This window comes from Sipha flava, unplaced genomic scaffold (assembly GCF_003268045.1).
Source record: "Sipha flava isolate LNK unplaced genomic scaffold, YSA_version1 180_pilon_pilon, whole genome shotgun sequence".
NCBI classification, from domain to species: domain Eukaryota; kingdom Metazoa; phylum Arthropoda; class Insecta; order Hemiptera; family Aphididae; genus Sipha; species Sipha flava.
The window spans coordinates 374,111-435,058 of NW_020272187.1; the positions used below are offsets into that span (position 1 = coordinate 374,111).

General features: G+C 33.7%; 4 protein-coding genes across 4 annotated transcripts in view; 2 read left to right on the forward strand and 2 right to left on the reverse strand.

Moving 5' to 3' along the window:
* Positions 1 to 6,529, reverse strand: part of LOC112680791 (protein embryonic gonad-like) — a 15,942-nt gene extending 9,413 nt beyond the window's left edge. The window contains exon 1 of the mRNA XM_025550989.1: positions 5,822 to 6,529. Within this exon, the coding sequence (XP_025406774.1) occupies positions 5,822 to 5,920 (99 nt within the window). The 5' untranslated portion in view covers positions 5,921 to 6,529. The remainder of the gene's footprint in view (positions 1 to 5,821) is intronic.
* Positions 6,530 to 20,473: 13,944 nt separating this feature from the next.
* Positions 20,474 to 36,215, forward strand: LOC112680800 (pickpocket protein 28-like). The gene is made up of 9 exons (XM_025550998.1): positions 20,474 to 20,631; positions 20,787 to 20,987; positions 21,062 to 21,215; positions 21,359 to 21,492; positions 21,726 to 21,825; positions 22,554 to 22,830; positions 23,526 to 23,685; positions 23,795 to 23,898; positions 35,873 to 36,215. The coding sequence occupies exons 1-9, from the start codon at positions 20,474 to 20,476 to the stop codon at positions 35,989 to 35,991; spliced, it is 1,407 nt and encodes a 468-aa protein (XP_025406783.1). The 3' UTR covers positions 35,992 to 36,215.
* A 3,341-nt stretch (positions 36,216 to 39,556) lies between these two features.
* Positions 39,557 to 41,126, forward strand: LOC112680780 (E3 ubiquitin-protein ligase rnf146-like). The gene is made up of 4 exons (XM_025550974.1): positions 39,557 to 39,821; positions 39,901 to 40,026; positions 40,500 to 40,757; positions 40,830 to 41,126. Exons 1-4 carry the CDS (start codon positions 39,749 to 39,751, stop codon positions 41,042 to 41,044), a joined length of 672 nt encoding a protein of 223 aa, XP_025406759.1. The 5' UTR covers positions 39,557 to 39,748; the 3' UTR covers positions 41,045 to 41,126.
* Positions 41,127 to 42,129: 1,003 nt separating this feature from the next.
* On the reverse strand, positions 42,130 to 58,181 carry LOC112680796 (putative inorganic phosphate cotransporter). The gene is made up of 9 exons (XM_025550994.1): positions 57,814 to 58,181; positions 56,155 to 56,363; positions 45,227 to 45,463; positions 43,484 to 43,571; positions 43,171 to 43,391; positions 42,948 to 43,100; positions 42,742 to 42,874; positions 42,417 to 42,655; positions 42,130 to 42,347 (listed from the first exon to the last, which is right to left on the reverse strand). The coding sequence occupies exons 1-9, from the start codon at positions 57,833 to 57,835 to the stop codon at positions 42,162 to 42,164; spliced, it is 1,488 nt and encodes a 495-aa protein (XP_025406779.1). The 5' UTR covers positions 57,836 to 58,181; the 3' UTR covers positions 42,130 to 42,161.
* Positions 58,182 to 60,948: the final 2,767 nt, after the last annotated feature.

Below are 60,948 nucleotides of genomic sequence, written 5' to 3' on the forward strand. Positions count from 1 at the left end.
TTCATTACGTCAGTATCGACATCGCCACATAAAAACATAATTGTTACGAGATGAAGTTTGTTTTGAACGATTCTGAAGTACGCATTGATACATTTCTCTAACGGCGATTCGCTCGCGCGTAGTACGTTTTCGCGAGATAATAACCGGGCGGGAGGGTAAGCATACATGTCACTGGTCATCGAAGTGCTCGAAAATCGCGTTTTCTCCATTTCCCGGTGCCCCTACCACCGTAGCAATCGACCTACAGGAATATCGTGGCCAGCGGTGCGCGGCATTAGATCGTAAGACGCGTCCACACTAGCGTCGCATGTTCGCGTATAGCTAACCAATAAGTTAACTTATACACCTTAAATAACTTTTCTGAATAACTTCATAGTAGTTCAATCTGTCGCACGAGCATAGACGCTTGTCATGTCAAACATTTAAACTATAGTGATTAAATATTCTAAACGTGACAAATTATGACCGTGCCGCAAGAGCTGTAAGCAGTACAGCTAAGCTTAAAAACTGATCATGAATAATAATAGTTTACATTTGTGTGTTGGCAAAAATGTTCGAAGACGTGTCCACACCTGTCGTAACATGTTCGCGTAACATCCTTTGACGTTACGTCAAAACACCGACAACCGACGTTACAAGTTCTCCCATTTGTCGCATACGAATCTTGTTCGCGAACACGTGTTGTTACGCTAGTGCGTACTTGACGCGTGCGCGCACGATCGGTGCGGAGGTCCAGCGAACCGCTGCGGGAAATCGAGTAGATAAACTTACATCGTACAGATAAGCAAATGATACGAATTTTTTTTTTTGATCAAGTAATAACATACAAACCGGCATCTTTGGCCATTAGTTACAGCTACGGTGGCACAGAATTCGATTACAGTAGGTGTACTTCATGATATCGTATTCCGACGGCTAATAACAACGGAAAGGTGTACATGATTTTTAAATCGAGTTATACAATTCGGTCGATCTCATGAAGTCTATCGTCTCGACTTGTTCGCGTCTCGGCTTCTGGTCCTAGCGCGGTGTCGAGTGACGCGTCGATTCCGACCCATTGTCCGTCTTGCACGTGCTCGAGACATTCGGTTAACGCGTGTTTCACGGTCAGCCCTGTGCACCGGCAGACCACGCGTACAGGAGAATCTTCCTCGGTCAACCGAGCCCGTCGCGATCATCCGGGGGACGTCGTGTCACGGAAAAACGATCGCGGGTCGATCACGGCGAAACGTTCCGAACCGCCGGTGGCCGTCCCCGTTTTCGACGGGCCGTCGTTCTCGTTGCGTTCGCTTGTTGTCCGGTGCACCATTATCGTAACGCGGACGGCGACGGTCAGCGGCATTGCGACGGCCGTAACGGCGGCGGTAGGAACGGAACAGCAGCAGCGACGAGAGGCAGGTACTTGTATTATGATAATCAGCTACCCGTCTTTGATACGGTCGGGCCGGCGTCTGCCGCTCGCCTGCACACAATATCGTACGCGCACGTACGTGTAAACACGCGTACACGTGGACCATTTGTAAATCCATTATTGGAGATTATGTAAATGCCCTGTTGTTACGACTCTATTTGTACGATATTCCGACGACCGGCGGATGGGGGGGGAGGGGGGATCGTGTGTTCGTACGTACGTTAGGTTAGCGGCGGTTGTTCCGGTCGGATTTCTTCGGGCACCGACGCACAGGACGCCGCAGCGGTTAAGTTAAGACGTACGCGCCGCGTCCTTATTCATACCGAGTTGAACTTTGACCTCGTTTTCCTCGTACGAAGCTCGTTTTCGTTTTTTTTTTTTTTTTTTTTAATTTATAATTTCTTTATCTTTTCCGTGCGCGCCATCCTGCGCCCACCTGACCCTCGTCGTCTCGTATCCGCACACGCCAATCGCCGTTGTCGTTTTTACATATATTTTTTTTCTTTCCTAATGTAAATGTAGACATTAATATCCTGCTGACGGGTTGATGCGGGAGAAGAAATCTCGCCCGACCAAATACAACGGATGATATTTGAAAATTCCGATTATAATTATTTTTATTATTATTATTAGACGTGGAACCACACGACGTCACCGCGATCGTTCATGAAACAGTTACGGATTTCAAACGAAAACCATAACGATATCGTTTGCATCACGTGTTGTGTGACGACGGACACACTGACGTATTATTCCATCGGCGGCGGTTCCCTTTGTGTCCGCGCGCGCGCGTACGATATTATAATAATTAGTTTCACGGGGGGGGGGGGGGGGGGGGAAAAAAAAGATAAAACGAAATTATAATTTTTTTAAACAAATACGAAAGCGGTCGGTGATTATATTATGCAGGTTAGATTATATATGTACGTAAATGAGCGCGCGTGGTTTTCAAACGTATAACAGTTTTCCGTATAATTCACGTCAGACTTTCACCTAAAGTCGTACACTAATGGATTTCTGACATCGGGTAATTATTTCCACGATTCGTCTTAATAGCGAAGACGGTTTTGCGTCCCGTCAACGTTGACGAGGATGGTGACGTTAAGCGGAGGTGTACCCCTCTTTTGGTACGGAAAACGAAATTGCTCGTTTTGCATAACCCGTCGACGTTTGTGTTACAAAACGTTGACGGCGTTGAAAACTGTTGAGATTATTTTTTTTTATTTGTTTTTTGTTTATACGTGCATCATAATCGTATTAAAACACGCTCCAATGTTATTACCGCTCTGCTGCTTTCGAACGACTTGTTAAGATATATGTTTTCGTATAATAAATAATACCTACGTGTTACATAGATACGTCCAAGAAATAGCAATTACATTTGTTTTCAGTACATCACGGAAATGAATTATTCAAAAAAATATGTTCTCAATCGTAAACCGTAGTCCAGCAATACTTATTTTAATCGATAGCGAAATAATTTATTTACTCTTACGACTATTATATTAAAAAATGCTTTTTTTATTTATTTATTTTTTTTAAGTAACGTACATATGAGATCTCCAATTGTGTTGTATTAAGCGGATGCGGTCGTTTTTCACTTTTATTTAAGATGATCATGAAGTGAATTATCATAGGTTTATTCATTGGTTATCATAATATTAACTCAACGAATTTAAAAGGTAGCTGTTGTTATAGCTTTAAAACCTATAGTTGAACAGATGTCGGATATTAATAAAAAACTAATTTTGAAAAAATACAGCTCCTTAAATGACAATAATATGCATAGTTGGTATAAAATAATTTTTATATTTTTAAATACAGACACAAAAATGATGGTAAATAAATATTGATTATTAACTATGCAATACATATACTATATTTCCACGTGTAAGAAAATACATTCTCATCTTATTCGTATTCTTATTGATCGATAGATTTTCATAGATGCCAATACCATTTTAGTAGAATAATATTGAAATATATATAAATAACGTGACCTATAAGAATAACAAGTATAGCATTAATAAGCTATGTGATCCGAGATAAGGCATTTGAATTTTTTTAAAAACATGATTTTTAGCTTGTAAATAATTTATCCTAAAAGAACCGAAAGACAATGGTAGTTTAATTTAAAGTTGTATTGTTTTTTTGTAAAAAATGCATTTTCGAAGCATTATGTTTAATTAAAAAGTGTTTCATGTTTAATCATTATTAATTACGTTAATTATTAATACTATGCATTATTAAATTATATATGTGTCAATTGATTATAATAATAAGTAGATATGTCAAATGATACTATAAGCTGTAGTATTTGAAAAAAAAACTCAGTTGAAACGACTAGTAAATGTAGTGTTTTAATTTTAAATATGACTAAAGTTTCAAAATAAAAATATTATATTTTGATCATGAAAAAAAAACTCATTTGGTATAATCTGCTAAAAACATTAACAGTTTAACTTGTTGGTGTAATTTTTTAAATAATATAGTACTATTTAATAATAAACCACTCAAATCGTCAAAAAATTTAGTTATTTTAATCTTACGATTGTTAATTTAAATGTGTTTTTACTGAGGCCAATGAATCGATAAATGGCACCCTATGGTATCATAGATGTTCAACTATGGTATCAAAATGTTCAACTTATATATTTTTGTATGTATTTATTTATTTTTTTTTTTTTTAAACATCGATTAATCGAGGACTCTGCGTTGAAAATATATATTATATTATGCGCATTTCTTAAGCAGAAAAATAAGATAACGTAATTCAATACATGATAACGATTAATCTTTGTGGGAGCCTTTCATAAACCATGTGTTATCGATAAAAAATCATTTAAAATTATAATGTATACACCTCGTGAGTGATTTAAATTTGTCACCTAATAGCTTAATTGATCAGATAAGCGAACCTTTGGCAGTGTAAAACATAATAACTCTCGATTCTTAACGCCATTCGGTTCCGGACTCTATGAATAATTTATACTTGTGCGCATGAGTAATTAATTCGCGATAGAGAAAAAAAATGTCATACCTAATAAAAATATTATAAACGAGAAATGTTTATCGGACTACGATCGATTACACATGTTTGCAATGCAAGTGTTTTCGATCTACCGTGTTTCGCTTGTCCAGTTGGCTTTTAAGTATTACATCTTCGCAACATTTTTTTTTCCACTTTTCACTGTTTCTCGGGTTCTTTAAACCCGTAATTTTCTCTTTATATACAGTTGTTATAATATTCAATCTGTCAGTCTCTATTGAATTATATTATAAAAGAAACGTTGTTTGTCGTCCTCCTTCGCGCAAAAACAAGACTCTAGCCTTAAGCCGAAGACGTTTATGTGCCTACCAATTGCCGATATAAATATATATACCTAAGCGTTGTACACATTCACTTTTTCAGCATGTTTTGTTTTTGACTACTTCTATCCCACACGAAATAAATAAATTAACTACATTTATAATACCGTCAATCATTAAAATCGCTAAAAATAATCACGTCATCAACCTTAAGGATCTCGACGATGAAAGTCGTAATTTTTCGGGAAATAATTTCTGTTCTCGAGATTCCACAATCGTGAAGAACGATCCAAAGCGGTATTGTACCACCGACTAACGATGTACAATAAAATAGAGCTGTCTACATTTTTCACGATACTCGTTTGTTCACGGCAAAGAGCGTACGTTTGAGCACCGCTTCCAGCTCAATTGGTAGTGGTAAATAACGATCATTGGTAAACCTATTAGTGCGATATTTATAAAAATAAATTTCGAAAATAATCGCGGACGCAGTAGACGGTCACGTGTGTATCCGATGGGTAAGATCGAATTGAAAAAAAAAATTCCGTTCGAGCGCATTAACTTTTATGCACCCTATACGCATCGTTAGATGTGTTCGGGATCTAAAGACCAAATACGGTTACCGAGTTATAACTCATTAGTCACGAAACGCACTCGTTGGTTTGTTAAGGAACTATGTACAACTGTTGCAACGCACCTATAACGCCACGCATGCCGTCCGTCAGTTTGACGGATGGAAATTATTACTGAAAATCTTAGGCAATCCCGTTCGGACTTTGAAACCAAGACGTACAGTGTTTCCGAAAACGGTAAGTTTCGCCGTTTGGATGTTGCCCACGCGCGTGTAAAGCGGCGCGTATAAACGCACGAGCCGAACCTACCGCGAGCCGTTCTATGATGTACTGGTTTGGCGAGAGGATCGTCGAAAAAACCGAATCCCGACGGATCCGCGCGAACGGTTTGGCGGTAGGTTCGATTCGCACACGTGTGCGCGGCGGCGGATTAAGGGACAGAACGAAACGTAGTCGAAACGTCAAACGGGACCGGACAACGTGCTGGCGACGCACCGACGGTCGTAAAGCAATAATGTGGTGTACTCACGACATCCGATGCGGTCGAAGTGGAGTGACGCGGGTCGACGGGCCACCAGTTCGGCAATGACGATGGCCCATGGGCGCCGTGACCGGATCCGGTGTTCATGTCGGCCGCTCGCCGTCGGTCGTCATCGTTGGACGCGCGACGTACGACTGGACCGCGGTCGGGCCGACGGAGACGCGTTGTGCGCGACCGATTGTCGGCGAATCGCGCGGCCGGAGCATCGCGCCGACGGGGAACCGGTGAGCCGGACGATCCCCGGTCGGAACGCGGGTCTGCGGAAAACGGACGGCTGATCGGAACGGTGATGTGAGAAAAACGATAGTGATAACGACGGACGCGCGACGGTCGATCTTTGATCGATGTCGCGCGGTACCAGAGCGAGGGGAATTCGTGTGTTCGATTCGATCGATATGTTGTCCCACGCGGACGGTGGGGAAGGACGAAACGGACGACAGATAATCGAAATGAACTTGTTCGCGTTACACCTCTCGCGAGAAAACTTTTACGACCGAAACGGTATTGCTGTTGATCGTAATACGCGCGATGCTCGTCGAAGTGGTCGGCGACGACGACGACGACGACGACGACGACGATGGTCCGCGTTGTGTCCGCGACGGGATCGCGGCTAATAATGGGACTGAACGGCGGACACGTGTGATCGCCGAGACGGAACCAGAACCGTACGAGACCGGTTTCGACTCCTACTTTGCCGCGCGTCACCGCCGCCGCCGTCGCTTCTTCCTCGTACCTACCACTTGCCCACCCACCTGCCTGCCCGTGCCACGAGTACGCCCGACCGTAGCGATTTCCTAGCCGCGCGACGTCATCTTCGCCCCGTGGCCGTGTGCGCGCGCGTCGTCCTTCTTCCGATTCCCTCCTTCCGAAGCCCTGCCCCTCGATCCCCGCCACGTCGACGTGTTCCCGTGTCCCGTACGACATCGCGATAACGATATGCGCGCACGGGCACTTCCTTCCCGTCGCTGTACGCACACGTTCCGGCCGTCCCCGCCGCTCTCCTGTTCCGCGCGTCTATCTGCCTCGTGCGGAAGACCGTCACCGAAGCGATCGCGCGGCTACGACTGTGACGATGGCTACTCGGCCCTACACGGTGTTCGGGTTACTCGTACGTCCGACGCATGTGTTCGCTAATGTCAAGAGTGCGTACATTATATAGGTACGTAAATTTATCGGCACATTAGTGACTTAAAGAAAAAATATTACTGAAAAATGTACGTCCGGTACATAAAATGTTTTAAATAAGTTGGTTTTTAAACTTGAAGTAAATACGCAATTTAGGTATCTGTACTACACTTTGTAATGTGCGATGACCGTAAATGGCAAATTCTAATTTTTATATGTCTTATATGCACGTAGACTGATTGGGTGCAAAGAAATTTGATATTTCAATGAAAATTAAATAAATAAATATTTTTTTGACTCGATATAATTGTCCATGCGAATATGCAATTGGTATACAAATAACAGATTATAGACCACGGTTACAGTTTAATATTTGTAATCCAATATTATATTGATGTAAAATAAAAACAATAAATCAGTCTCACGATATCATCGATTGTACAAGTGACAACATATTTGTGATTATCAATTGTCTTTAGCCAATACAGTGCACGTAACGTATAGTGTATTGACGAGTTACGACTGACTACTGAATAGCATTTTTATTTTTGATCAAAATGAAACGAAGTAATTCAAGTGTACTATATTATTTTTTTTTCAAAAATCAAAAAATGAATATTAAAACTTCGTATTTTTCATAATTTGATGTCATTCATAAAATCGTCTTAACGGCTTAACATCGTTAACCGTTCATAGAGAAATCGCAATTGAAACCAAAAAAAAGGTTTTGATATGATGTCTCAAATATCAAGAAAACTACTATCGTTGTATATGCATGTGCGAGTTGCGACGACAAAATTGCACGTGAACTATTATTATACTGTTATATTACTTTACGTTTATATTCACCGGCACACCTACAAATTCTCCTTGGTCATCACCGCGGTAAATGAAATGACAATCGTAAACAATCACCTGTACAGCTGAGTGATGTCCGAATGGATAGACAGCAAATATTATGATATATGTGACGACGACCTGCGCAACACTACAAACGGTAATTAAAAGAACGGCTACGAGTCTGACCATTTTCGTTACGATTGACGACATTAGGTAGGTAAGTCATAAGGGTTTAAGTATTGACATCCATTAATCTGTGAGAGATTTATATTTCGTTTAAAAAAATAATGCACCTCGTGTGCGCTGTAAGACAACAAAAATCCTATGTATTGTCCGTGTTAACAACTTACATAAAACACTCTTACAAGAGGAGGAGACTTGAGAAATATTTGAGTAGGTGAGTCCTCTCCCAATTGCTGTCATTATGCACAAATACCATGGTGACATGTAATTATTTAATTATTGAGTACCCGACATGAGTTAGACGGATGATAATTATCAGTCTTAGAAAAAGTTAAACTACACATTTAAACACCGAATTTTCCGCCTAGTTTATGAATTTTTATTTTTCCAGTCTCCTTCGTCCTATTTATGTAAATTCCAAGCAATCTATTCCAGTCATTTGTAGTTCTCATTATGTAGTACAGTTATACGACTTCTGCAACAAGTATGCAATATTTAACTAAACAATTGTATACGACTTACATAACACATTATTTTTTTCATTTAGGTCGCCTCATGATGATTGCCACAAACTCATGAAATACTATTAATAAATGTGTGTGTGCATGTGTTAGTTATAAACCACGCCGAAAGGTTAAACCTTGAATTGTAATTTTCTGTTATATCACCAGTCTAATATATATTTTCGTCGTAAAAACCAGCCCTATACGTATTATTGCTTCACGTAAAAGTGAATCAAAACATTATTAATAGAATAATGCGTACTAAAATTTTAATAGAAAACCTGAATCCACATATTATTTAAGAAAAAAAAAATTGGAATCGATAATATCTTATTATATATGATGAACTTAATATTATTATTATTGGGACTGTGGGTAGCAAAAATGAATTTTAATACGTCGTATATTACGAGATACTCACAGTATATTATACTTTATACGCGTGACCGAAGGGAATTATTTCACCTTCGAATGGGATAACCGATTAAAAATCGGATTTTATGTTGTTCCTGTGATGTAGTTTTGTGTATATATTATATTGTTCGTTATTATTTTATATAGATTATGTATTTTTATTTTTATTTATTATTATTTTTTTTTTATTCCTTATTCAAAATCGTATAAATAATCCTTAAAACCAATGCGTACCCATAACGGAAACATTGAGTGACTAATATATGTGTACGTTCGTGTATCTCACGACCCGGTGTGTGTGTGTGTGTGTGTGTGTGAGTGTGTGTGTGTGTGTGTGTGGATATCGAACCGAGTACCCACTTACATACGTTCAACAGGAATTCGCACGATTGGCCGGTCGAAGTAAACGATGCGAATGATTTTTCGCGTCTCCCCAAAGAATGTTACGGCTGCAAAAGTCGTGTCGGACGATACTCGTCTCCGCGTTAAAATCACACGCACAGTTTATTGTTCGTTTAAGTCGTACACCCAAGACACAGCGCTGAATTCGAATGGAAAATAATAAATATACTCGTAAAGTATACGCTCGAACGGTTAACTATATTAACAATAGTATATTTGAAACACGGTACGCACGTGGCGTATATTACAATATGGATAATGGTATGCGTTGCGTATACTCATATGTTATGGTATAATTGTGCGCGAGTGCAAACGCAAATTATGATACGTAATACGCGAGCAGTGCACAGTCGAACGGGAATCGGGTTCAGAACAATTTCTCTCGTGCCGACATCGGCCGTTTACAACTGCAGTGCACCGAAGAACACACCGGTAAATTGACACGGACGTTTGGAAATAATTAGTGATTATGGATAAGTGTACGAGATAATATTATATTGTGTGGATTTTTCGCGATAAAATTGTTCGACGTCGTGGACGTGTTTCGGCACCGGCGCGTGGGGGGTTTTGAACTGGGCGAGTCAATTGAACGAGTGGAAAAAAAATAAATGAATACAGGTTCATCTTGAAAGAATTCTTGACCTCTATCTATAAAAATACAGATGTATTTCTTAAAAAATTAACTCTACGCAATCTTCTCGCCGTACATATACGTATACACGGTGTATTATTAAGAAATAAAGCGCGTCGGAAATAAATTCGTGAAATAATTCCGAAAAGCGTAAATGATTAAATGTATTTATTTTTCCACTTGGGCAACACCGGTACGTGCGCGTATCCCTATAATTGACAGTTTTCAAACGTTGCGTATTACATCGATAAATTAACACGGGGTTTAACTTAAAAAATTTAAATACACCGCCAGGCTGCCATTGATATTTTATTACAGTTGAAATATTCATGTATTCATGTTGAGGACGTATGTAATGATATAACAACCGTTTCACAGGAGATTTACCTGTATTGTAAATGTTATGCTCTGTCCGTGGTTACACACCTATATAGTTATCAAATACATTTTACAAGCACTTACACGAAATTATAAATTCCATTAACACAACAAAATTAACCCAACCGAGTACAAATATTTAACAAATTAATTGCAAACAGCCGCAAACTGGTTTTAGAATTATTGTAAACATTTGCAAAGCTGCAAACTAAAAATTGACAGTTATGGAGGATGCAGGATATAAGAACCCATATTTTGCAAGTGAATTAAAATAATGGCAAACCATATTTTAATCAAACAAATTTTAATAACCGCAAATGTATTGCAGATACAGATTTGTATATCACTACAGATGGATAACTACATTTTATTTTGAATCTATATCAACAGTGCTTATTATTTTCAAAGTAGTCGTTGTTTTCCTGACTTTTCGTCTCGTCTTACATTTTCTCACAATGTTTGCAAATATTTGTTAAAGTTTAAAATAAAAAATTATAGTTACAGAAGAAAGTGTAAAAGAAATAGCGCTAAAGCATTTGCGAATACTTTTAAACATGGAAAAAACGCAAATCTGAAATTATTTGAATAGTGATTTATTTGAAACGGTATTATGAGGAAAAATACAAGTTAAAAAAGCGTTGTTAAAGAAAAAACCTGACAAAAAAATACGAGCTTTAGAATTTGAAATTGTTATTTAAACTGCCTACATTATTTTATTATATTTTTATTTTATTAATAACTATTAAATATTCAAATTTTAATTTGATATTATTATGAAATATTTAATTAATACAAACTACGCAATTATTTACTAAAAATTAAAATTTATTGTAAACTATGATATTTTTTAATTTTTTAATTGGACGTGAATTGAAAGTCTATAAAACGAAATTTTCCTTTTCATTCGGTTATATAAAAATCTACCTACAGTAGAAATTTTTATTGGTCACATGCAATTCCGCACAAGATACGTTTTACTGTATTTCATAATACAATCCTACTGGTTTTCCACACAACCCGTCATCTTTGAACATTTTTAAAGGAAGTGACAAATTAAATATAAAATTCGGGTCGAATATAATAATAATAGCGGGAGACGGATAATATTATTAAATACTCGCAACGGCTAATAAAACGAAAAATAAAAATAAATAACGGTTTAAGGCTACGGACGATTGGCGAGGACGTTTGTTTATTTTTTTTTTTTTTTTTTACAGTTTTTCGTTGGATTCGAAATCCGCGAGGCTCGAGGACGATTGGGCTAAGCCAAAATCCAATACCGAACGTGCTTTCGACGTTACGTGCATTTTCCACGGGATCCTTGGTATCGCGGAGTGCTGTAGTCGACGGCGTACGTTCACGCAAATACATCGACCACAATATTATTATTATTATTATTATTATTATAATGGCGTGTTCGTCTCATTAGAACGCGCGCGTCGTCGGGTGGCGGTGATGCGCATCGGGCAGAGAGATTCGGATCTCTTGGGTTTTTATCTGTTTTTTTTTTTTTTTTTCTTTTCAGTCGCTGCTGCCATTTCACCCCCGCGGCGCGAGCCAACACGCAACTCGCACGGTACACGGTGCTAGTATAAATATAAGAAGCTCGCGCAGGTGTGTGAGCATTGGCGTGCGCCGCGTCCTGTGTTTATAAATCGCAATTAACCGCACCCCGTCGGACGCGCTTCGCCTTTGTCGACCGGTCCGGTGAAGTATGGCGGCGGAGGAAATCAATAATTAAACCTCCGGCCGATGAGTCGATTCCACGCGCGTTCGGTACGACACCGTGCACCGCGTGTACATTATCGTACCCGCACGACCGGTAGATAACCATCAGCCATCAGGATAGGATTATTCCGTTCGAGTTCTCTTTTGTTGTTTGCAAAATAATCCGTACGAGCGCGCGAACAGCTGCGGGCTCGGTGACGCGACGACGACGACCGGCGCGCGAGCACCCGAACGGCGAACTCGCGTATAATTAACGACGTTCACACGTTGGTCGGGCCCCGTGCGAGCGCGACGAGAAATCGTGTGTGTGCGCGCGTGTGAATTTTATTTTTCGATGTTTTTTATTTGTTTATTTTTTTTTTTTTTCCTTCTCTTCCCTTCCGTTAACGTACACGGCACCCACACGCGTACCCGTCGTCGCCCATGCGTACCGTTGCTGCGGGGCGCACGCGTACGGATCTCCCGGAATCCGACCACGCGTTTGGGCCTACACTTCTCGGGGGAGGTGTGGGGGGAGGACACTCGAATTCTTTCTTCGGTTCCGACTCAACGTTTGTTCACAAGTTACGTTTTCGGTAGTATTTATGGTTTTCCTTTGATCCAATATGCCGGATCCGCTTGGAACCGACTTCTGTGCAGTTCTTTTTTTCAAACACCTGTCCGTATTCCGAAAGTTACGCTTGCGTTGTATTTGATTTTTTTATACTGAGTGCGTACCCGACAATAATCCCAGTCCGGTGTTCACAGCCACGCGCGTTTTGATTTCGTTGCTAAGCGATCCGCGTTAAAAAAAAAAAAATCGAAATGTATATCTCACGTATTATCAGTTCCTTAAATACGGATTCGTGATGGGGACGATCGCCTCTTCGCCCCCCCCTTCCCCTAAAAAAAAGGACCATGCCGGAATCCTATTGCACTGGGCGCGCGTACTCCAGACGTCGCAAAGAATTCAGCGGTAATGGCCGTCGGACGCTTCGCCATCGGTCATGTCCTCTGAAATAGGCACGGTCCGCATTCACTACCGCTGCAGTATTCGTAGTCTAAGTGTTTGATTTTGTAATCGCGCCGACATTATTCGGGCCCGTTGTCGTATTAGGTTAAAAACTTGGTGCGGGATTCGACCGCGGTCCATTTCGACGTACGTAATTGTTGTAGCGATATCCGTAAACCTGGCGAGCGGCGAACATTTTTAATTTTTTTTCATCCGTCGAACAAATTTGCTCGTCGTCGTCGTCGTCGTCCAACGAATCGTAACGTTTACTGCGCATTGTTTTATTTCAAACGATCCGCCGAGTTCACGGACACGATTCGTTGAAACGGTTGTATTGTGCGGTCGACTTTTCGATTCATATGAAACAATCGGAACCGTTCCGAAGCCCGCCCGAGCAAGCCCCGTCCGTCCCGGCGGGTTACACCCCGCAAGAGATGCTCCAAAACCGTACTCAATAATAAGTCCCTCTCCGGTCGAATAGAGCTTCCCACCCCCCCTCCTCGGTAACGGCACATTTTGTCGACGGTTAGAATATTATTGTTCTGAATACCCGTACAATGTATGCAAATCGACCGTCCGCTCGCGCTCGCCGCAGCAATAATTGTTGAGACCGCTCGAACATGCCGGGTTGTCAATCGGCTACACGGGTTTCCGAACGACAGTCCCGCGCCCACGCGCGCATTGTACGAGCGTGCGACGTGTTATGTTACACGTTGACGGTTTCGACGAGACCGTTCGTCGATCCGTTGCAGCTAATTGGGTTCCGTATGCCGTAATACGAGACCACGCGATGTTTGCCCCGCACAAATCGGTGTTGGATGCTCTAAACGTGATTCCTGCTCCAGGAGCGTATTAAGACTACTTACTTCTGGGGAGGGGGGGGGGGGGGGCTCAAATTTTTTCTTTCATTCAGGCTCGTAATGTACAAGTCACATTTTGTTAGTATTTTGGGTTTTTTTTTTTAATCTAATGTCGGATCCACTTAGAATCGATATTTGTGTAGTTCTTTCTCAACACATGTCTGTGTTTGGAACGTTACGTTTGTGTTTTATTTGATTTTTCACGGGACCCGACAAAAAGCCCAATTCAGTATTCATAGCCACGCGTGATTTGATTTCGTTATAAAATGATCCACATTGAAAAAAATTGTAATGCGTATCTCACATACTCGTATAATCGAATCCTTGAACATGGATTCAGGGGTGGCGATCGCCCCCTTCGCCTCCCCTTAAAATACGCCTCTATCCTGTACGCCCCGATCGCACGCGACACCGCGGTGGGTTTTCATTCCGCTTGTTCAAACGCTTCGATTGTTCGTTGTACGTGCACTGATTACGTATATTATTATAACGTTGGGTGAAGCACAGACAGTACGTCCACAGTGTCCATCGTCTCCAATCGGTATAATTTCAGTGAAAATCGAGTAAAATACATATGATAAAAAGGTTTTATTCCAAAGTCCACGCGCGACTAGTCGACAACGATTTGAAATTCGATTTCGGACAAGTGTTAAAAAGTTAACCACCGAACAATTAATGTTGATTGGATTTGGTAAAACGATATAATACAAATTCTATTTCGTGGTATTTCTTTTACAAAGTAGACTATAAATATTTTCTAGATATTTTCTGAAATACATATTAAAACTTATGCAGTACTAAAAACTTATAATATTCTGATTATGAAACTCAATATTATATTATATATATATATTCCAAGTCAAGTTAGAATCGTCAGAATCAGAGTATAAAATAAGCTTATTCACTTTTTTTTTCGTTAAATTCAAAACATATTAAATTTTGAGTTTTCAGTCATTTATATTTTTAAAAGTAATCGGAAAGTGTTTTTAAAACTCTTCGCGTAAACAGGACTTGAAAGTTATACAAATTATAATTATATTTTATTTTAGACTCATAAATTACGCTTGGAAACCAGAAATTCAGAGCGCTCATAGGGTGTACGTTTCATTATTTTTTTCCTCCTAAACATAAACGTGTTGTAAATGTTAAAACAATTTATAGTCTCCTCACATTTTAAATAAACGTATATTTTCATAATTAAATTATTTTCTGTAAATGATACAAAGATTTATCAGTGTTAAGTAACAAATACATATTTAGTATTCAAAATTGATTGCTTTATAAGTAGATTTTTGCCACATGTTTATGTAAATCTTAATAATCCAAAAGGATTGTATGAATAATTTTATAACTTGACAGGTATTTTAAATAACTTCATAAATCTATTTTTGTTAGTTTTCTAGTAAACGCAAAACATAATCATAAGTACTTTTACACTTTCAAATAATAATTGAATAAAATGAAAAATATATTTAAGAATATAAAATTTTTTGACGTATTTAATAAATATAAAATAGGAATTCGCGAAATAAATTATAATTTAAATTTAGATTTCTTAAGATTTAATTATAGGTAAAAGATTTTAGCAATTCAGAAATGACATCCGATGTTCTAGTAACAAATTATTTAAATAAAATCTCTAAGTTTAGGAAGTTTAAATATCGTGGTCACCGCTGCATATCATACACATTTATATATTATTATTTAAAGGTAAAAACTGAAAACAGTTTGTTGACATTTAAAACATTTTTTTTTTCAAAATAATTATTTAAATATAATTGTTTTTGAATACTTGTTATGAAAATATTATAGACTAAACTTATTATTATTTTTAAATAAATAAACCACAGAACAGAGTGTTTAAATATTTAATCTCCTCGTGCGAAAAGTATGAACAACACATACAATGAACGAATAAGCCAGCAATAATCTAAAAATACCATTTACATATTAAACGACTTAGGAGTTTATGGGATGAATAATATACTCTGTCATAGCGGTACATTAATTTCAAATACAAGTAGATTTTTCATAATAATAGGAGTTACACACATACACAAAATAATACATTATGTATTTGAATGAATTCTTGAGATTTATTGCCATTCGTTTTCGTTACAGAAGTTTAATTATAATTTTTGTGCTTATGGAATTTTAGCATATATGTATATATATATATATATATATATAGCTGGCTCATGTCTAACAATAAATATAAAATAAAACAAAAAATTTACGTACGGAATTACGGAAACAAATTGTATAGTTGAACTTGTACCGAAATTATGATAATAATAATAATAATGAGAAAGGAGAACGGTTGCTCGCACGGTCGCGAGTGTGTAGTTGGACTACGCATTTTGCCGTCACGCGAAGAAGAGTAAAATTCGCAGTCGTTCTGGTTTCATAAAAAGCGGCTATTCATCAGTTCGTGGCACGTAAATTAGCTGCTCTCCCGTGTGCGCAGCATAACACACATGCACACGCGCGCGTATATTACACATATCATACAGTCGGCGGTTCAACAAAGAGATCAAGAGCTCTCGATCCGAGTCCGTCGGTCCCGGCAGCTCGGAAAGACTGCAACGTACGACGACGATAACCATCACCGGCCTTTTTGCCTTATTCTCGCAATTATTATCTCAAGAGCTTTCGCCGACCGACAACGATTGGTCCGTAAGTGAATACGCTTCATTTTGTTTATTTTTATTTTTTCGTTTTAAGAAACGCACGATCGAGTCTTTTAATCGTTGACTTTTGTCCCGAGAATCATCTCTGGGTCGCGAAATTCCCATACCCGTCCGCGTTTGGATGTAAGCGAAGTAATACACGCGTATACGTTATACTGTTCAAATCGTAAAATTCACCTTAACCTTTATTTTACGGCCCGACTTACACGGTTATAACTATATTAACAACAGTACATACTGTCTGCGAAGAAATATATTAATGTATATTACATTTTGCTCGTCGGTATATTTCCGCGCATCCCGTACATGTACTAGTCTCGTACGCGTTTTGCGATCGCTAACAGTCTTCCACGTCGATGTAGGTACGCTCACGAGTTCCAACTTTAGAAGTTATTAATTTATGCCTTCGCACGAAGTCCATGAATATATTACATGTATCGCTTTGGTATGATTTATCGTTTACCCGTTTATCCGCGATAATGTGGTAAGTATCCGACAAAATTCACTCAATATATACGTCTTGCGTTTAGAACCAAGCGTATATCTGCAGTTACAAAGAAAATAAAAAATAATAACGTACCTCGTTCGTATGTGCTCCATTCAGTGGACTGCGGTTAATTCGGAAGAGTGCCATTTTTGTCGAATTTCAAACCTTTCGTTCGACCAAGTCAATACTACAACGGAAGTGTATGATTTCTGGTTTTAAAACACAAATATGCTTGATTTATATTAGACTTTCGTTTAGACCGGTTCGTATACTCACAATTATCGTGTGGTAATATAATTGGATTGTACTTTAGTGTTTTCGAAAAAAAAAATAAACGGATTTACGTTGTAGAAGAATGCGATACAGACGTACTGTGCATGTATATTATTGAACTAAACTGGCCCGAGTACGATAGGATTCGATAAACGAGGGTACAAACACGAATCATTATCAAAAAAAATTGATAATAGATAGCCATAGTGTCTACGAAATGAAGAAGGAAAAATTACTCACCCGAACGATAATGAAATGGCCCGGATACAATACATTACGAACTACCAATGTATTCGTACAACTATAAAATCTTAAAACGTATCCCTTAATGTGCTTTACATCCTAAATGTTCGAATACTGCGTAATTGTTCGTGCGCATAATTTAGCGTGTTTGATTAATGTTATCGATTAATAAGAATGGGCTATCGCTATTCGATTTTGAAAAGTTCCGTCCTACGCACTGATTGATTTTTTACTTGTTTTCCATTGTTTTTTCAACGTTGATTTCCCTGATCCTAGTAAAAAATCTTGTCAACACGGGCAATGTGCGAGCAAATTCTAATATAGTCAAACGAGGCCCGTGCAATAGAAGGGTGAACGAAACACCGTTTCCTATACCACGCGTTCCTAGAGTTGACATGCTGACGTACTTATCAGTTCAGCTTAGTGTTTCGAGTTGCAGTAAAATAATTGTAATGCACACATTGCAATCGGATCGAAACCGGTTCAATCGCATCATCGTTATTCAAAAATTAAAAACCGAATAAGTCCACGTCACGAACGACGAGAGTAATAAAAATTGTTGAAATACTGCGCGTGGTCATCGAAAGCGGCGCACAGTGACACTGATGTGCCGAGTAAATAAAACAAACATTTATTGGCGATTGCACATGATACTCGGTGACCGGTAGCTCATCACAGCAGCTTCCGCAAATCGTTGTTGAAAACGACAGAAACAGAAACAGACGAAACAGAACAATTTCGAATGAAATCAAAGCCTCAACGCTAGGGGGACTCGGTGTACCTCGCGTAATGTACCAATATTTTTCAGTGCACCCGGGACTCGGTCAACCGGCAGCGGCGCACAATGGTCGAATTGCACGCGTGGTAATATTATATTGCGTACGTACGTAGAGCGCGTGTATCACTGGAAGCCAGTGGCGGCGACCGACATTATAATACACAATCCGTGGCGGCGGCGGCAGTCCTTAACGAGCGTCACGTACCATCTGATCCGACTTCTTTCATATGCACCGCCATCGCAATCGGTATTTCGGTGTGCACTTTAAACGAGTCTGATTAAATTACGGGAATCCTCACGACCCGCGCCGACGCCACTGCCGCTGTTTCTTAAGGACAAAACGCAAAAACGACGGATAACGCTTTGCCTGCTCGTTCTCGTATTCGTCGCTACAGCGCATCGTATTAAACCGTAATAATAACAATACGGCGTTTTGTTAACCGGCTGGCGAAAATAAGTTTGCGACGACAAACATGAATATTGGATGGGCTCGTTTTTCTCCGTCTACGTCATTGTTGTTTACATCGTACCCGTTGTTTTTGTTCCCGCACCGATTAAAATCCGAACCGACTCGACTGCGGTTCATTTCACCGGCACCAAACTCGAAATCGTGCATCATAATATGCATACCGTTCCGGGTCTCGGCGTACCATCGGTATCCCACACAGAGTGTCCTAGGCAGGTTTACTGATTTCAAATGGTCTCGTATCGTTGAACCAGTCAATATCTTGTGGGACCTCCTGAATTTTGTATGAAATCACTTAACTTTAGAAACATTACTTGTATACGTAGGCGTCCAGTTTACTTTTATAACAACGTGTTACGTAATTTAATTACAATTTTTACTGCGTAACGAAAATTGAATGGAAATTATTTTACACACGTAATTTCTCTGATAAAATACGCTATAAATAGGTATCTACAATCCAACAAACTTTTCAACAAAAATATATTGTTTCTGTATTATATTAAAAAAAAATAAATAAATGATAAATTTATACATAAAACGTTTTTTTCAATTAAAACTTGAAATCAACGTATGAGTAGTTATTTTTTTTTTTTATTATTTAAAGGCGAACTAATTTCATTGCAATTTTATTTGAGTAACGTAAAATGTAATTTCATTATATTAAAGTAATGATTAACGAGTAAAGTAACTTATTATTTTTTAAAGTAAATAATCCAACAATGATAGCATACATAGTTATGTAGTACAATTACATATCGGATCTTTGAAGCATAATACGTATTTATTTAATCATCAGTTATCGTTCTCAAACCCTGTGTAACAGTCGGTTAAAATGTGAGACTCCAACAGGATGCACTTTAATATAAAAGCATATTTTGATTTATGTGTTTTTCGTGTGTTTATAACGAATTCATAATCATCGTATGATTGACCATAGATGTCCGACAGCTTTGTGCTTTGTTCGTAAACGGTTCATCCTGTACACAGTATTGATAAAAAATACAAATTGTAATAATCTTTTTCAGCGCATAATACACAGTTATATACATTCACACAAATAGCCAAATATTTGTATTAGTTTGTAAAACACAAAAATAACAATAATCATCCCGCACCATATCACCATTAATATTTGTAACATTGTATATTGAAAATTTACAACACTCGAATTAAATATAAACATGTACGATATATTAATGCACGGAAATAAATATAGTATCGGTCCAGCATTATTCGTCAGGCAATTAATATTGTTATTGTTACAGTAGCGAAGGTAATTTATAACTAATATCAGTTATGAGATTTTAAGTATTTGTACCATCACTCAAATATACACTCCATTATTGCCTCTTAAATGATATTTTGTGTATGATGATAAAGTTTATTTTTTTATTTATTTTTTTTTTTGATTCAATTTACTTTCAACATGCGTAAAAAAAAAAAAAGGTAGAAATAATTTTTCCATTAGGATAATAACAGCATAACGTTGCAGTACTTTACGATATCTCTATAGATCTAAAAAAAACTCGGCGTATCATGCATTAGTGGTCGCTTTCGTGACAATGGCGATGTGGGAAAAATGCGAATTTCTACGCCGTCGTCAGTTCGTTGATGTATACCGTCCCGCGATATATAATACAACAATATGCATGCTATACGGAAGAATAACGGAAACAATAAAAAACCAAACTTTTTGTTGAAGTATCTCAAGCCCAGTTTGTTGTATCTGAAGGAATTCTCAGAGACGACTACCTTGCACGGTATACGTCATATTGGTCTGTCCAACAGACATTTGATAGAAGTGTAAGTATAGTTAGCACAACCACACATAATCGGCACAAATTTTATAATAAGTAGTTATTTTGCCGATTATTCAACTAGGGCTATATGTGTTTGCAATTACTCGTATGATTACAAATTCAGTTCACTAAATTTATGCAATACTGTTTTGTACACAGAATCGTATGGGTCCTGTGTGAAGTAATTGCAATTTATGGAGCTTATAATTTAATCCGTAATAGTTGGACACGTTACAATGAAAACCCTACAGTTATAACTGTACAAAAAGATTATCGATATTGGTACCTTCAGTTTCCGAGTGCTACATTCTGTTATGTAGACCCTGTGGACACGAATTTAGCTAAAATCTATATAGAGCGGTGGGTGGAATATTATTGAAAAATAAAATATTTGTTTAAAGAATAAATACGTAAATCTATTTATTTTTACTTAGTAAATGGAGAGTGAGTTCTGGAGAGAAATTTGATTACTACATGGATTTTGTCAAGAAAGTTGCTAATACAACGTATGAAAATTTAGATAGCATGGCGCCTTATGTTAATAACACCGAGCTAAAATATATCGATATTATGGACTTAATCTTAAAGGTATTGATAAAATGAATTGCATCTTTTTAAACGTTTGAAACCAAAATAAGAAATTATTATAACCCCATTAATTGAGAAAATACAAAATCTCTATAATATCGCCTAAAAGTATATTTACAAATATTAATTAACTGGTTTTCCAGGTGCACGCTGACCCCCAATATATAATGACATTGTTCAGTTCAGATTTTAAAAATATAACCTTCTTACCTGTACTTACTGAAATGGGTATCTGTTATACTTTCAATGGAAAAATAACTAATTATTTAACACCCGAGTAAGTAAATATTTGGAGTCGATTGGGTCAAGAATTTACAATTTAGATCTGACCATTGTTCACCTATTTTCATAATATTAATGAATACACTTAAAAATTTAAATATAATTTTATATTAAGACATAAGAATGACTTTACATGTGGTATTCATATTACAATTAATTTTCATAGAACCGTTTTACATAAATAAAAATAACATTTTATTAGCTTTTATTCGTTGAATATGATTTCAGAAGTAAAATACGCGTTGAAAACAATTCTTTAACCCCATCTTGCAATTTTCTCAATGCATTGTGTTATGGAAGAGTAGAAAATCTACCTCGAATTATTAAGGTAATCGTAACATTTTTATATAAAATTGATGAAATTGATGCAGAGAGTACTTGTCGCTATTCTCATGATGTTTGATAATTTATACACTGAGGTAACCGAATAGATGCGGTCGAATAAAAAATATGAGACCCATTAATTATTACAAACCATTTTCATATGAGTATTTGAATACATTTTGTTTAAAATAAAAACCGCTACTATTTATCATATAATTTACAACATACAATTGTTCAACATCATAGGACTAGGCATAATATGCATGTCTTAATAATTGATTAAATACAACATATCAACCGGTAACTACATAAAATCGGTTTCATAATAACAGCAAACTTTGAATTTTTATGAAAACCGTGATATTTACAATCAAATATCCGCGATAAGCTGAATAAAAATTTAAAAAAAAAAATGAACGGCGTTCTGCGTAACGAATATATTTCTAACTCTTTAACCGAATAATGTAAAATATCGATTATTGCATGTAGAGATATAATCAGCGAATATTTAAATTCATTGTTCATTGGGTGTAAAGTGTTCTCACGATATTTACTTCATGCGTACCTATACATGTGTAAATATAAGAATAAATTGAAAACACTTAATACTGTGGAAGTGGTAAATTTGGTAAATTTTTACGATCGAATTCGCGATCAGTACGTGTGCTAATTTAACGAGTAAACTATAAATAGTTTTCACTGTACTCCAGGAATGATTTTTTTCCGATACAGTACTATGTTCATTATCCAAAAGAAGTGCCCGACATACAGGACAAATACTATTCAGTGTTCGAAAACATGGAACGAGACACAACATTCACGTTTTGGGAGATGACATCCGCGTCTGGACTGAGAAGACTGAAACCGTCACAACGCCAATGTCGTTTCATGGACGAACCAATGGACAGTACAATACCTGTTTACAGTTACAATACCTGCCGAATGATATGCAGAAGAAAGCTGGCTTTGGAGAAGTGCGGATGTACTCCTCACTTTTATCCTTACCCAGGTGCACGTTTATGTTAAACGGAAATCACCAGTACGGATGAATTCAATATAATTTAATTTAATTATTTTAAATTATTTATCTGTTAAGAATTTATATCAAATAATATGAATGTTTTAAATGTATACTGTTCAAATCAAATGTATCGTCACCTAAACGGCACAACTGAAGATTTGCAACACAACTAGTAAAATTCTCAATTTTCTCTCCTTTATAATTATTTTAAAAAAGGTCGAGATGAAGATTGCTTTAATTAAATGTTAGGTTTAAAGTAAGTTCTGGTGAAAATAAATGCATACAAAAGAACATGGATTTAGTCCAGTATGAATGGACATTTATTATTAAGTAACATTTAAAATCGATAAATTTAGGATGACGTTTTTCGCAATCAGAAGTATTAAAAATATTTATTCATCCTGAAAAAAATGCAATGCACTACACAACTATGACCCAATAAACGAATTATCAAACGAAAAAAAATCATTTGCGATGCAAGTAAAGATTATTAATAACACAATAAAATATTCGATTTATGAACTGTACTGATGAACCGTACGATGCAAAGAAAAATCGTGTTTTTATTTAAATTTTTCAACTAAAAACAAAAATAATAACAAATCTTTTTTTTTTTTTTTAAATAAACAGCCAAGAAGATATCTTTATGTATAGTATAACAATAACATTGCGTTCTGTTTTAGGTAAAATGAAAGTTTGCGATGTCAAAGGACTGTACTGTTTGTCGTTTCACAAAACGCTGTTGATGAGCTTAGAACACGACGGGACACCGATCAACTGCAACTGCCTAATGCAGTGCGAGGAAGTTAAACTGTTTTTGGACAAGAATTCAGAGAGGACATGGTAATACACACACGTAGACGCGGCGTGGTCAAATGAAAATACAAGACCACATACCTGCTTTCTCACACAGTATTATTAATCCTGCCTCTGTATTGTAAATAAACGATAGGTCGTATCCAGTGCCGTGGGACATCCGTTTCCGTTGGGCCGTTGACAAATATAGTAAAACACGATTGCGCCGCGACGTCATCTACAGCTTCGAAGATTTATTGGGTTAGTGCGTACGTTCATTGTATATTTTCGAAACGATTGAGCTCTATGATTGTCGCCTTGGACATCAGAACGTATCCCATGGTAGTAATATGCATGCCTACGACCGTCCAACGGTAATTCTTATTGTGCGTCTTAGCATCTACGCGAATAATATTATACAAGTACACGCATTATACGTTAGGTACATCGAGCAAATACGTTACATTTTATTGCATACGTCGTTGTATTTTACCCGGATACGGCTTCTCATCATATCGTATTACGCAGCAGAGATTTGAAATACATAAATAAACAAATAGTTTATATATAGAAATAAATGAATAAATAACATCTTAGCCTGGATTATTGTTATATTTGTAAAGTACGACCGGTTTGGAATTAAAAATTCATCGTCTGGTACGTACAAAGTTAATAAAATTACGACTGGATATGAGAAAAAATAAACGAAGGAATACATTGAGAAAAATCAGTCGTTTTCCATAAAGATAATTTATTTTAAAAGGAGAGATTATTCTAAATCAGATCTTACTAGAAATAGATGTGTTAAGAAAAATAAATACTTCGGTTATTATTATTTATTATCTAATATGTATAGATAAAAGATATTTATAAAATCGGTTTGTACATTTAAAATATTATTAAAATTATTTTTATTTATTTCATTGTGTCGTTCTTCTAAAACTGAATTAATATAAATGTTATTTTAGGTATTTATCATTTTTTTCTTACGCTATATTGATATCAAAATAGTTATTTTCTAAAACATGTTTATTTGTCTTGTCTACATAAAATATATTACAGTTACATTTAAGTTTATTTATACCAGAATTTTCAAAAAAAGTGGATTTTTCGTTAAATTTTTAGTTCTACTAATTTTACGTTTGATTAAATTATTAAATATTTTTAAAAGCGATTATTAAATATTTTTAAAAGCGATTTTACATTATTAGTATTATTGTTTAGAATTTTGACAAATTTATTAGACATGTTATTTTGATATTTCATAATACAGTAATAAATAGTATTATTTGGTGAGTTATGTTTTATTTTTTTCTTTAATACGTTTATGAATTTTTTTAATAATATTTAAATTGATAGTTTTCTAATGGGCTATACTTTAGATAATATTGATTTCGTGTTAATAATAAAGTTAATTTAATGGAATACGTTCAAGTCTGTAAAATATTAAATTAAAAAATTATATTTTTTGTGAATATAGATGATTAGAATTATGTGGTATTATAGAATCAATTTGGGTAGATTTCTTGTTACACTAAATTCAAATTTTTTATCTACTATGGATATTGTAAGATCTAAGATATTTATTTATTTCTATACATAAACTATTTGTGTATTTATTTATATATTAATTTACGAATACGAACCATTTATTAATTTTATTTTTTATTATTTTACTATAAATTTTTAATTAATTGCGATAAAATTAGAATTACAAACTCTTTAAAAAACATTATTAAGATAAAAGGTAATATTTTTGAAAAGAAATTAATAATTTATTTTTATTTTAAATAATTCATTTATTATATTGTTCAATTAATACAAACGAATGAAATATGCATTTTCATATTTTTTTATTAAAATTTATTAATTTATAATTACTCAGTCGCGATGAGTACAAACACTTTCAAAGCGCTACAACTCGTTTGCGCACGACGAAATCAGTCGTTTACTTGAAAATAGATAACTCGTTTGCGCACAACGACTCATTCACACACAGACACGTGTATAAATATATCATCAAAGACCAGGGGCGGATACAGAGGCTCTAAAGGGGGGGTCAACTGCCCCCATTGCCCCCCTTGTATCCGCCCTTGTCACAGACTGTAATACAAATTATCAAATATATTATTTTAATATTATCTTATAATCGACAGTATAGTACAGGGATTGTAACCTTTATGTTTTTTTCTGGTTTCGGTTTAAAGCCGGATTCACACTACATCATGACGTGTATTTTATCAGACCGTGTGATTTGAAAATGTGTGATACCAGTATATATCTTATGATGATGCTATCAAATTTTGGTTACATATTTTCACAGTTTTTTTATTAGATATAAAATATTTTCATAAGTTTCAATAAATAATAACTGATAAATATTAAATTATATAGTAGACAGTATGTATTATATTATTATTAGGACTCGGAACTTCATGCACTTAAAAATTACTAAATATGCATGCACTTATGCGTTTAAAAAAGTACAAATATGCTTCAAAAATATACAAAAAAATATATTTTTTTAACGCAAAAATGTTCAAAATAAAGATATTTTATTACGAGTAAATATACTCGTTCGTAACAGTAAAAATGTTGTTAGTATTTTATGCTAAGCTAAACATAATTTCTATGTATAAATATATAAGATAAAATAAAATAAAATAAATAGATTGAAATTTAAATATTTTCTTTGAAAATGTTCCCATTAGGTTTTTCATAGTAACATGAAAATAATTGCAAGGTTACTTAGCAATAACTTGAATAGCCCAATAAAATCATGCAAATGCAACACCTTCCGAGCTCTTTGTTGTTATGAATAATGTTATCATAGATGAAAATCCTGTATCAGAACTTATATTGTTTTCATCGTTATCTGTATCTGAATCAGTATCAAATTGACGGTAGATTTGTTTGGTTTTTTCTATTGTAGATATTTTTAATTTTGGATATACTTTAGAAAAATTTTGAAGTTCTAAACAAAGATGTTCATGATCTACATTTGCTAAATTTGCAAAGTGTTATAAAGTTGTATTTGGCATTTGTTTTATTTGTTTAAAATTTTTAGGGATCAAGTATTGAACATCTGCTATCAATTGATTATTGTCGGTGAAACGTTCATTTAGACTATTAATAATCTGGTCAATTATTGTTTGATATGTTTCAACTCTGAATTTGTCTAATGGTAACTCCGGTGTTTCGTCTTCACATAGCTCATCATACATTCTTTTTTTCCTGATATTCCTAGTAACAGGTAAAGAAGATGATACTAATAAATCTTCAGGAAGATTCATACTATTACGTCGTTCATATTGTTCGAAAAATGTATAGAACTTTCTAAAATACTGTCAAAGTCAATTTGTCCAATTTCTAGTTTTACAGAATCTATCATGCTCCAAGTTGATAATAAATCCATACCTCTTGTCTGAAGATAACGTGACGTTGGTCCAATAATTTTAAAGATTTTCAAAAATATATGAGCTGTGAGAATTATTTTAAAATTACATAAATTATCTAATAAAGAAGATTCTTCTGAATAAACTTTAAGTTCAAAATGTTTGGAAATAGAAATATAATGTAAAGCACTAATAACTCTAGGAAAAAGACAATTATCACCATCAAAAATCCAAAACAGAGCTTTTTTTCGAGACCACCATCGCGTATTGTTTTCTCCTACTTTTTGAAGCTTTTTCAATTTATTTGATCCCAAACTTGAATCAATTTCATGTAACCATACGTGCATACGTTTATAAGATTCACTAAAAAATGTTGATAATCGATTCAAAAATTCAAACAGTTTTTTAGCTTCCATACTTTTACATGTATCACATACACATAAGTTAAGCACATGACTATAGCACCATATATAAATGCTTTTTTGATTTTCTTGACTTTTAATCTTAGATTGTAAACCTGAATACTCTCATGTTTGCTGCACCGTCAAATAATTCACCAATAATACGATCAAACTTAATGGAATGTTCAGAAAAAAGTTTTTTTAACATATCATAATAGCCATTTCCTGATGAATCAACCATTTTTAATAAAGCAAATAGTCTTTCTTTTACTTCACCTTCATAAATGTACCGTATGCACATTGCAGCCTGATCTATAACACCAACATCTTTTGTACTATCAATTTGTAAGTTGAAATTTCGTTCACCCAATTCCAATTTAATTCTATCCCTTATTGACTTCATGATCGATAAAACAATTTTATTCACGGTAGTTTCAAACAGTAAAGTTACCAGTGAACCCATACCACAAGAAGTTAATGATTTTTTTTCCAAGTTTACTTTCCTGCGTTTGCTGTTCTCTATAGCGGAATTCAAATGTTTGTATAACGTAGCATCACGTTTAGCTGTAAACTTCACCAACTCCTAAAAATTTCTTTTGTTCAATTTGTCTTCATTTTCCCATTTATATAAGCTTTCAGAGTTTTTAGAACCTCTGAATGGCAAATTTTGACAACCAAGAAATTTAACTATTTCAAAAACTTCATTTAAAACATGGATATTATCTAGTATTTGATTTTTTTTTATTGCCATTAAATTATTATTGATACCAAATTCAATAGATTTATCATTAGATGATTGAATAAAGGTTTCTACTGAGTGCCTGTGAGTTGATGATTATTCATGTATTTTAACAACTTCATAAATATGTTTGAAATTTTTTCAACCGTTAGAAAATGTAGTAGCAGATGAACTAAAAGCAATGCAAATCGGACAGTATATAGCTTTGAGCTCATTATTAACACATAGCACTGATAACTTACTTTGACTATGACTACTTTCGTGCAATTTTTTTGTCATCTGGTGTCTTTCTAAAATAAAGCTTTTGTAGATGTAGTTGGATATTACTGAAAAATTATGGCTGAATAGGATGTTGTTTAACAAAGTTTATTTTTTTAAGGATATCAGCATTGTTGTCTAGTTTAAATAACTCTTCATTAGATGACAAATGATACTCAAGAGATTCAACTTCCTAAAATATAAGTTTCAATCAATTTAATGATATAGAATATAATATACTAATATCAATAAAAAAATAAAAATTTAATTAAAGATCATTTTAAGTGCATTGTATACTATAATTTTTGAAATTTTCAATACATTATTTAATGTTTTTTAGTGCACTAAATTTATAGCCCTAATTATAACATTAACTATTAACTTTAATTCAATTAACTATTGTTTTATATATAATTATGTTTTTTTTTTTTATAACACAGTTTTGTCATTTTTAAGAGGTGCTTGGATTAGAAATAAGATAGGAGAGAGATGTAAAAATGAAAAAAAAAAATTGAAGGTTTAAATGATTTATTGAATTAGATATAATTAGAAAGAATATTATAGCATATTTTTATAAAAATTTGGGGAGGCCCTGGGCCTCAAGCACTGTTTTTTTAAGTGTATTTTCTAAAGAATAACAAGTATTTAAAACCAATATATTTAATTGTTAATAATATTAAAAACATTACCAATGATTTTTCTGTAGCTGTGTCTGTTTGATTTTTAGTCACAGTAAATGCTAAACTTGAATCAATATCTCTTATTAAATCATGCTCGTTTTGAATTATAGTAGTAAAATTCCTATCACCCTAAAATTTAAAAAAATATAATAATATGCTAAATAGAAAAAAATTATAATAAATAATTAACACATAAATAATAAACACGTTTTCATTCATTTTTTTTTTTTTAAAGTTAAATCATTTCATTAAAAATTGGAAATTGATTGTTATATTAAGAAACTTACCAATAACTTCTCTGCAGCTACATTTATTTGATTACACTAAAACGTAGACAAATATAAATCTAATTATTATGTTAATATTAATATCGTATATTATGTGTGTAATAAATAACTAAATATTTTTACATTAAGTAGGTAAATGTGTAAATTAAAATTATAAAATAAATACTTACTGGATTTTCATTATTCGACTCATTACCACTAGGTTTTGTTTTCTTAAATACATCTAATATGCTTTGACATGATTGGGTTGCAATTTGTAATTTAATTTTTTTTTCGCGTTCTTTGGCAGCTCTACCTTTTGGCTTTTTAGAATTCATTATTTAAAATTTTTACAAACAAAAATAAAAAGCGTAAATATATCCAATATAAGGAATGACGCGCTATTATAATGTCTTAATACAGATTAGTAGACCATACTAGACAAGAATACTATTATAGACAAGACTACAGTTTGTAATGTGTAGCGTTTGTACTCGAGCAGCAGTGTGCACGTCGTCACTTCGTCACTCGTCAGTCAGTAATCGGAAATTTTGTACTCGCGTAAAAATAATTATTAATTGTTATTTTATGTATGGTATATCTATGCTCACCCACACTGATATGATTTTACACATCTACATAAATGTACAATGAACACTAGAACACAAATACACAATACTACAAAAAACCTGTCAGCCACGACCCGGTGACCAAACGATGACCTGCATTTAAATGGAATTATTATCCATATTACATTGTTATTTATTTATTAAAAGTTATAAATAGAAGCTGAATTAAATTTATATTTTCTTTATTTTGTATTAATAAAAACTTGCATTTCTAACCATTTTATTATATAAGATAAACATAATAGAATTATTTTGATATAATTATTATTATTTTATTTTAGTTGAAATATTTAAATTTTAAATTTACATGGTTCGGCCCGGCGGCCTTAGAAAGCCTGCGGCCCAGTATGACTTTTCCTACTGTCCCACCTGACCAGTCCGCCTCTGTAACTTTGCTCCGAGTAGGCAAACTAGCGTTCGCACGAGTTTGTAATTGTACGGTTATAGAATTGCCACTGCAGCCGCCGCCACCGTTCTCGCGTTAGACCTTTTGGCCATCGTCGCGTCACCCTTGCCCGCCGCCGGCGCTCTTATCTTGCTACGGTCGACAGCCGGCGTCCGCTTGGCCTCCACCGGTTTCACGGGGGCGCGTCGCAAAGGCCGTCGCTCCGTACCGCAAGTCGTCGACCCGTCGCCGCGATTCAAACTCGTTTCCCTCGGTCGTTTCTGGACCGCGATCGTCGTCGATCGCTTCTGCGCGACGACCGCTTCGCCGACGACATTCGGTCGTTTACGTCCGTCGTGCGCTCCGACCGCCGGTGACGACTTTTCGCCGCCCGACTTCGGTTTTCCTCCCGGGCCCTCCAGGGCGGACCGCGCAGTCACCGCTGGGATCTTGCCACCGCCGACCTTACCGTCCGATTTCGGTTTTCCACTCATCGCCATCGTATTCCATCGGCTGTTGTTTACCGACCACAGTTTCCCAATGGATTCGTCGCTCGACGCGGCCGTCGCTAGGCGCTGCGGAAGCCTGTCCGAGCCCTTCGCGTACTTGTTACTATCGGTTTCGCGTTCTTCCGTCACCCGTTTACATATGGCCGGTATGTCGACATCGGTTCGCAGATCATCCGCGCTCCAATCGCTGCTAGTGCAATCGGTGGGCTCTTCTAACGCGCTATAATCTGCCGGGATATTTATATCCAAAATTTCGGAATACGATTTTAGCACTGAGTTCATGGTTTAGCTCTACGATTTATGAAATAAAATTTAATTTAAAAAATTCGAGTCGCGGTATAGTCGAACCGTTAACATAAATTTTGCACTCGAAATTACAACAACTAAATAGTATATTGAATATTTACTCGATCAGGTACCCCGACGGTAACAGTCGTTATAGGTTTCAACATCGATTTTAATTTTTAAATTACTGTATTATTTTAAATGGCCAGCATAAATGGCATACTTGAATTTTAAATCGTAAGCCGCGTGTTACACAGTAATTATAATGAACATTTGGATAACGTAAAATATTGAGCTTCTGTTGTCTTGCCCCTACTACATTCTGCATGTGGACCTGATTTGTTTATGCTAAACGCCGCGCAATGGTATCAAATTCAATTCAAATTCATGTTTTACAATTTACCAAACCATTTGGTATTTACCAACTTTAAATATTCACATATAAAAGTCGAAACAGTGCATCGAATACCGATGACTTAAGAGGGCGCAATAGTGAAAAAATATGTAATACACCCATAAAGATAACATTTGTCGACTAAGTGTCGACCGTGGCACTAAACGTTTCAAAAAATGTTTTTAATTTAAAAAAATATCTATTTTGTGATAATTGACCCATGAAAAAGCCAAGGGGGGCAGGTGTCCTTATTTGCCCATCCCTGCGGACGTTCTTGTATGTTTCTAATCTCTCCCTCCACGATAACTTAAACATTGAACCAGCTGTAAATTTAGTTAAAATCCACTATAAAAAATTCCACTTCAAATTATATTATCACCCAAATCCTTTAATCGTAAACCAGCACACTATCTCAATTCCAGACAATCCTCCTCACCGTATTAAAAGACGTTTGTGTCGTGACCTATTAGTTTAAAATCATCGTCTGTTCGCCTGATCGAACGTTTGGATATCTTAGCCTCCCTCGATCAAGCAACCCTACCCTCCCTACACACGAAAATAATTTCGTTTTATTATTTTCATTTTTTTAATGTCCAGTACGTGAGTAAAATCTTAAGATTTCTCTTCGCGATTAACGATAATCGTTTTTATTTTTAACGTCCACCAGTGGTTTTTCAGATTAAAATAATTTCTGGTTTATTTTTAACTAGGGATTTGTGTGGTATGTAAATATTTCGTTTTTTAGTAGAAATTTTAATATGATAACTTTATAAATCTATTAAAAAATAGCGACAAAGGAAAAGCATTCATGCTGCACTAACGGGAAATATTTCTCTATATTTTTCATTTTTTTATTTTTTATGAATTAAGATCCACTAATAAAAAATGTCCTGCGAGTGTTATTGTTAATAAATTAAACAAAATAATAAAAGTAACCAACTCTCATAATCATAAGGGATTATAATAATCAACGATAGTAAGCAAACGAGTTCTGATACTAGGGATTTTCGTCACAAGAAGCAAAAATATATGTGCGCAATCGAGTTGTGCATTTTTGCGCAGAGTAGCCCTTTCAAAGTCGTCTCGAGGTTTATTATAAATATTTACATATTGGTATCAATAGAATGATGTAAAAATATTTCTTATTACATATTCATAGAAAATAATGTTGTTATTAGATTTGTAATTTATAGAACTGAAAATGACACAGTGATTAAATTATAAAATCAATTATCCGTTTTAGTATACTGTACAATTCTTAAATTGTTTTTTCATGTTTAAACGTAAACGTTTTGATAAAAATTACTTTTGCAAACTAATATTTTGTTTTTCCCCGAGTTGACGTCGACTACCAGAGACGCTTATAGTAAATGAAAATTATTAGAAAAAAAAATAATAATAATAAACTCGAATAAAAAGTCTATAAATCGAAAAACAGCCACCCCATGGTTTTATTATATTACAATCGATATATATCGTGGCATGATTTATTCTACATAAAAATAAATTAAATCAAATAAAAATAAAAAACATATTATAAATCATCTAGCTATATATATATATATATATATATAGCTGTATAAGTCAGTATATTTTTATTTAAAAAATTGTGACATAGTTCATGGGTTTGTTTTGACGAGGGAGTTCATCGCGGGACGTGTCTTTTATCGTACATTGATTGTAGGTACTATTTACAATACGCAGTATATTCCGTAACATTATAATATGTGTAAACGTGTGTGCACGATTGTGCCGTATATGGTTTTCTTAATGAGTTATACTCGAAGAACGCGTATACATATGTGCTCGGAGAGACAAATTGTACCGACAGTCGTACACAATCATATTACTGTATCGATTACACGGGTAGTTAACATTTTATAACTGTATTATCGGTACATCCGATTGTAATTCGTTTTTTTTTCCTTACATAAAACAACACGCATATTACATAATATAGGTATATTCATTTCGTGCGTTTGCGTGAACGTGCGCGCGTGTGTGCATCTATTTGTATGCGTATTTGTGTTTCTAGACATACCTATTCCACGACGGGAGCATTAAACCGTAGAAAAACAAAACATTTAAATACAATGCTTACACGTTATATTATACTCGTAATATATATATATATATATACAGTACACGTAGGTACACGCACTTGGCTATAAATTTGCCATTTACATAGAGGGCGATCGATTTATTCCCCGCAGTAGCCACCATGAATTATGATCACTTGAATTTAGAGAATCGTAACTATCGCATGACCCTCGGGTATCACGGCATCTCCGAAGGAATTATTACTCGTTTCTGATACGGTTTTGAAGGCTTTGCTCTTCACAGACTTCGTATTGTTTTTCAGAATTTGCATGTTCGGTACACTATAAACATAGTGTCTGTAGAAAACGTTTCGAAGCTATTTGACTTGCTACGTAATACTTGTATTAGAGCAAATACTATAAGTTATAACAGTGGCGTAATTGGGAAAAAACCTAGGGGGGCAATATAATATATTTATTATTACCAAAACCCTGAAACCCTTCCCCCTCACCAGTTAAAACATATTTTTATTTTATGTATTTTATACACTATATCTAATTGTTTGATTTTACATTAGTCTTTTAACTCATTTTATGGTTTAAATAAACATAAATTGTAGGTAGCATGTACTAGGTACCAATATTGTTAAATAATATCCATAAGAATTCATTAATAAAAGGTGCTATTTGTACAGTTGGATTATTTGGGAGGGGGGGGCAAAATCATACCTTTATCTCTCAAAAAATGGTCAGATGGAGCACTTACCCCACCTTGCCTCCCCATAATTACGCCACTGAGTTATAATACATTACTACTACGTACATGTAACAATTTAAATTTCAATTAAAGACTGAACATATTGACTCTTGTAAATTTTACCGGAAACACTACTCATTTCTTTACTGGGCTTCGTCCGCATAACGACCAGGAGATATTCCATAATTTTCCGTATACTTTAAAAATTTCATATGTAATAACAGTAATTAAAGTACTTCAAAATTATTTACCCATTATCAAAATTCCGAATTGTATCAAAAGCTTTATTGTCAAATATGAAGTTCTGATTCACTTTTATTTTGGCGTGTACATGTATATATTGTAAACGTGGAAAATCATAGCTTAACAAATATTTTACAGTAACTAATGTCTATTTAAAATACTGGTTTTAAATGTCGGTTGATTATTTTATTAATTATATTTATTTGTGTAAATCTGAAAACGATCAATCATTGCGTTCAAAAACGCATTTAAAACAAAAGTCAATTTACACGAATAAATCGTGTAGGTATTAATTCCATTATCTCTAAATAATAAAGTAAAACAAATTATCTCTATATCATTGTAAATTCCCGGTGAATGTTTATTGCATCATCCTTAAACTTTTTAACCATTATAATATCGGGTGATTGTAAATTCCACCGATTTACATGTAGTCGATTTCAGGGATGGATTTATAACATGAAAATTCCATCGATACTTTTTTTTACTTGAAAAAAAAAATGTAAATTCCACCGGTACTAATTTTTGACCTGGAAACACATAACTATTATTTCGAACACGCCGCAAACGGTTTTTAACGAGTACGCTTCGCACTGCGGTGTTTATTAAGCCGTTTGTCAAATTTTATTACGGTTCCGTAAACCATAGTATTTAACTCCTTACATCATGACGTCGTACTCGTACACATACACGCATTACGAGTAACGTCCCGTTTAAGTGCGTTCGGTTATTTTCTCCGATAAAACACGCGACGTCCGCCTATCCGCGTAAACAAGTGCGTACGTCTCGCGGTTTAATATTTATTATGATTGTAATATTTACAAGTCGCGCACATCGCCTACGTCGGCGATCTTCAACCGGGGAGTCGCGACCGCCTTGGGGGTCTCCAACAACTTTTTTAGGGTCACATCATGTAGAAAAAAAATTATTTCAAATCAACAACAGCAAAAGAGTCATTAAATTAACAAAATATTAAAATTTACATAATTTTCATTTTTTTTTTTCCATTAGTTAACGCCAATCGGCTTTTATAATATACTTTTTTTTGTAAAATATATACACAAATAAATACAATAATAACAGTTTGTAAAATTTTTCAATGCTTACAATACAAAAGGATCGTTAGACATATTGGTAACATTATAGGGAGTCGTGAACTCAAAAAGTTTGAGAACCGCTGGTCTACGTTACTACAGGCTTCTATATGCGTCCGGCTAGTACGCTAATCATCGTCTATCTCATTATTGTTTTTCAGTTTCACTTGGCGGCACCGCATCGTTTTTCCTTGGTTGCAGCGTCCTGTCCTTCGTCGAGATAGGATACTACGTCACGTTGAGGCTGTACTGGTTCGTCAACCGGAAGGCCGAGGGTTGACCACCCGTGTTCCCAATGAAAATACGTTTACTTATCCGGCAGCGAACCTGATTTCTATGTTACTCGATTGCATCCATAGGCGCACACTCGAAAAAAAAAGCTTATTCTCTTTCGGCGTTCTATTATACTTCCGGTACTAAAGCGTACGAACGACTGTTTTGTCGGTTTTTGAAAAACAAACCTACACATTTAACCTTACACCAAAATGCTATTAGAAAATACGTTTTTTTTCACCAGATTAAGTAGGTAAATAAATTAAATATCTATAATATAGATATTATATCTATATATTATGTAGATATAAGTTATTTGCTGTTCGTGCACGGTTAGAAACTAGGAACTTTTTGTTTTTTTATTACAGCGTGTAATTGTATAAATTGAGAAGTTTTAAATCACTTGTGTATAATAATTCATGCTTATTTCAGTTTTGTACTAGCCCAAGATAATTAGATATTAGCACAATATAAACAATGTTGTAGATGTATTGTAATAAATTTATATTTATTTCAAAAAATGAATAACAAAAAAAGTTTTTCTTAATAACATGTTTCTTCACAATGAATAACGGGTCATTGTGTGTCGAAAAAAAAAACTTGCGTCACGGAAAACTCGATTAAATCCGATGAGGCTTTACATACCATGGCATATACGTAGACCAAAACGCAATAACAGAATACGGTGTCGAGTCGGCAATCTTCTTCTTCGCTAAAGAAAAGGAAGAATTGCTCGTACTCATCAACCGCCGAAGAATTCTCGTAGTCCCTGCAGTCCTTAATGTCATTATGATCTACGTCTAATTTTAAACATTTGACCGGGTGACATTGGTCGGAACATGACGGCGAACGACTACGCTTGCGTGTCGATCTGACAACAACGTTTGCGGCGGAAGTCGAAATATCACAATATTCCCGATCCTCGTTTTGATATGCGATTATTCTGTACTTCACCGGATGGCACGAGGAGGAACTAGATGACGAACGACTGCGCTTGAGTCTACAAGTCGAATTCTCACCATCGGAGCTCGAAATCCGTGATGCTCGGTCGACCAATCCGTTTATGCGGGACCCATCCACGATGAAATATTTGGTCGGTCTGTGCGAAGAAGATGATCGCGACCGATGACGACTACGTTTCGATGCGCCACCGGTAGGATTTATGAAGCTTCTAAAAACTGATGACCCCGAACGTCTGACCGCCACTGGACTTTCCGTTTTCGAGTACTTGAAAGGCCGGTCTGGAGAACAAGACTGCGATCGACTGCGTTTCTGAGTGGACTTACGCGTCGATCTTGCATCAAAAATGTCCCAGTGTTTCCGATCCTCGTTGCGATACTCGACTATACTATATTTCACCGAACGATACTGGGAGGAACTAGATGGTGAACGCCTACGCTTAAGTGTACAGGTCGAATTCTTACGGTCGGAGTTGTTAATAGACGAAATCCACGATGCTCGGTCGACCAATCCGTTTATGGGGAACTCTTCTACAATGAAATATTTGGCCGATCGGTGCGAAGAAGATGATCGCGAACGACTACGTTTTAACGCGCCGGTAGGGTTTACATGTTTAATACATGTAGAAATCCAAGACCGCCAACGTCCGACCGCCAAACTTTCCGTTCTGGGATATTTGAATGGACGACTCGGAGAACTCGACTGAAATCGACCACGCTTCTGGGGTGATGTACGGGTTAAACTTGCATCACAATAACTCTCGGCAAAAGTCTTCATATTCCGGCGTTCGACTTCCCGGTCCTCGCAGTGATATTCAACTACTTTATATTTGTTCGGTCGACACGGGGAGGAGCAGGACGGCGAAGAACTACGTTTTCCCATCGTTTGTGCTGATATTTACTTGAAAAAAAATATACTTTATACACATATACGTACATTTACCACTCCATTGTTTATGTATGTAGTTATTTATTCATTAACATTGTTAAGGTCTATAGTAGGCAGTATAATAATTAAAATACAATTACATATTATATGCATTAAGAGGTACATACCAATACTGTAAGGTGTTGAATGTCAATCGTACAACGCCGACACCGTCTTGAAACGAAAATGAAATTGAATACAAATGATTACAATAATGAAAGATGTATAATATTTTAATAGGAGCAAGAAAAAACGTTGTTTAAATATGTTTAGATAAACTTCGAATGCCAAAAGTGGAATAACGATAAATTAAATACGGTATTTCGTTGTTAGGGAACTGCATATGCACAACGACGTATATAAAGTTACAAACGTAAATCAATAACAAGAAACAAGTTTTTAAATGTGGCCAACAATCAACAAACGTAAATTATTACAAATTTAAATGATGTAGGTTTCGTTTTCATAGATATTGACTGATATCAAAAAGAATAAGGTTCTTATTCCTTTTTGTGGGGGACGAATCAAAACGTTTCATAGATCGAAACATTATACATTTATGTTGCTTTTATACAGGTTCCTAAATCATGTTTAGTGCTAGAGTAAGAAATAATATTCTTCTGAAAATTTATTTCCCGCTTACTAAAAATTTCAATCAGTGAAATAATCTGAAGTTGACATAGTTATTGAGTAATCTACAATCACAATTATGCAGGTAAGTATGTAATACGTACACAGCGACGAATGTTATATGTATAAATATTTTAATACAACGGTGAGCTACATATAAAAAATAAAAACATTTAACTGTATATACGTATTATGTGAATATTCAGATCGAAACATTAGTTAATTACAGACTCGTTTAAATAATTTCATGTAATTAAATATATTCGTAGTAGTACGACATTTTTACATAAAAAATGGTTTAGCACGTCGCGATATCTTAGGACTCAAGCGCATTGTCGAATATCCGAATAATCACTAAGCCCCCTCAAAAATGTTTGCCAAATTTTTAGAAACATTTTTTTCAAATACATCGTACATTACAAATATTGAGAACATTTTCCTTGTAATATTATATACAACAGCGATTTATACCAAATGTATTCAAATTGCTACAAGTAGCACTCACTTTGCCAGTTAGCTCTGCAATGTGTGAGCGTAATTTTTCAGCTATGCGTAGAATTAAGACATGGGTGAGAACTTCTATGCTCCAAGATCGATTTACTAATCTATCTATTCTTCACATTGAAAAACACCTGACTGAAGATACTTTAAATGAATTCTCAAAATCCTCCAGAATGCCGGTTTTAAAATAAAATATCCATTACTGCTATTACTTAATGTTAATTGTCTTTTATGCATTGTATAATTTTGCAGTATCAATAAAAAAATAGATTTTTTTGGATAAAATAAAATTTTAATGCAATGTTTATAATTGGTAAATAATCGAACTCTAAGGGGGGGGATGCCTCCACTTTTTAGATTTATGTAAATAATTTTTGCCCTCCCCCCCCAACATTTTCAATTTGTCCGCTTATGCTCAAACGTTCTCGTAATTAACACGGTTGTCGTGAGTCATTTCGTAACGATATTGACCGTTGGACGTCGACACATTCCCACGTCCTGGCTGCACTGTGCGCTTCAAGTGGACCCGATCGTCTCGCTAGCGCGTTCCAGTGGCAGACAACAATCGTCTCCTTTATTATCACTGTTTCGCTGTGCGTTTTGCTCCTTTCCGTCACTCTTACGCTACGTGTTGACATTTCTTTATCGATCCGAACGCCACTTGTTCGACGACTCCTCTCCGTTCGTTCCAGTAACGTTTGCCGATCGTTTCTGTTCCCACTCGTAACGTTTTCCTACCCGACACCATGGCAACATGTTTGAAACGGTCAGAGGACAAGATCACAGGAGACGACAAGACGGAGGATGAAGAGGAGATAGGTAAACGTTGTATAATTGCAGTGGTAACGGTAACCATGTCTGGGTAACAGTAATAATTTGTTATCGTTGTGCCGTGTAGATGAATCGTCGGATAGTATGCACGGGCCATCGGTTGAAGCAGTCTCGTTGACCAACAATGACCCCGAGGGGATTACAACGGTCGAAATCAAAAAGAAATCTACAGCAAAAAAGTCCAAGAAAAAGGGTCAGTATCTAATAGAACGATAAGAGTAGTTTGTTCTGTATGTGATATGATATATATTATATAACTGCTTACTATTTTTGTCCATTGTTTGTTTACTTTGTTTCGATACAAAATTACTGTTCAAAGGAGTCAATTACAGTATGTAGAACGTTTACCCATATCAACATAAACTTGGTAAAGTAAAAGGCTATCAGTGTATTTACTATAGATTTATTTATTTTCTTAATATGGACACAATCTTTATTCTAGTGCAAAGACAGCTTTTAATATTACGATTTATGTTTGCTATAGCACGATAATTTCTGATTGTACTATTTGTTAAAATCCTTTATAAAATATATTTTAACTCTTTATTGGTACCTATATGACAGTTTATGTTCTACATTAGAAACAATGCAGTGTATCACATATTTGTCAAATTCAAGTTAACATCGTATATGTATTCCAATTTACTGAATGTTATTTAATTATAGATGTTAAAACAGACGAGCCACAAAATGAAACTTTAGATTGTCCTGTGTGTTTGGGACCTGCAGTGTTCCCAGTACGTATCCCATGTGGTCATATTTTCTGTTTTTTGTGCGTGAAAGGAGCAGCTCGCCAAGCTAACAGATGTCCGATGTGTCGTCAGCATATACCTGTTGACTTTGATAAGAATCCTAATGTACTTGAACGCCAAGAAGTAGAAATATTTGATGATGGTTACCAGTGGTTCTACGAAGGTAAAAATGGTATGTATTTGATTATATCATAATTAATTGCAATTATATTTTGATGTTTATGTTATAACTCAAACATTGTAGGCTGGTGGCAGTACGAAAAAAGTACTTCTGAAGAAATTGAACAAAATTTTAAACTTGAAAATAAAAAATTTGATTTACTTATATGTGGGACTATGTATACAATTGATCTCGATCGCAATGTACAGTACAACAGAGAAAATCCTACCAGAAGGAGGAAAGTCAAACGAGAAAAGGCCAATAACATTGCTGTTAAAGGAGTAGCTGGTGTTCATTAACTAACTGTATATACATATTTTTGAAAATCTTTTTTTTGCTATGAATATCATATCATTTATATTTTCTTTGCATTTGTTGTATATGGCATTTACTTAAAATTTAAATTATAATAATTTTGTCTACATAATTTTTCACAAATAATTTTACTATACACTTTATTCTCATTGTCATTAAAGAACCTAATATCAGCTATCAAAATAACTTTTATTACAAAATAATTCTTGTGGTAGAATTTTGATCTCATGAATTAAAGAAACAAAGATTGAAAATTAAATGTACGCATATTTTGTGTAAACAAACTAATATGTCGACATGCTTTGTAGAAATAAAATTATATATTTTAGTATTATAACTTCACATTTTAATTTTTTTTAGAGATTATAAACATTAAAATAGTTACACATATGTCAGTTATATTATATATTATAACTAATTTTTTAACATCTGATTGTGACATTCTCCTTTGACATGTTACTTTTTTAAACTGATAACAAAAAATTGTTTATTGATTTATAAGGTTATTAAAAACATAAGACTTTTTTATGATATTTGATTAATGAAGAATTTATATTTAAAATAATATTAATTTTATTGTTTATTTAATTGAAAAAATTAAAGAGGACTATTTGTATTTAGTTTATAACTATGTTTATACATACTTTTTTTCAATGAAAATATTTTTTTATAGTGTACAACAGATTTGTATTATTGAATTGAAGCATGTAGATTTTTCTATAGATGTTATTTATTTGAAAATTCTTAAAATATTTTTTTTTTTTAATTAAAAAATTACATTAAATTATACTTATTTCTTTCTACTAAAATTATACTAGTGTTACTATTGTAATTAATTATTATTATGCACTATATATTTTCTTAACTAATAGTTATAAAAAATTTAATATTTTTATGGTATCCAGGGATCGCCCTGGAAGTCCTATTTATTATATACATATATATTATCTTTATCGATTTGTTGTTAATTCCATTACTCTTTTTATGATCTTAATGAATTGTTACAAATATTATATTATACAATGCTGTTATATTTTAATGTACTTAATAAATATAAAAATGTTGAGACTTGAAACTGTACATGATTTTTATAAGATTATTTTACAATGGTTTAAGTATTGATTCCACATTGTTTTCGTTGTTGATTTCAGTGCTTTTGTACTGTATTTTTGCCTTCTCATTCCATGGTTGCACCTTTCCCGAACCATATTTTAAATACACCAAATTAGTCCCTATTAGTATGATAGCTGACAGCCAAAAAACATTTCGCCATTCTTCCATTGTACTCTAAAATTTTATAGAAAAGTTTTTTATTCACAATCTATTTGATTTTGATGGGCCGATAGTCAAACATACATTTGGAGCCATTAATCCGACGACGTACGGAGCGATGACACCAGACACACATCCAATTGAACCGACGATAGCCATCAATGTTCCGGCAAAGTTAGGACTCAAATCTAAGGCGTTGACTTTCAGACTCGGAACAAAAGTACCCATGAGTCCCATACCGGCCGTAAAACTGATAATCGCTAGTTTTCTGTCGCATTCGGAATAAGAAGCTGCAACAATTCCTAACGCTGGTCCTACGCCAGCTAAACACCAAGAGTAAACAGTTTTTTTTTTTTTTTTTTAATTCGTCGAGATAATTTCTTTCTTTTACGGCACGCTGTTTATATACCTATAGTTACAAACGTTTTACGGATACACGTGACTGAAAATATCGTAGATCTTGCCATCGAGTCAACAATGAAACCGGAAATCATCGCTACCAACCACATCACTATGTACGGCAATCCAGACCATATTCCGTTCTGCGAAAAATTGTACAAAAAATATTAACACGTTACGTTTTCCACCACGCGTTGATATCATAATGTTACGTGCCTCGACCACCGAGAATTTCAAAACGGACTTCATGTATTTGGGCAAATCGGTAATGATGGTGAACAAACCCCAGTCGTGCCCGATCTGCACGATGATCAGTCCCCATACCGGTCCCGATGTGAACATTTCCCTCCACGGTATCGACAGTTTGCCCTGGAACGGTGTGAACGGTTACGGACGGCACCCGTTGACTTTCGCCATCGTTATGGTTCGCAATACTTACGGCGTCCGGATCGACCGTTTGTATCACGCGGCTCAGGAACGATTTCTCCTTGCCGCTGATGAACGGATGCCTGCTCGGATGGTTATAGATCAACACGAACCAAAACAAAAGCCAGAATAAACCGAACACGCCGAACGCGTAAAACACGCTCGCCCAACTGCTGGTCCACCGCATGAGAAAACCACCGAACTGCATGGAAACGACGTTGCCCACCTGCGCCCCTGCAAAAGGAACGTTAAACTCTGGATGTGCCCCGGGCGCACAACAGCAACGCCTAGTGACCAAGAGACGTGTAAGGATGTTGCGTACCTACCGGCAAACACGAGCGATCCCAGTCGACCACGTTCCTCCAAAGGTACCCACGAAGCGAGCAGCCGGCTCATCGCAGGGTACAACGGGCCCTTAACGAACACACATATCTTTATTATTATTATTATTATTATTATTATTACTGTTAAACGGTTAACGGTGTTTCTCATCCGTCAACACATCGAAAAGATAAAAATACATTTCTAAAACTGTGCCATAAGATGCATTTCCATCAATGTTACAGTTAACCGTACAAGGTGTACTTTTTTTTCGACGTTTTAGTTTCCGCATAACAAGAATAAACAACGCATTACGTTTAGAACGAGTGGAAAATTTACAGGAAAACACAATCAACAGAAGCTTCAAGGTAAACTATCGAATATATACCACACCTATAACACGTATGTTTAGTTGCCTATCCCAAAGTTTTTGCAGACTTCACCATTCGGTCCTACACTACTGATTTTTTTATTTAATAAGATTAAAGTACGGTCATAAAATATACTTAATAAAAATGATTACGTTTACTTAAAAATTCATATCAATATCAAACTCGTGTTAATCTTCATAACCTTAATAAATTTGGATATTAATTACGATAAATCGAAATATTAAAATATAAATCATTACAAACAATGACCTATTCTTAATTTTCATTGACAATGTACAAAGAGAAAAAATAATAGTAATAAATACCAATCTATTCATTTTTAATTTTTCACTAATTAATGATCTAAAGAACTGATAAATAATTTATACATCAATGAATTAAATGCATACATTTAATGTACTATGTACATATGTAGCATAGCACAACTACCAGTAGTAGTAGTAGTAATTATAAGTTTTTTTTCTTAAACATTAATCATAGGTATGATATAATAATAGGTATGATATAAATAGTTAGCTGATTATTTCGTACAAAGAATGTAAGTTATAATACTTTTGAAAACATATATTTTGAATTTTATAGTAATAATTTTAAATATAATTGTATAATACTTTTAAAAACAATGTCATAATTTTTTTTTTTCTAAACAATTTTTATTCAAAATCGTATGGTTTATTGATTTGTAAAAAAATAATTTTACATATTTCTTGCATATTTATAACATGAAAATGAATATTTCGTAGATTTTTATTGCGTATAAATCCAAGCCTTGGTTATAACTAATATTTATACATTTAATAAGCGGCAGGTAAAATCACTCGAAAATATTATGGTTAAACTAAGAATCAATTATTTAAACCAATGATAATATTGTTTTGTTTATAGTTCGTAATAAATATAATACCTATTAATATATGCATATATGCATAGCACATTTGTTTACAATGAAACGGATTACAGTGTTGCATAAGATTATGTTTTTTTCCCTATCGGTAAACACATTCATCAGTAATAAACGTTTTCCCGTTCCTGTAAAAACGATTACTCAGATAAAACAATGAAAGGCTGAGGAGTTCATCAGCTCAAACACACACCTCACACATATACTTTACGATGCACATTTGCTGTTCTTTTATTAAACTATCTATAGCATACATCTTTATATCATACTCTTACAATTTTAAGTACCTACTTATTTTATTTCGTATAACAAATTAATTAATCGGTCTTGTAATTGAACGAAAAAAAAATATATTCCTGGAATTATTATCAATTTAATAGTTAAAATTATAACTCCTCTTACCAACGAATTTTTTTAAAAACTTCGACTGTTATTGTTAATACACTACGACGTACTTGAGCCAGTCCGATGATCAACCGCAGGACAATCAGCGCCGTTGGTCCGTAATTCCTGGCCACAAATGGCGTTAATATCGTGCCGATGCTACTGCACAGCATTCCCAGGCCCAACGTGGCTTTGCCTCCGTAATTGTCCGCCAACATGCCGCCCGGCAACTGCGTGATCACATATCCCCAAAAGAACGAGCTCAGCACCAATCCCTGGACCTCTTCGTCCCAGTCGAATTCCAATTTCTGCAACGAAACGCGTCCTATTAGTTAACCGTCATCAACACTACAGGTTCACATAATTTTTTGTAATACAATACAATAATACAATACATGTAGTGTACATGTAAATATAATATGTATCTCGATTAAATATCAATCGTCTTTTACTTCTGATAAATTATTTCAAAATATTTGTATAAATGATGCACTTTTACGGTGCATAGATGGTACTTGACGAACGACTCGGCTTATTCTAGTATGCTTAAAGCTCCATACAATTATTATTGTATTTGTCGATGCCATATTCAACTTCCCCACCCCGAAAACCAAGTTCGACGGGGACAAACAGTATTTTTATAGAGCATTATGAAAGTAAATCAAATGATTCCATCCCTAAAATATTTGGTCATATTTTAAATCGAGCTGTATTTTTATTTTACTTTTTCTTCATTAACACTTTTCGGGTGCTTAAAATTATATAAATTATATAAAATTATATCTTCTTATGTACATATGAAATATATTACACACTGTATGATATTTTATAACTTGAAAATGTAATACAAATGATACTTTGAGTAAAAAACTATAGTTATTACTTTTTATTAAGTCGGCAACCATATAGTGATGAGTACCAGGCACGTACACAAGGGGGGGTTTTGGAATTTAACCCCCCCCCCCCCATAAAAAACTATAAAATATGTTTATATATAGTAAAAGTGGTATATAAATTATATAATTATGAAAATGTACAACATAAAACCTCTCCTAAAATATTTTTTTGTGTACGCGCCTGATGAGTACCATATGGCTATGATATAAACATATAGACTAAAAATATAAATAAAAACAAATAAATGCTTAGCTTGGACTATGATTATATTTTTATTGTATGACTAGTTACGAATTAAATATTCATCATCAGATATATACAATGTCAATAAAATCTCAAATCTTAACTGTATCGTGATAAGTATCTTAGAAAATCAATTTAGAGATTATAAAAATATTGTATGTTATAATAAACGGTCAAACTGAGGTTAAACTCATTAAAATATAGGTTTAAACACACAAAAAAAAAATAACGCGATAAACCTATAATACGAAATTCAATAATATTTTTACTATCGTTTGATATCTGACAAGTTTATTACATATCAAAAGTCTATGAATAATAGATCTTACACGAACTCACCATAAGACAGTATAACAGTATGCAATATTTTTTTGTTATATATGTAGTACGTTCGATTAATATGACTAAAATAATTAATTCTTTATTATAATTAGGAACATCAGAATATAAATAAAACAGCAATCTCAGATTTGTATACGTTATATATAAAACAATCAAACATTGTAGCAAATCAATTAAACTTTTTGGGTAATATACATTAGGTATCTATAAAATAATAGTTGTCAAAAAATTGTTTAAAATATGTATTATTATACCTAACAGTATATTCTAAATACTAGTTTTCTAATACTAGTATCATAAAAACCAAATTTATATATTTATATATTATATGAATTTAGTAAGACTAAAAATATTTAAATGAATATTCGTACATTAAATAAATAAAAATAAAAATGAATTATTACTTGTATTACAATAACGTTAGGCTATTAGAAAGTTTTAATAAAATTATTCAATGTTTTCTTCGAGGAGATTTGCAAAATGATTGTACAAGATTTCATGATTTACAGAAAAAAAAAATGCGACACAAGTAATATTAAACCATAATTTTATAATAGGTAGCGATAAAACATTTATAAAATAAAACCGGATAAGTACAACAGGTTTTAACGATTCGTAGTCGGGAATAAATATTTTAATTTTAAAATAACTGAGAATATTAATAAACTGGAAAATATATTCTTTACGGCGAATACGATTTTCAAATTAGTAGACGCAAAACTAGTTTAAAATATATATATAGTATTATTTGAGAACAATCAATTTAATAGCAGGATAGTGAATTGAAAATAAAAATTCTACAGATTGGTAAAAATTAATCTGGACAATTTATATAATATAGTAATTTTACACCGAGTGATATATTGCGGAATTTCATGTCTTGTCAATGATCATTTTTCGCTTCACAATATCAATTCACTTTAGAGTTCTTGTGAAAATTGATGAAACGCTGCAATATTAAGTTTCAACGGCATCCGCTATAAATATAATTCCGCATGTTTTTCAGTTTTTTTTTTTATTTCTATTGTTTTTAATTAATTATATTGTTGTACTATAAATTATATATATTAGGGTATTACTACTCAATGTATTGTGTAGTTATTATTTTTATAAGGTGAAATAACGATCCATGATGAACCAAACATTTTTTAGTATGGCATATTTTTCTATTTTACATAATTTATGTAAAAATATATTTTCCTATGAATATTATAAATATTTTATCATCAACAACATATTATTGTTTATTAATTCATTATTACAATACTATTTGTACCACAACATAGGTACCAGGTACCTACTTTTTTTTCTCGTGTCAGGCACACCATTTTTTAGATTCTGAACGGAGTGATGGAAACTATTGGTTTTACAATGATGTATGTTTTACAAAAATGTCATCACGTTTTGGGGCAGTAAAAATGCTTCGATTATCTTAAACAGCACTTTTCTGAAAAGAAAGTTAATGTAGATGGTACTTTGGCAAGTCAAAAATCAAACTTTTTCAATACTTTTTTAAAGCATCGAAAAAACCATAAAAAAATGACGAAAAAACAGAAATTTTTACGCAAAACCACGTTTTGGCAAACTACATTTTTTTTTTTAAAATGCTCTAGCTCAAAAACTAAAAACAGCATACACTTGAAATTTTCACTAAATATTTAAATTATTGTCTTCTATATATGGTAACGTTTTCGAAGTATTTTAAAATTGTTTGACTTATTTATAGACGATTTAAATTTTAAATTTTTCTAAGTTTTTTTTTTTTGAAATATCTATAAAAAAAATTCGACTTTCCAAAAACTCTTGAAAATTTAATATAAGGTTCATTATAAGTTATACTAACTGTAACTAAAAAAAATTGGAAATCGTTTCTCATAACTTTTTTTTATAAGCCCATAAAGTTCAAATTTTTATAAAATGTGTCAAAATCACGATAATTTGCAAGTTATTTTGTAGATAAAAATTCATAAAATTTAATTTGTTTATACTCAAGGTTCAAAATTATAACACTAGGTTATCCATAAGTTATTCTTCAAAAAACTATAAAAAAAATTTTATCGGACTTAAGAAAAAAATGTTATGACCGTTTGAAATTTAAATTTTTACAAAATTACATAAAATAACGATTTATCCTCAAACGATTTTAAATATTTGTTATAATTCAAAAAGTGTGTCGCAAAAACTCGAAACTTTTACTAGTTATTAAGTTTGGCATTTTCTTCAATCGTATTTTCTTCAAAATATTATACTGATTTTTAAGCAACTTATAGGCATTTGAAATATTCGATTTTTCTTAATAAAATAATAAGAGCCGTTTTGACTCATTTTTTGTTAATTAAATATAATTATATAGGATATTTATATAGAAATTATTACAGAACTTCGGTAAGACGGAAATCTCGGTACAACGGAACATTTTTTTGGTCATGTTTGAAATTACATACAATTAACTAACCCCGTCGAGACGGAAACCCCGTTAACACGGAAAAATATCATGGTCCCAAGCGATTTCGTCTTATCGAGGTTTTTCTGTATCAGATTATTATAATATAATAATAATAATAATAATAGTCATTATATATATAAATGTAATAATATTTTTTCTATATATATCTATATTTCTATACAAATCATCTTCGTTCAGAATCGTTATTCGTATACAATGATACCTATCATTGCATTCAAATTTAACAAATCCATTGTAATGACCTATCCTATAAACGAGGTTCACTCCACCCCCAACTGTACAGCAGAGCGAGTCCCATCCGGTTCTTTTTTATTTTTTTTTTTTTATAACTAACAAAGTATATAAATCAAAACTGCAAATATAAATATAAAAAGACAAACAAATAGATAAGTAAAATAAATAAACAGATTATAATAATTTAAAGTCACATAAATGGTAACTAACTGTCGTTTTCTGGTTCATATGGTTTCAACCCAAAAACTAGCTACGTCTTTGGTATTGTCTCTACTAAAATTTATATTGGTAAGACATTATGCATCATTTAAATTAATACTAAGTGATTGTAACTTCGACATGAGAGGAAAATAAAATTTAAGCCAAACCAATTTTGCTCCCATCGCGTTATTGCGATAGACATAACTTAAATGGACGTGGAGGAATATTTGTCCGTTAAAAAATTTGACAAGATCAATATCCAAGTAAGGATCATTACTCCGTAGACTCTTATAGATTTTACTTTCATAATTCTATTAAAAATAAAAAATAAATGATCATCATTTATTTGATGTTATATATTTGTAATAAAAGGTAAGTACGTGCTAGTTAAACGTTTTAAATTATCCATTTTGATAGATTAGTATTAGTAGTAGAGCTATTGAACAATTATAATAGCTACAGCTATTTCTACAATACTTTAAAACTCAATCGTATTTAAGGTTTTAATCTTCCTCGACGTGATATTCGATTAAGAAATTGCGATACCTATGGTATCAATGTATCGTCGATGCTCAATAAAGCAATTAAATAAATCAATTCTAAAAGCCATTCCAAACCATGTAGAAATCAATCAATTTCAATTATTTTGGAAAATATGAAGCCATCAACTAAAAAAAAAAAAAAAAAAAAAAATCAATTTGATTCGAGTATACTATTGGTTCATGTATGTTACAATAAATTCAAAAACGTGATTATCTGAACAACATAATATCGATATAATGCATGTAATTATTCTGATGGTCTTCGATTATCTTACTGAAACATCAACCATTCGCGTCAATCAGGATGACTAACTGGTAAATTGTTGTGTACGTCTAGATGAGATATTGAGTTATATTGTTTCCTATATGGAATAGAGTTACCTCAGAAATATACAAAATTACAACGTTATGTCCAGTGGACCTATATGAATCACGGTTTCACGCAGGGATCCATCTGAACCGCCAAACACGTACGGGTTGTTTCTATGTTCATGTACGGCAGACAGTGAGTTAACCGATTTCCTAAGCCCCTTGTCATGCGCACGCTGACCTACAATCTAAAACGATTTTATTACAGAAACCACATCAATCCTCTTTGTACAGCAGATGTTCCCATGGCAAACTCCATATTATTCAATAGCAGCAATTTCCTCGGCATTTGCATGCGTGCAAAATTCTTCCCGGACCGTTATACCAGAACAAGACGACTTGGACGACACAATATTGCGAAATAACTGCTTTGGAATTTGAGAGATACGTAACAGTGTGTATGATGAGTAATAAGTTATTATTTTAATTTTTTTGAAAAATTTATTCAAAAATTATACGAAAACAATGCGTACACTATAATGTGTACAAAATTATACGTATATATATATATATATAATCATACGCGTGCGCAGGAATTACTGGCCTAACCTGACCTAACCTAATCCACCCTGATCAGCCCTTGAACACGCTTATGTGTATAATACCGTACACATCGTAATCGATTCGGTAAACCGGACGACGTAATGCGATTGATACGCGTTCACGGACGAACCGATAAATGAACACAATCACTCTGTATTATCGGCACGACCCGTGCGAGTGTCAGACTAAATAAACCGTGTCGACCGTGTTTTCCAATACGGTAATACAATCGCCGCCGTACACGTACGGACCCGTTTTATAATTGTTGCGCGTTTCCCTTGTACCGATTTCCCGTGTAACGCCGGCGACCGGTGTTGTCGTCCTGCGACCGGACAACGAGCAGGACAACTTACGTGTGTCCTATCCGTTACCATTTTCGTAGACGGTCGCTAATTGTTGTAACACCGCTCGGACGACGTTCTCGTTACCACACGCCGACCGCAAGCGCAATCGCCGACCACGCTCTCGGCTGTGGTACAGCTTGCCGGAGGTGTACGCAGGAATTTTTTATGGGGGGGGAGGGGTCCAATTTTTTATTTTATCTGTTCTCTGATTATAATTATAGTTCGATTCAATACCAGCGAATTACTGTTAATAACTTTAGTATGGTTTATACGTTTTAGGTGTATTATATAATAACGAGCAATTAAAATACACTATATACCAGGGGTGGGCACCTGGCGGCCCGCAAGCCTTTTTTATCTGGCCCGAGCTGTATTTTCAGATTATATCCTACAATCTTAAAGTTTATCATCTATACTTTATACCTTATCTTCGATATAATAATTGTAATCTGGTGTTAAACATGGTTAAATGTCTAAATATCATATTTATGTACACGCATAGCTTTCAACCATAGCTGTTAGTTTGTACCGTAATATTTAACTATATTAGTTTCTTCGTATCATTCGTGTCGTGCTGTCATGTGTGTTAAATTTATTATTTTTTGTATATAAATGCTAATTAAAATTCATATTTTAAATGACCTTTTTTTTTTTGTGTTTTCCACGCTTTGGCCTGCACTCGATTTTAATTTTCTAAAAATTGACCCCTCTAGCACCTTTGAGTTGCCCATCCTTGCTATATACTATTATTACACTATTTACTATCAAACCATTGGGTATGTAGAAATTTCAATGGGGGGGGGGGTCTGGAATTGAATCCCTCAACTTTTGAGTAGGCCCCTGCCGCGTGCACTACTATGGTCTTCACGACGGCGATTGCGTTGAATGCGATTGCGTCGATTTGTACTGCGCACATGTGCGAACCGAACGAGCGAACACGTATTCGCGAAATACGCGGAATGCGCTCGTAAACAAATTTCAACATTCTCGTGTTATAAACCGTATCGTGTGCGACGGTAAACGCTTCGGAGGAGGAAAAAATAAAAAAAACACTATTTTTCAAACGGGATCTGTTCGACAGTGCTGTTTGTTCGAGCAAACGGGTTTGTAAAAAAAACGTTGCCGAGTTAATCGCAGAATCGATCGAAAATGTTCGATGCCGATATTACCAGTTGAGAACGAACTCTATAAATGATAGGATAATGCGCGTTTATACACCGCGAAATGTTGACCCATTACCGAGTAAAATTGGTCGACCAAAAAGAAGTAAACTATCTAAACCGGGTTTAAAAAAATAATCTTATTCAAAAGTTATTTATTTACCGCCGTGCAGGAAAAAAGAGGTTTACAATTTTATATTTTTAATCGTTTTCAATTTGGATCGTTCAGTTTTTATAACAAAATCGTCATTATAAATAAATATTTGCATCAACGTATAAATCTTTTTTGGATGGAAGAACCCGAAAAATAAACTTAAAAACTCCCGTTCATATCGTTTCGTTTTTCTCATCAACGTTTACCGCTATGTTGTACGTGAATCTTTAAACGTATTTACAAACATTTCGATTGATCTCCGAGGGGCCACAATGTTGTCAGATATCATCATCATCGTTTTCCTGGTTTTAAGTATGTTAAAGAATTCACCGGTATTCTTCGGTGCATACCCGTACATCATTGTTTATCACGTTTGACGATGCTTTCTCAATTCTTTTTCAAGTACTTATTCATTAATAGAGCTCGTTATTATTTTTCTCTTATGCAACCCGCACCTCTAACTCAACTCGTTTCTAGGAGGTAAGACAAATCTTACATGCTAAATACAAAAAACTATCCGGACAATTATTTATTTTCATGTCAAGATTTTGATTCGTATTGATATACACGTTTGTAAAGATTGACTTAAAAATCCGTCAAAAACATTTTTTATAAATCGTGATGGTTATTCAATTTTAAAACGGAAGAAAAAAAACATTACAATTTTTATTAAAACTCATATTATTAGTTTCAGACAATGATAACTGTGTTCTATTGTTTAACGTAAACCTGACGTGCTCTATGACTTACATTACATTAATTACAATTTAAACGTTAACATTTAATCAATAACTCAAATATTTCGACCAGTGGCCGATGACAAGCGTCTAATAAAAAGTTGATTGACAAATTGAAAAAATATCTTTTTCGTACAAGGGAAAAATAATTTTACAAAAGTGTTCTAACCAGAGAATATTAAATACCTACAAAAACAAATATTATTTTTGTTATAATGCTAAAAATTCGATTTATAATACAAGAAAACACATATGACGTTACGCAACATTGGTACCTATGGATCTAATAGAATATCGATTGGGCCGGACGAATTATTGTTCCTATATTTTTGAATATCTCGGCAAAATCGACGAAATTATGTACCCGGCTAACTTAATCGCTTGAACTCGGACGGCAAACGTATTTTGTTTTATCAAATTATCTCGAAACTCTTTAAAATAGTGAGGCATTCATTTCGGTTCAATTATGTACAAGCATTATAATAAATTTAATTCTATGCCATCACTATAAGTACAGTTATATTTATACATTAATTATTATTACTGTAATTAAATTTAAAATGTAATCATTATATATATATTGAACAAATTATTGAATAACTACCATTAAACGTCAATAAACTCTTATAAACAGTATTGACCAAGTGGGTTCATTTTGTAAAATGTATTCAATCATTGTTCTACACAATCAATAAATTTACATAGTCTATATTTTAGAATACCTCTCACCATCATATTTTAGCTGATATACTCGAAGGTATATTAATGAACTATAACAGTATAGGGAAAGGGTGATTAACAGATCGATCGGGACACATGGGTTCAAGCCGATCGTCACTCCCTTTCACTTTTTTTTTCATTTTTTTTTTTTAGAAAAAAATTTAAATATTTATTTATTATTTTTATTTTTTATTTTTTTTTTTTTTTGTATATTTTGATATTTTTGGTCAATCCACGAATATAAAAATTAGATTGGTTATAATTAATTATGGAAATATAATAATAATAAAAAATAATAAATAATTATGAAAAACAAAATATGCACTGAGATCGAGTAGCTCTATAGATACATAATCTAATGGATATTCCGTATTAAATAACGGAATTAATCGCGTCCGTATAAATTTATGAAAACATATACTAAAATATGTGTTATGTAAAATTGTAAAATTAAAATTATTAACATTTACAGATGTCGATCACAAGTCTTTAAAAGTTGACCAACTCTGGTATAGGGAATGGTAAAATAAGTAATATTAGGACATTGATTGCAAATAAGTATTTGTCTCTGGTTTAAAGTACACCTATTAAATATTGAATTAGTACTATTACAATGTAATCTTAATAAAAATCATATGCAATAAAAAAAAAAAACCAAAAATTTTATTTGAAAAACCTGTTACAAATTATACAGTGTATAATAAAATTACATTTTTATTTTTCGTGAATAGTGATTATGATGTAATTCATATAAATTATATATTTCCAGTAAGTACTGTACATACAATATTAATTAATAATTTATTACGAATCTGTTTTGTTTGACTTTGAACACATTAATTCATTAGTAATACCTAAAGTTACATTTTAAATTGAATAATGTTTATTTATCTCAAATTGCCTGTTATTTCATATTCAAAATGTGAGTTTATTTGATTTGTTATTTCTGTATTCAAGTAATTCATTTTTATGACCACGTTTTTGGTCATTCATAGAATTATAAAATTAATTTCTTCAAAAAAAAAAGGTAAAATATTTAATTCAAGTCGATCTCAACTATCGTTTATCGTATCAAATTGGCATGGCATTCAAATGACGATACATAATAAGTGTAGAAACATAAGTCAATATTGATGAGATTATTAATATATAATATAATAAGCAATGTAACTAACTATACCGCGTGGTCATCGTGTTTTATCATTTGGTGTTGATAAAATTCGATATATTTATGCAGACCTGTGCGCAGGAATCGTCCAAGGTAGAGGTTCAAATATATATATATATATATATATATGTATGTTATGTTAGGTAAAAATTCAATAAAAAAAATACACATTAGAATATCTATGATCAAAAATATCAAGATCGAAGATCAATAAATGTCAACAAATGTCTAAACAGTTTGAACAGCTGACTTTTCAGTGACAATACGTTCTATCCATGGCTTCATTTACAATAATAATATACAGTAAGTGGAAAACGCCCGGAAATTAAATAAAAAAATATGTCAAATCGAGAAAATTGGCACTATTAATACAAAAATAAACATCTATGTATGAATTTTCAAGTCAGTTTAATTAATTTGTATAAAATGATGACTAGGTGTATTCTTAGTAAAAATGTATGTAAAAATATCCTCAATAAGTGGGGTTAGAACTTTCAAAACCTCCTTGCACACGGACCTGCATTTATGAGTGTTGGGTAACGTGTTTTGGAAAGTGGTTTTTGAAATAATATAAATTGTGATGGATAAAAAATTATTTAAATTGAGTTATTTAGAACCGTTTGAAATCGAAATGGATAACTCACAACGGCGTTGAAATTCGATGGAATATACGATTGTATAGTTTAAGTGAATACATGAATAATATGATTCGAATATAAATTCCATTGTATGTATACATCAGTAGTAACTAGCTAGAAATGACTTACATATTAAAAACAAAATTCCTAATATATATATATCGAAATTTATCGTAAATTAAATAAATAACTTATTTTTGGTCAAAGTGTATTTTACGTTTGATTATTAATATCGGTTACCTTGTGCATAGTGTGATTGCTGTGAAATGAATAATCGGATTTGCATACTGTGCCCTCGCTGAATGTCTGTTCAGTCGTGGTGTGTTGGGCATGCTCGGCCATTTCGGTGATCGCTAAGCTCAGGCAAAACCGTTGTATGTAGCCAATAGCCAGCGCCATGAAACCCATAAAGCTGAGTACATATCTTTGTTGGATGAAACTCTTTTCGTCTGTAAACATTTTCAAACACTGGACATGAAGTCACGTGCTAAGAGGAGAGAGAGAGAGAGAGAGAGAAAACAAAATAAAAACTTTAAACAAATGGAATTAGTAGAGGATGGCGAGAGACGGCGTGCAAACATTTTTCCCTCGGATGTATCAAATTCGTCGACATTTTAAGTTCGAAACGAAAAATTTCTAAAATCTAAATTAATTATTTCTATACATCTAACAGTTGTACACATTTAAAGGTTATGGAAATTATGACGAACCGAAAAAATAACATTTTGTCTTCAACTATAATTCTAATATGACGGACGGCCAATGAAGTCCCTAGGATCAGTAATATGTAGTTTTTACAGGATCCTGCGCAAAAATATAAAATAACTTATACAAGGCCTTGTTGAAGACTTTTTATGAAAATTAAATTGAATGACCTTAATAAAATTCTCTAGGCGAGCAGACTAGTACAAGTATGGCTTACGTTGTGGGTTGAGATGAGGACAACTTAAACCAAATTTGATCAGTCCTTTTCTTAAATACATACTGGACGTAATATTTTTATTACATTTTTAATATAGTATTACATGTAACTATTTTGTTTATTATTTATGTAATTATGTTGTACGTAAATCAGTTGTGTAAAATTTATAAATATATATATATTTATAAATACAAGTACATGTCTAACCATGCGTTATAACGAATTCGAAGTTTCTTAAAACCAAACGTGACCCAAATGTGAAATTAATTGATCAGATAAAAGGTTATTTCATAGGGGCAATAATGAAAACGCAGTAATTATATGTAGAAATTATTTTTTAAAAAATAAATATTAGTGGAGGGCATAAAAAATATAAAAATATTATGAACAATAATAAGCGTACAGTATATTTTATACGAACAGTTTTGAAATTTAATGAAATCACAATAATTCCGTTCTGTTTTTGTTCAATTAAAAACTTCGGTTTTATGTGCTATATTTTTTAATGTGAGCATCAACTTAAAAAAGTTAGTTTTATGTTATTGAATATTCTTTATTTTTCTTAATCTTTTGAGCTACATTCACGAATACATATTTAAAAATAAGATATCTAATTCAAATAATGTATTCAAAAACATTCGTTCGAGTTCGAGTAAACCATTCTGAGCGTTTTTCAAAATGCAAAACACACCGTCGACACCGATTGTATTGGTCTCGCGTAGTCAAGTATACAGTAGAATATATACGTTAATAAACATTTTCACGTGGACAATTTTCTATACCATTTAGTTTACATAGAAATATAGGTATATTTAAATACGTTAAAATTTGCAGTGTACAAGCGTTTGTATGCTTAGCTCGACACATTACGTCGGAACCCGTAAAACTCGACCGTTGGATGAGAAATTTGTTCGATTGGTAAATGTTAAAAATAATACTCGTACAAAACGTGTATGTATTGTACTAAAAATACGTGCCTGGATTTTTTTTCAACGCCATCGCGTTAGTCTTATGAACGACGATATTTTGTTTTGCGCGACGATACAGTTCCAGACAGCAATATGCAACTATCGCACGGGTAAGTATGAAAATAGAAAACAATGAACGGAAGTATAAATCGGACTAGAAAAAAAAAAAACTAATCGAAACGTATATAAACGTTATAATGTTATACGTAATTACGACATTTTTACGCGGTAACACGGGCACGTCCAACACTCGAGATCGGAGAGAATGAAATAAACCGTATGATTTACGAATTTTTTTACGTAATGGTAAACGACTGGATCAACATCGGCGCTCGTCGGCGCTGCAGCGACCACCACCCAAAGTCGTCCGTGTAATGAAGTCGTTTATTCTGCCGTTACCGAGGACTAGTGAAATTTTTTTCCCCCCCCGAACATCTATAATCGTCCGAAACGCGAACCTTAATGCATTCATCGTCCGTTGCAATGAAATTAACGCGCGTAATAGTAATTATAATAATTTAACGTTAATAATTGTTTTTTAGTATACAGTCACGAGCCTACTGTCGTTGCGAACACACGTATGTGCTTCGTGTTATCGTAATTGTGCGTTATCGTGTCCCTTTCCTTTCTCGTAATTATTGTTTTTCTTTATGTCTATCATATCTTATTATTCGTATGTTGAATAATTAACGAATTAATTAAATTTAATTATATTATTAACGTTACGTGTCTACATACTTAACATATTATCCACGGACCACCACAAGCGGTCTCCATAACTAGATTCGTTTCGACTTTATTAACATGTCTTTAACGAATAATTTTCAAAATAAACCACCCAAGTTCAATATTTCAAATAATATAAATAAAAATAAAAATCTAGCATTTACATTGACATGACTCAAACGATAGTTTTACCGTGCAAAAAAGTAAACGACACTTATCAAGTTCTTCATCCCCGTCAACCCATGGTTCATTGGCTTCGTCAACCTAAACTAAAAATAAAAACAAAAAGTTATTTGAAACTTTAAATTAATTTGAACTCCTTAGTCTAGATGAACTCTTCGAAGAAAGCTCAATGAATGATGTGTTCGTTCACAATAATAGTCATAATGATAAACAAATTCTCCCCCTCCTATTTTTGTAAAAGGTGTGATTGATTATACAGAAGTGTGAACAAAACTTATAGACCTTATTGGTGAAAAAATTTTTTTCTGTAAGTCCTCACATCAGTTAAAAATTCAAACAGCCAACCTGAAGTCCCTATTACCATAATGGCTGTCTACTATCCTCCTAAACACAAGATTACTAATCATATTCTTACAGACTACATTAACAAAATTAACAACAATTTTATAGTTGGAAGTGACTATAATGCAAAATACCTGACCTGGGGATGTCGTATTAATAATCCACGTAGGATAATTTTCCAAAATTTCGTATCAACTAAAATATACTAAGTTCTTGCTCCTCCTAACCCTACCTATTGGCCGTCTTCAGCACATTAAAACCTTAGTTAAAACTAAGATATATTTGTTGCCGCGATACCTAGCAACTTAAACTAGCAACACCGAAAATCTCCTTGAATTAAATTCTAACCACTCTTCAATCTTGGTAATTCTAAGTGATAATTCTCTGACACGTCTTAAATCTTCTAAATTATTTAAACCCTCTACCAATAAAAACAAATTCCACGATCTTATTAACCAACAAATAAATTTAAATATAAAACTAAAATCAATTGATAACATCAGTAAATAATTTTACAAAACTTGTTCAATCTGCGGCGTGGTCTTCTACTTTAAAATCTTAACCCCTATTTCATAACCATATTCTTCCAGAATACATTCGTTGTATAATAGTAGAAAAACGTAAAGCTAGAGCTAACATTCAACGAATTCGTCTTCCTTCTCATAAGCACAAATACAATAAATTAACTAAGAACCTTAAAAAAATGCTGGCAAAACATAAATCTGAGACCTTCACTTATTTTCTTAACAAATTTTCACCAAAAGATGTTCTTTGGAGAGCGACTAAAAATATTTGTAAATTTAAAACTTCTGATCTACCAAGTAAAAATTCGGACGGAAGTTATGTCATCTCTAACTCTGATAAAGCTGAACTTTTTAAAATACATCTATCTGGTATATTCAACCTCACCCTGATATTTACTCACAAACCAACACTAATGTTGTGGAAAGTTATTATAACTCCCTACCTCATTTGCCATCTAATCCTGTCAAACATTTCACACCAAATGATATCAAATTTGCCATAAATAAATTCTTTTTCAATAAATCTCCCAGATTTAACCTGATAACTATTGAAGTAGCTAGGTATTTACCTAAAAAGTCTTTATTCATCTTTCTCGTATTATTAATTCCATTATAAGACTATCATACTTTCCCATACTATGGACATTTTCTATTATCATCCTAGTGCCCAAACCTAATAAGCCACCTGACTCAATAAGGTCTTTTCGACCTATAAATTTACTCCCTTTTTTTGCTAAAATCCTAGAAAAACTTTTACTAAAACATATCCTACGATGTATTACTGAAAAATCTATTTTTCCTGATTCTCAACTTGGATTTCGCACTTCTCACTTTACTGTTCAACAGATTCACAGAGTTGTTGACATCATATCTTACTCACTAGAAAAAAAACTATTGTACAAACGTATTTCTGAACAATACTCAGGCCTTAGATAGGGTATAGCGTGACGGCCTCCTCTGTAAATTAAAAAATTTTTGATACTACATATTTCGCTATTATTGAGTCGTATCTCTCCGATCGCCACTTCCAAGTTCGTGTTGGTGATGATTTTTCTTCCATAGCCAATATAACTACTGGTATCCCGTAAGGTAGTATTCTCTCCCTTATCCTATACAATAATTTTACCTCAGACCAATCAACCACACATAATACACGAGTTGCTAACTATGCGGATGATAAAGCAATCTTATCTATACACTCTGATCCCTTCCTTCATTGCTACTCAAAATCTCCAATCTCACTTCAATCTCTTGAAAAAGTAGTATATCAATTGCAAATTTTAAATAAATTAATCCAAATCTAAACATTCGACGTTCACCCTTAGACTCGCCCCATGCCCTGATGTCTGTATTTATAACACTCTAATTT

Excerpts from the sequence above, each read along its gene's own strand:
- LOC112680800 (XM_025550998.1), top strand. The coding sequence starts at position 20,474 with ATGCATGCTATACGGAAGAATAACGGAAACAATAAAAAACCAAACTTT. Across the intron at positions 20,988-21,061 it reads GCTAAAATCTATATAGAGCG|TAAATGGAGAGTGAGTTCTG; the intron begins GTGGGTGGAATA and ends ATTTTTACTTAG. Across the intron at positions 21,216-21,358 it reads TTATGGACTTAATCTTAAAG|GTGCACGCTGACCCCCAATA; the intron begins GTATTGATAAAA and ends CTGGTTTTCCAG.
- LOC112680780 (XM_025550974.1), top strand. The coding sequence starts at position 39,749 with ATGGCAACATGTTTGAAACGGTCAGAGGACAAGATCACAGGAGACGAC. Across the intron at positions 40,027-40,499 it reads AAAAAAGTCCAAGAAAAAGG|ATGTTAAAACAGACGAGCCA; the intron begins GTCAGTATCTAA and ends ATTTAATTATAG. Across the intron at positions 40,758-40,829 it reads GTTCTACGAAGGTAAAAATG|GCTGGTGGCAGTACGAAAAA; the intron begins GTATGTATTTGA and ends CAAACATTGTAG.
- LOC112680796 (XM_025550994.1), bottom strand. The coding sequence starts at position 57,835 with ATGGCGTTGAAAAAAAATCCAG. Across the intron at positions 42,875-42,947 it reads TGAAATTCTCGGTGGTCGAG|AACGGAATATGGTCTGGATT; the intron begins GCACGTAACATT and ends AATTTTTCGCAG. Across the intron at positions 42,656-42,741 it reads TAAAACGTTTGTAACTATAG|CTGGCGTAGGACCAGCGTTA; the intron begins GTATATAAACAG and ends CTTGGTGTTTAG.